Raw genomic sequence first — 72,089 nt, forward strand, 5'->3', positions numbered from 1 at the left:
TGTTACCCCAAAGTATTTTATGTTGTTTGTGGCTATTGTAAATGGTGGCTTCTTCGATTTCTTTCTCAACCCTTTATCGTCTGTGTCTAGTAGGCATACTGATTTTTTGAGTTAATCTTGTATCCTGCCACTTTGCTGACAGTGTTTATCAGCTGTAGGAGTTCCTGGTAGAATTTTTTGGGTCACTTATGTAAACTGTCATCTCACTTGTAAATAGTTTGACTTCTTCTTTTCCAATTTGTATCCCCTCACAGTCAGCAACAGAAAGGTCATACTAGTACATTTTGATCATTATAATTTAAAGAAAGATTGAACCAAATATGGTTATGCACATCTGTAACCCTGGTACTTGGGAGGTAAAGAAAAGAAAATTAGAAATTTAAGGCTAGCTTCAGCTACATAGTGATTTTTAAGTCCAGCCTGGGATACATAATCCCCTGTCACAAAAAGCCTAAACAAATACATTAAAGTAAAATGAATAGTTAAAGTAAAAAGTTCAATGAAATAAGATATAATAGAAGGAATATTAAATGTCTTACTCCAATGGAAGTGGGACTGTGGCTAAGCCCATTTAAGGACACTAAATTCCCATTCACTCAAGGGTGAGAAAACTATCTCTGAATAGGAAGCATACCAAGGTAGAACAAGTGCCTCTTATGAAGGGCGTTTAAGGACTGCACAGATGGTAAGAGACCCCTAGCCTGGAATGTCAGGAGCTGTCACAAACCTGGGAACTAGTCTTCCCATTTGGCATCCCGACTCTAAAATATAAATAGGAAAGAATTCAACTGGTCTTGCTCATTCGTTGGAGAAATTTTAATGTAATTAACTTTCGCAAATAACAGTTTTAAAGTAACCAAAGACAAAGAAAAATGAAATGTGGAACAACCATTTGTATTTCCATTTTTATACCAACAACTCTTAACCATTTTGTCTTTCAGGGAATTTAAAATAGCGAAACTCTGTTATGTCTTGCTCTAACAAAGTTTGGATAATTTATTTCAATTTTTATAAGTTGGACAAGGCAAGGGGAGATTCAAGAAGGGACAATCTGGGGGTTCCTGTGTGTTTATATAGCCTAGCTAGAGTAACATACACATACTTAGTACTGTGAAGTATAAATTTGGCCTTCATCAGCTGTCATTTCTGCCTTCAAGCTCAGCAGAGAGGACAACAAGCAATTATTCTATTTCCTCCTCGCCTTCAAGTGACATCACCCAGGCAGGGTGGTAGCAAATGGTTGAGGAATGTCACACAGTGTCCACAGGTGCTAATCCATCTTCTCACAGAGCAGAGACATTCAGTCTGTGGTGACACATAGATGTCAACCTTCAGGTTGGAGCAAGCAAGGGCAGATTAAACAGCAGTTCTAAAAGACACTGGGATTCTAATCAAAGCAACCCATTAGCCTTTCCACAGAGAAAAGTTGGCTTAAGCTTGATTCTGTGTGGGATGCAGAGGGGACTGAGCTACCAGTCCTCAACCAGAATTTGTGAAAATGACTCTAGAAATTGTGTCTGTAGTCAGCCCTCATCGCTGTGGAAATCTCCAGAACACAGTGCTGGTGGTCTCCTCCTCAGCCACACAGTTGCTCAGGATTATATCAACAGTAGAGTCTGAACACCTTCCTCCAGCACTGGAGGGTATGGGCTTGTAGGCTGAAAGCCTTCCTGGTCAAAATTCTTGACTCTTCTTGGACAGCTAGCCCTGATGTGTGGCCCCGTATCCAGCCAGTCAACCTTCCACTGTCTACGCCTTGCTTCTGCCACCTTTGCTGACCCACTCTTTTCTGTCTGGTCTTCCATCCTCTCCGCCCCCTCGACTTCCCTTTCCTTTGTGTTTTACAGTACTGAGGATTGAACCAGATTCTTGGGTGTGCCAGGCAAGAACTCCACTACTGAGATGCTACCAAGTCTTTTCTGTCCATATTCTGAGAGGTCTTGCTAAGTTGTCCAGAGTGTAGCCCCGGCTGACCTTAACCTTACCTATGTACTCCAGGTAGGCTTTGAACTTTTAACCCATCTTTCTCAGTCCCCTGAGAAGTTGGAGTTCCAGGCATGGGCAACTATTACCAGCTCTTCATTGTCTCATTATTTACTTTTAAGAACCACCACCAGTGAAGCCTGTTTTAGAACCCATTTTTGGAGCTTTGCCTCCAGTGGGCATTCTTTGTCTCTGCTCTGATGGGTTTGGCTTATGCCTGCTGTTCTTTATTTTACAGCTCCCACTCCTGGTCGTATATTTCATGCTTACAGCTTCACAAGTAACACAGCACCCAGATGTACCATCCCTTGATGAATATTTCAGAATTAATGGGTTACCATAAGTAGATTATTTATTAATGAAAAGCAAACAATGGCTGTTTCAAAATATTTGTTATGTATTTACTCCTCTGCCCCTTCCTTAGTCCTGGCTGTGTTCCTGGTGCTGTGATGGACACTGGGATTAAAAAAAAAAAAACACAGTAGGACAGTGTCTCTGACCTGACAGGACTCCAAAACTCCTTGGAGAATAGCAAACAGTGAAAATCATATTTATGTATTATTTTTTAAATAGAAAATTATTCTTAAGTTTAGTCTTGCATGCAATTCCAGTGTATAGTTACATTTTAAAAGTTTAAAAAGTAAAAATAAAGGAAGTAGATCTAATTTATTATTTGTACTATTCCAAGATGTGTTTAAACAGCAAATCCTTGGTCTGTCAGCAGGGACACAGAACCCGGGTGCTCTTGCAGGGTGTGGGACATTGATATTCTCTGTGCTGTGCCATGGACAGCTGACCCTCAGTTCACTACACTGCCATGAAGAGGAGCACTCATACACATGCATGTGAACACACAAATAAACACACATGAACACAGATACATGTATATGCACATTTGTGGACAAACACACACACAAACTCACATATGCATGCATACATAGAGATACCTATACATGTATACACGAGCATTCACCTATGCATACATGCACACATTCACACAGGTGTATGCATTTGTTCACACACATATACTCTCATACACAAATATTACACATGTATGTATATGGACATATACACATGTGCACACATACATGTGGAGTAGTGTACTTCTAGAATTCCAGAGTAGCAGCAGAGCAATGGTATCTCTGCAGCCACTTTGGCCATCTTCTCATAGATTGAGAAGGCCCAGGAGAAGCAGAAGAATGGTATGTGGTGAGCTTCGATTTCAGCATTTGCCTGTCTCTTGTTCTTGGGATCAAGGTTTGCTAGAATTTCCTCAGGGTTCTTTATGTGATGCAAGAAGTTCCAGCTATTAATGACCTGAAGTAGTCAGCTGGCGTTTTGTAAAAGTCAGAGGTTAGGATTTTGTAAAGGTCAGATGTCACTACAAAAAAAAAAAAATTGTGCAGAGACAACAATCATTCCACTCCATAAAGAGGAACTCAGAGGCATGCAGCCAGAAGACCAAAGAGATTTCCAGAGGGAAGTTGCTCAGTGTGTGCCTATAACCTGGAGGACACTAGTTACCCTACCCATAAACACACAGAATAAGTGAAGCAAACCCAACAAACTCAACCTCTTACAGAAGCTGGATACTTTCCCTGAATTGTGTAGAAGTTAATACTCTAGAATAACATGGGACCCATAAGGAATTTTAGAACTTTATTACTTGAAGACTCTTTTCATATCTCCAGAATGATCATTGTTAAGATGACGAAAGACTTTTCAGGGACCTGTGGTTCCATGATATGCCTGACAAGAATGCTGACCTTGAAGATTCCACAGGCCCTCACCCAAATGTTGGGACAGACTTTGATGATCCCCAATGGAAGGCCTTACCTTCCCTGGGGCGTGGATGGGTGGTAGGATAGGAGGGGAGGGTCAGTGGGGGGCGTGGGAGGATGGGAGGGAGAGGGAACGGGGATTGATATGTAGAATAAAATTGTTTCTAAATTAAAAAATAAATAAATAAAAGTGAGCCGAGCGAGGACCAGCCTTCATTGCCATCTGCTTCCTGGCTGTGGATATAATGTGACCAGCTGCCTCCCATTCATGTTACCATGCTTTACCCACCATGATGAGCTGTACCTCTTCAAACTATGAGTCCAAATGAACGTTTCCTTCCTTGGTTGTTTTTACAGATGTAAATAAAGATGCATACTTTGAGATACCTCAGAATATACAGATAAGTTAGTCAGTGTAACTACAGGAATCTTAAAAAGCCGAATCTTTCCTGCCTGTGGTTAGGGAAAGGAAGGTGAAGTCAGAAGCAAGCTTAGCAAAATGCTGAATCATGTGCCTTGAAGATGAAAAAAGCCAGCCATGAGCCAAGGAATGCCATTGGCTTCTGGATCTGGAGAAACCAGAGACACAAATGCAACCCCAGAGCCATCCAAGAAAATTACACCACTAATGGTTGATTTCAGCACAGACACAGCCCTGTGTGTCCTCTGACCTGCAGAGTTATAAGACAATGAGTCTGGATTGTTTTAAGGCACTGACTTTGTTGCAAGTTGTGGAAGCAATAGGAAATTTATAGAGGAATGCCTTATAAACCCCTAACTGTCTTGATTATGGTTTATAGGACTCAGGTGATTCTTATTCAAAGGTATAGCTCATTTGAAGGGAATTAACCCCTGACAAATTATAGCCTACTGAAAGCCTCTGTTCTTGAAGTTTTATATAACTGTAGTCAGAGAAAAATATTTTTTCCTTTTGTGTTTGGTTCCCTTATGCAGCATGGTGTTTTTTAGTTCATTTGTGTTGTAACATATATGAGAATTCCATTTCATTTATGGTTGATGTGAATGTAACATTTTGTGTGTCCATTCCTCTGCTGGCAGAAATTCAGGTTGCTTACATCTTTCAGTTATTGTGAATGCTGCTGCTGCTTTCAATTCCTTGAGTATGTATCTAGAAATAGAATTTTTATGTTCTATGAAAGTTCCCTGTTCTGGCTTTTGAGGGCCCAATCAAACCATGATCTCTAGTGGCTGAACCCATTTTACACTCCCACAAGAAATGTATGAGGGCTTTGAGATTTTTCCATGTCTTTGTCAATGTCACCTTAGTAGTTGCTGATACTTTAGTTATTTCTTGTTATGTTTCACGTAAGGGAACAGGGGAGGACGGGAGGGTGTGGGAACTGGGATTGACATGTAAAACAAGCTCATTTCAAATTTAAATTAAAAATATTGAAAAAAGTGAACTTTGAACTTACAATAATTTGAAAACATTGACTATAGTGAGTGGTTATTTCTCTTATGCTGAGTATGGGTTCTTGCTGTCCTTCAATTTCCCCCAGTCCTGTGCATATTAAAATACTGTTAGAATCTTAATAATGCTCCCAGTTACTCCCTGATCACTGATGTTCAAACTCTTGTTCTTTTTGGAAGAGCCATGACATCTAGGAGCGACTTGACAGGGAAAACAGTGTAGCTAGAGGGGAGATGTGGTTTATTACAAAGAACAAGGAAGGAATATGTGCAAGGAGCTATAGGCTTGTAAACAGTGACAAGGTTCATTGCAGGAAGGAAAGCACATTCGTACGAAGAAACAGAGGAAGACCTGTGGTTACATGATAGCACAGAGGACATAGATTTGGAGTCTATCCACGCTAATGAAGGAGAAATGATCTTATGGTGCTAGTTCCTAAATTCTTGCTACAGCAGGAAGCCCACCTCCCACCAACCTTTCCTGCACAGTTGGTTAGACAAAAGTACTCAGATCACAGGCCCATGAATACACTTGTTTGTGAGAATTAATAAAGCCAAAGAAAGCGATTATTTCAGTGTTATTTTTCTTCTTAAGCGGATGCTCCTCATCAAAATGTTATATTGCATGTTTGGTTGACTGTTCCTGAGCAGAAAATATTACTGCGTTACAACAGAAAAGATAATTTCATTATGCAAGAGCATTCCTCACCATCTCCAGTCTTGGCTTTCAAAGGAAAGTATTTGGTAATAACTTGAAAATATGTCTATTCTGTCTGTCTGTCTGTCTGTCTGTCTGTCTGTCTGAGAAGAAAACAGTGAGTTTTCTCTACAGGAGCCATCTACATTAAATTTTGTGACAGGTGTCTTATCCATCTAGGACTTGCTAATATGCTAGCTATTTTGCCATCAAACTGCAAGGACCCAGAGTCTATGGGTGCAATCATGAGCCACAGCTGGTTTTCTTGTTTTTTTTTTTTTTTTTTTTTTTTTTTTTTTTTTTTAAATCATAGATTTTGGGGGATTTAACTCAAGTCCTCATCCTTGAAATGCAAACTCATTATCAACTTACCAGTCTCCCCAGCCATCAAATGTTCATATCCTCACATCATTCTGTAAATCAAGAAAACAAAGTAAGTAATCATGCCATTTTCAGTATTTTTTGTACAAAATGGTCACTATGAAGTTGTCTATCCTAAAGTAAAATATTGGTAATTATCAGAGTGTCTAAATGTCCTAAGGGGACTTGTTGAATAAATCACAGCTCATCTACTGATAGAATATGATAGAATATTTGTTTCTGTATCTCTCTCTGTCTCTCTCTCTCTCTCTCTCTCTCTCTCTCTCTCTCTCTGTGTGTGTGTGTGTGTGTGTGTGTGTGTGTGTGTGTGTGTGTACCAAAGGCCCATGCTGAGTGTCTTCCTCAATCATTCTCTATCTTGGTCTTTGAGACAGGGTTTCTTACTGAACCCAGAGATCACTAATTGGACCAAGCTGGCTGGCCAGGGGGCTCCAGGGTATCTGCTTCAGCAGAACTTTAGTTACAGATACATGTTAAACGTAGGAACTGGGTATCTTATTTCAGGTCCTCATGGTTGCAATGGAAACACTTAACCTACTGAACCATCGCCCCAGCCCCCAGAAAACAGTTTTAGCATTAAAAACAGTTTGGGCATTAAAAAACAGAGTAGAACTCTATTAATTGATATGGGAGATTATTTCTAAATTACTGACAAAACAAGAAAATTACAGAAGAATAAGGTATCAATATGTAACATTTATCTATATAGTCTTTTCAGTTTATATGATACAGCTGCACATTTAGCTCTCTGTACCTCTCTCCACTCATCTATTTGATATATTTGTTTCTTATACCTTTTTTTTTTTGTTGTAGGATTTTGATGTTGTTGTTTTATTTCATGCACATGTGTGAATACCTACATGTATGCCTGTGTACCACAAACATGCAGTACTCAGAGAAGAGTGTTGGATCCCATGGAACGGGAAATGGTGTGAGATACCATGTGGGTTCTGGGAATAAAACCTGAGTCCTTTTGAAGAGTAGTCGGTGTTATTTCAGCACCTCTGAGCCACTGTCTGTATTTTTAAACTCCCTATACGTGCATGTGTATTCTTTTGCAATACCATAAAAAAACCTTAATGCTGATTTTTGTTCAGTATTATTTGGGTAATTTTTATGATACTGTTATGTTTTTAAGTTAAAATATGCACATTTTTAAACATTTTTTGTATTTATAGGATGCAATGAGCTGTTTGATCTACTCATGCGTTGTTAGATAGGATTTAGTTATTTTTTTTTTAAATCACCTTTAGGCCTATTTGCGTTTTATAATTTTTTGTAGCGAACCTGTGCTACAAGTCATTCTTCACCACACGTTCTAGGAGCTCCCCACCGGCATCAACTTCACAAGTTCAGTCTCAAAGAGGAGTATATTTCTTGCACCTATGTCTCATCATACCCACATGGTTACATATTCAGAATAGTATCTGGAAAATCTATTCTAAACTTTTTGAGACCAGAAATGTATAGCTCTGCAGTGGTTCAGCAATGGCAAATCTTACTAGTTAGGCCATACACATGGAGTGTTGCTGATTCCCACACAGGATGCTGCCCGCTCCCCCCACCTTTTTAGCCCAGAGGTTAGGGTTCCATGTTGCAGTGTTCAGAGAGGTATCACCATCCACATTCAGAGACTGGAGCAATGACCATCAGCTTTTAAAAACATTGCTAAGAGCACAGCTCTTGCCAAACAGAATTTGTTCTTACAGATGTCAGTCACTTAGAGAGCACTCAGGAAAGCTATGGCTTGTGACCTTCGTGAGCTGAAGCATTAGCTCAGAGGCATTTCCTGAAGCATCTAGTCTTTTATTTGTGTTGCCTTCCCTACATTGGCAATTTACATCCTGGGTGATGGTCTATGCCATAACATCATGGTGCTCACAGATGACATGATTTAGTGAGTGCTGTTATGCCCCAGCTCATGAACAGTGGTGTGGGTTAAGATCACCATTCCTCCTTCAGGGGGACAGAACGTGGCCGCCAGTTAGGAGGCCTGGGCAGTCTATGGGGCCTCTGGCAGTGGAACCATTAATTATCCCTAGTGCATGAATGGAATTTGGGAGCTCAAATAGAGGGTTACTTTCTCAGCCTAGATACACGGGGGAGGGCCTAGGCCCTGCCTCAAATGATGTGACAGACTTTGGTGATCCCCCATGGGAGGCCTCACCCTCCCTGGGGAGTGGATGGGGGGGTGCAATGGGGGGTGGTGGGAGGAATTCGAGGGCTGGAGGGAGAGAGAACTGGGATTGGTATGTAAAATAAGTTTGTTTTTCATTTAAATAAAAATTTTATTATTTAAAAAAAAAAGATTACCATTTCTAAGTTCACATGTGCACTCATTTTAAACATCTAAATAGAAACCCAGAGACCGCATTTTTACAATGCTATGGCACAGAGTTAATGTTATGTTTGACTCAGGGTCTAGCTGTGCTGTCCACGTGGACTTCACACTCACGATCCTCCTGAGTGGTAGGATTACAGGTGATTGTCAACACTCCTAGTTTTAAAAGTAAATTTTGAAGTTAGTTTTGAAACATCCTCCAAAGAGGATGAGTGGAGCGAGTATTCTGTCTCTGTTTTATTTATTTATTTATTTATTTTTATTTTTTGATGCTTCTACTGAAAGGGTTAAAAAATAACCAACACAGATCTGATTCCAGGCTGTGGAGGAAAAAAGGTGCTGGAAGTTGGAAGTACATGCAGATGCGTTTGGCCCTTTACCACATCAGATTAGGAGAGTGTAAGAGATGAATGTTTTTTAAAAAAAGTTTCCCAGAAGTTTTATGGTTAGGTAAAGGCTTAGCAAACTGTTCTGAGGGGTTTGTTGAAGCGTCTGTCTCACATCCTAATTCTCATATGAACTAAAAACAAGTTTTCTTCTAGACTGAATCTACAGTTAATAGACTGACAAAACAATCCTGGACCAGGAACCTAAATATGGTTCTTGTCACCTCAGCATATCCTCCTGGTCCTGCTATGTAGTGTGTGTTAACTCTGAACTCATGATCCTCCTGCCTCAGCATCTTGAGTGCTGTGAGAACAAGTGTCCCACCATACCTAACCAATATTTTTTTAAAAAAAATATTATCTAAAAAATATTAAAAATCAAAAATACACTACTCTGAAAGCTGTTTTTTATCTCCTTTCATTTTCAAGTGTAATCTGATGTCTTCTTTCCTGGTTGTATTACTTTAGTGGGACTCATTCCATACATAAAGTTCAGAAAATGAAAAATAATTAGGAACAGCGGTGCTCAGTCCGTAACTCTGTAACTCTGCTGCATTCTGTGCACATTTCTACGAATCACATCTTTTCCTTCCCCAAGAACAATAAAATAGCCAACAATGAAAACGGAGACAAATTTTCTTATTGACAAATGTACTGTCTGCACCACTCAACAAATATTTGTCGACAACCTACCATGTATAAAGCAGCAAAAACATAGTAATGACATGAAAAACAGGTCCTTGGTTTCATGAGGATCTCAAACACAGGAGCTGGGTGAGTGCCAAGGAGTGGGGTATTGGCTGTTTTCTTTCTCTTCCTGAGAAAGCTGAAGCTTCCTGAGAAAGCTAAAAGCTGAAGATTAAGCCTGAACCTGTGTGATTTGGGGTTCATGACTGTTGTCTGCAGTAAATGTATTCTTATAGCATGTACGGTGATTCTATAAGGAGAGGATAAATGTGAATGGAGCACACAGCCAGCAACTTAGTGCAGGAAGCATGCATTGTACTTTGGGTTTCGGAACTGTGCTCTTCGCTTCTCTTTCATCTTTCTTTCAATCCTAGGAGCCCATCTCAACTTTCCACAGATGTGGTACAGCTCTGTCACATTCCTAATGTGACATTGCCATCCTAGCCAAATAAACATACATAAATGTTCTTGCTTCCATGGGAAGATCTAATTGGCCTGTCTGTTCACATATTTGTTTCCTCGTGTGTTGAGTAGAACATTCAAGACCTCATGGCTTAAAGCTTAGGACCCTCATATCTCAATGTAAGTGGGCACACATATTGACCAGTTTCATTTCCTATTTGAGTATAAAGCCCATGGTGTAAAAAATATTTCAGGAGAAGTTTACAAATTTGACAACATAAAAGCACAATGTCAACATCCTCATGGCCCATAAAGGTTATTTAATAATATTTTACTCTGGGGGGGGGTTAGGATATTTTTAATTTGTTCTTAGAACAAAGGAACATTAAGTTGATTTTTTTGTTGTTGTTTTAAAAATGTCTCAGAAAAGTAATTCATTTTCCTTTACCCCAGTGTCTGTAATTCTCATGTACTTATTTTTGCCACAGAGTAGACACAATAGTCTTTATAAAATACTTTCGTATCCATGGCCATGCTCACCACTTTTATTTGCATTAAGCAATAAATATTACATTTTTGGACATACTATGTTCTAAATGTCTACTGATTTGCCATTTAGCTTTCAAACAAATTTTTTTCCTCAAAGTTTTTTAGAGCAATGTGTTAATTTAAGACAAATTGAATAAATTATAATAAAGAAGTGAAACTATATTTTCATTATGTATGTATTGAAAAAAATGACTACATCTCAAAAAAAGTTGGAAGTAAGGGGTCAGATTTAGCTTTTTGAAACTGGAATTCTCATCTTGTTTTAGTGTCTGTCCATCTGTCCCAAAACAAATTCAAGAACTTTCTAGATGCCCAATTTTCTCATGATGAAATGAAGATAATAATTATGGATAATTCATAGCAAGTTATCATGTATCCCAGATTGCCTTTGAACTTTGTGTAGCCAAGGATAACCTTGAACTGCTGATACTCTTGCTCCTACCTTCCTAGTGCTTTGGTGTACTTGGTGCTGGAGATTAAACCCTGGGCTTTGTGCATGCTAGACAAGCAATCCTCCCATAGAGCTACTCTTCGGCACTCAAATTTACTTTTCATATACACTAGTGTATTTTAAAAGATACAATATAAGATGAACACTAAAAACGTAAAAACATTATGTAAAACAAATTTTTAATTAAACCACACATTTTTTTTTTTCCAGAAGAAAACTATTCCCAACTTTAGCAAGCCATGTTCGGTAGCCATGTTGCTTCTCATCAACCTAATTTTCAAGTGTAAGGGTTAGGGTGAGTTGTTTTAAAATTGCACAATATTCCTCTGATGCCACGTGCAGTTGCTGTGGATATTCAATGATTTGTGAGAAGCCATGGAACCATAAATTTGAGCACATAAGCAAATAAGGAAGTGAACATTTGGCTCTCTACTGGGAATAACTGTTTTGTAAGAATCTGTTTGCAAAGTTTGGCTTGCATGGATGCCAGCAAGTAAGAGTGATGACTGTGGGCTTGCTCTTGCTCAAACACTCTTACTACAAACCCTCCCCCCCCCAGCCTAGTTAGTCTTCAGCATCCATGTTGGTGTAACCCAGTAGCCTTTGTGTCACTTAGTCACAGGGTTGTTTGTTTGTTTTTCTGTCTTTTTCCTCTAAGGACTCTTTACTCTTTTGGCCCTTTCAGGGACCCTGACACCCAACACCCAATAAATATACATGGAAACTTATTATTTATAAATGCCTGGCCTTAGCTTGGCTTACTTCTAGCCAGATTTTCTTAAATTATCCCATCTATCTTTTGCCTCTGAGCTTTTACCTTTCTCTGATTTATGCATATCTTACTTTCCCTCTCTCTCTGTGGCTGGCTGTGTGGCTGTGTGGCTGTGTGGCTGTGTGGCTGTGTGGTATGTGGCTGTGTGGCTGTGTGGCTCTGTGGCTCTGTGGCTCTGTGGCTCTGTGGCTGTGTGGCTGGCCTCCTTGCTCCTTCTCTCAGACATATATGCCCTCCTATGTATTCTTTCTGTCTGCCAGCCCCATCTATCTTTCCCCTGTTTTGCTATTGGCTGTTTAACTCTTTATTAGACCACCAGGTGTTCTAGAAAGGCAAAGAATCACAGCTTCACAGAGTTAAACAAATGCAGCATAAGCAAAAGCAACACATCTTTATATCATTAAGTAAAAGCTCTATAGCATAAATAAATGCAGCACACCTTAAAATAATATTCTACAGCATCACAGTTGCCCTTTGGTCCTAGAACACAGGTCTAGAGAGGTGGAGAGGCATTTTATTAGGAACTAATCTTATTAGTCACCACAGCCAATATTCAGGTCTGTTGTGCTGTATTATTATTAATTATTATTATTATTATTATTATTATTATTATTATTATTATTATTATGCTGTTTTAAGGATTTAAAATGTAGGATATAGCCTGAAGCTCTCACTGCTTAGGTGTGAGGGTCTATGTGGCTACTACCTGCAGGAATAATGGCTATTCTTAGTTGAAGTGTTAGGTTGGAACACATAACAGGTCTGAAGGGCAAATTTTAAGGAACTTTGAATTTGCTTCTCTGAAAGAAGGAAATATAAGGTTTTATACAGAGTGGGTATTTAAAATGGACTTTGGTGGTAGGCATAATTAAGAGCCTGCTGGTAACATTAGAAGCAGATGCATGAGTTGGTGTGGATAATGGACTTGTGGGAAGCAGTGACTTCTTTTTCCAGTGATGATTTAGATGCCTAAAGATGTTGAGCTATGTATGGGATAATGGAGAAGTTTGGATGCATAGGTGAGCAGGGGTATTGTATTTGTTTAAATGTGTGGTATAGTGAAATGTATGTCTGTTTTTGTTTTTCTTTTGTTGTTGTTTGTTTGATGTCTATAGCATTTTAATCTCACCATAACTACCTTTGTTTGATCGAGTTCATTTGTATATAGTGTTTTTAAAACTTTGAGTTACAGAATAGATACATTCTTACAATGGAAAGACTGATCCCCTCAGAGTACCCGAACACTGGAGTTCTCAGAGATACTGGTCTGGTGGTCTTCTTTACAGTGTGAGCTGCTCCCTGGCTGCTATCTCCTTGAGTTCAAGTTCATCTCATATGTGTTAGTTCATAAGCACCTGGATTATGATACATACTACCCATTGGCTTTTTGTGTACAAATCAGACATTGACCTTCAGTTACCTTTTTGTAAGATTCTTGTCTATGTTGCCCAAGGGGAACACTGGAATTTTTTCAAATGCTTTAAATGGATTGTGATATTACAGAATGATGCCTTTGTCCTACAGAGTGCTGAATCTGATTTAACTTAAAATAACTACTGTGATGTTTTTCTTTGCTTCATTTGACCTCAAGTACCCTTTAAAAACTGACTAGGAACAGATTTACAGAAAACAGCTTGAACTTGACTTAGGAATTTTGCAGGGGATCATGTTTTCTTGTCTCTTTGAAAGCCCTTCTTGTTCATGCTTATTATATCTGTGTTCTCTTCACAGCTGGGCCAAATGCACTGCATAATGAAAATTCAATTATGATGGTTTCTAAAAATGGTGCCTTAAATGAAGGGTATGAGAAAACACACTGTTACTCCACATCTGGTCAACCCAGCCAGTGCTTTCATTCTGGCTCCCAGTGTCTACTTCTGTAGATATGTGGATTTACTTTCCATTTGCCTGTGTTTGTGTGTAGTATGTGTGTGCATTCATGCATGTGTATATGAGTGTTTGGACGTGTAGGAGGGTGTAAGTGTATATGCACATGTACATGTGGAAGCTGGAAGCTCATGTTAGTAGTTCTCCACTATATTTATTGAGGCAGGGTGTCTCATTTGACCAAGAGCCTGCTAGCCAGCTATTTTGCCCAAGGAATAATTGATGATCACCACACCTGCTACTGCTTTTATGGGGCTTCTGGGGATCCAGACTCTGGTCCTCACACTTACACAGCAAGTGCTCTATGCACCGAGCCATCCGCTCAGCCCTGGAAATATTTTATTCTATATAGAAAGATGTATTTTCCTCACTTAACTCTATTAGATCTAGTCTCCCATTACATTGCTCGTCTCAGGAAAAGAGACATCAGTAGATCACCTAGATTAGCAGTTCTCAACCTGTGGGTCACAACCCTTTTGGGGATCGAACCACTCTTTCACCTAAGAGCATTTCAAAACATAGGCATTTATATTACAATTCATAACAGTAGCAAAATTGCAATCATGAATTAGCAACAGAAATAAGTTTATGGTTGGGTGTGATCACTACATGAGGAACTGTATTAAAGTGTTGAAATATTAGGGAGGTTGAGGACCGTTGATCCAGATCCTTCCGTTGAGGTGAAGTCATACTTGTCAGGCTTTCTCCTGAAAGGCCTGATGGTCTGCAGCTCACATCCCGATGGAAGAATGAGGTTGGATACACAGCAGAGGGAACTGAAGTTGAAATAAAACTATTCTTCTAGGCCTTTCAAAGAGTCCCAGCGAATTTGCAACAAAGATCAACTGCCAAAATAACAGAATCCTTTCAGGATGTTCAATGTTCCACCGGAAGTCAGCAAGCAGAGAGGGCATAGAATAGAATGGGAGTGAGTGACGTCCTCCGATGAGGACTGCTTTATCAGTCACTTTAAAGAAGCGCGGAAGCCCCATGAAGGAAGACAACTTCCTGAGAGTATTCATCTTAGGGGGAGCAGATGTGTCTCCCATCACATTTTTAATCTTTCCCATTATGACACACACACACACACAGATAAATTCTGGAATCCTTTTTAATCTTAAGCAAACAACACACAGGTCATTACATCAATTTCTAGGTGGTTCTCAAGAGATTTATTTTGAAATTGTTCATTTTCCAGAAAAATCTTAAAATATAGATCCTGAGCATCCTTTCAACATGAATTTCTCCGATTAATTTAACACTCCTTTCTCTTTGGCCCTTGGGACGGCTTTAGAAGCAGAGTGCAATTATTGGGGTTGGAGAAATGGCTGCTTGTGAAATGCATGCTACATGAGATGAGATGAAGATTTGAGTTCAAATCCCTGTAATTTAGGTAAGAACCAGATATGGCAGCTTTTGTCTGTAACATCAGCACTGGAGCAACAGAGGCAGGAGGACCCTGAAGCTTGCTGGTCAGCCAATCTAGCCAAATCATTGAACCCACTGCATGTTCAGGAAAAGACCTTGCCTCAAAAAAAAGGAGGAACACATCTGATATTGGCATCTGACCTACACACACACACACACACACACACACACACACACACAACATACACATTCAAATAATCAATCTGAGTCACTGTCTACAGCTGGCTAGAAAACTCCCTGAGGTAATGCCTGCCTCCACCTCCTCAGCACTGGGATTGCAATTGTGACACCATGACTGATAATATCCAGGCATCTGTGCTGGCCTGCCTGTGGGGTCCTGACAGGATAGACCCTCAGCTGCTGCCACTAAGAGCATCACCTGTGCAATTCACTATGTTCCCTTTAAAGGGCCCTGCCCACCTCCCATCCTCCTCCTCCTCTCTCTCTCTCCTTCTTTCTGTCTCTGTCTCTCTCTCTGCCCCTCTTTCCTCTCTCCTGCTGCTCCTGTTCCCAGAGGCCAGTCTCCCCCTTCCCCCTCTTTCCCCTTTTTATGATCCCTTTCCCTAATTAAAAACAAAACAAAAACCCTCTGCTTAAACCCTGTCATATGGTGTCTTTCTCTCACACTGCTTTTCTTAAGTTATAACAATGGCTACAGTTTCCATGTGGGTTCTTCAGATTGAACTCAGGTGCTTGAGTGGCAAGAACTTTACTGACTGACCTATCTTCCCAGCCCCTTTAAGTTTTAAAACACAGAATAATCATACAGATTCATCAGTTATAATGTCAGGAAAGCACTGGCCTTGGTAATGGGGATGCCAGAAGCACTATCTTCCTCTATAGAGGGAACTTCATCATCTTCTTCTTCTTCTTCTTCTTCTTCTTCTTCTTCTTCTTCTTCTTCTTCTTCTTCTTCTTCTTCTCCTTCTCCTTCTCCTTCTCCTTCTCCTTCTCCTTCTCCTTCTCCTTCTCCTTCTCCTTCTTCTTCTTCTTCTTCTTCTTTCTTCTCCTCCTCTTCTTCTTTTTCTTCTTTTTATTCACAGAGCATACAGATGAAGTCAGTGTTGTGCTAACATAACAGCCCTAAATCTGGAGGCCATCTTATGTTAAATAGATGAGTCAGGGTTTCATCCCCGGCTGCTCTTAGCTTACATTTGAGGCAAAAGGCTCAAGTAAGTCATTTAAGATTTATGACTATGAATGGCGAAGAAACCTAATGGTTTAAATAAAATGCACAATAGAAAAAAGGAAGAGATAAAGCCTTTTTATTGGTTCAATTAAAGTGGAGAGAGGAGAAAGAGAACAAATCCATTAATTATCTTAAGAAACATTACACAAAAGAAGGTGGATTTAAGCACAAGTGCATGTTTAAAGATTTCAAGGGGCAAGCTTATGGATTATTTGCGTTAAGCATCAGGAATTAAAATGAATGATTTTTAGTTCTGTGGATTAAATTTGTTGGTATGCTGTCTTGCTAGCACTGAGATAATTTTTTTCCTTTTTAAGTGATCACGTTACTGGGTGATGTCTGCAGAGGGGGCCAGGTCCTGATCGAGGACTCCTCCTTGCTGGGTCTCAAAATGAGGCTGTCACTGTTCTGCCCTTCAGGGGCTGGGTTGGACGATGGTTGCTCAGGATAGGAGCAGCCGCCTCTCCTTCTGCATTTGACAGAACACTGCGGAGCTGTGCCAGCTGTGGGGCGAGACATTTAAAGGACAAAAAGCTGTTAAAGTCCCAGCAAGCACTTCATTTCCAGAGAACTTAGAGCTCTGTCGCTTGGAAAGCAGTTGAGGACAGTGGCCGTTTTCTTAGTGGGCAGGAAGTGGCTGGCTGCACCTATTCCCAGCCTCTGCACAGGCTTTTCGCTTAAATGAGGCATAGTTGGCTCCGTCAGAACACCAGCTTTCTCTTTGTTAGCTGGGGAGATCGTGTGATTTGTCACCTCAGCCCTCCTTAATTTCATGTAGCACCTCCTCTGGGAGACTGCTTTTAAGATTAACTGGGTTAATCCATGCAAAGGGCCTAGAGTAGGGCTTGGTGTACGAAGGCTGTTCTCAACAAGCATCAACTACCAACAGTGCACAATGCTGTGAGAAACACAAGACAGCTCGGGAAAGCAGCTGTTCCATCAATCACCAGCAGCATCTTTAGAAACAATAAGGGACTTTGTGGGATATTTTAAAACTTGAGCTAGAAAATCCGAAACGATTTGACCAACTGTTAAATTAGACATAATGAGAGCATGGCGGACGCTCCAAGGAAAGTTCACTGTTCCTGACATTGGAAGAAACCACCTAACAATTGTTGGCTTTTCTTTACGAAGAACGGCCGGCGTTCAGAACCTCATGCATTTATTTCTACATACAGTAAAAACAGTTACTGCATGGGCTTTCTTTTTATTTTTTTTTTTTATTTTTATGTTTTGAAAACTCGGGACTCTTCACTAGGAGCAAACCCATTTCGGTTACTACCTGCTCGGGGCTGACACTGATGCTTTCCTTGCAGATGAACCAGGTGACACTTTCATGAAGAGGAGGGTGAGTCAGAGAGCCGAAGTAAGTCCAGTAATCCAGGGAGGAAGGAAGGAGACATGATGGGTCAAAATTTGTGAATGGAGCTCGTTTCCCCTGGGAACAAAAGCAGTATATATTATGCTATTTGTATCAATATATTCCCTCTTATATGTTACCTAGAGATTTTTAGGTGCATTGAAAATTTCTACTATACTTGGTTTGTGACAGGTATATTTTTGAATATGAACAATAAAAAGGACATAAATATACTATATGGAAGTTTTGAACATTAAATTTTCCTTTCATTTGGTGAATAAACAGAAAATCCCTAAAACTTCTGTAATTTATTTATCAAAAGACACATAGTATTCATTAGGAAACATTTTAATTTCTTTGGATAGTGCTCCATCCTATTCTAGGGGCAAAGGCATTCACAAGACCATAGTTACATTTATTCTTCTTTATTTCCACGATTTTTTTTAGGATCAATTGTTATTTCATAAAGAAAATGGACTGATATTTGTATGCTAATTTTTATACAAGTTTTACCAGACCTTTGTATCAATTTCATTTTCAGTTGATTGTTTTAAATTTTCCAGAAGAATACAGTTCCAGAAGAATACATGTCAGTAACAGATGATGATAATTTTGTCTTTGCTTTCCCAGTACTTAGTTTTATATTTTGTTCTTTAATTGATTAGTGGTTAAATTTTTAATTAAGATGTTAATTGTAATGGTGGTAGACACTGTACTGTTCTGTTACTTGATTGCAATAGAACAACTTCAGTTGGAGAAACTGGTGATAGGAATTTTCATATCTAACCTGATAATGCAATGCTTCTACTCAAAGATGTTCTGACACTAAGCCATCGGCATCTAGAATGAACTCTACTATAATTTTATCAATATGCTCTTGTAATCAATTTGCTAAAATTTTATGGTTATTTTAGCCAGCTACTAGGAAAAGTTGTGCTACAACTTTGCTTTTTTAATCTTCTTCACCCAGCTTGGGTACTAGACTTCATCAGACTGATCAGAGTCTTCTGTCCCCTCACCTGAGCAAATATTTAGTTGGCTCTACATGACTGACCATTTCTCTTTTTTGTCCTTTATTAGTTTTCTGCATGTTTATGTGGATGTAGTATTGTGCACATGTGTATGTGTGCTCATTTACATTCACATGCAGGCATGTGTGCAGGTGTGTATGTATGTGAAAGCCCGAGGTTGGTGGCTGGAGTCTTCTTTCATTGCTCTTTACATTATTTTATATGTGGGTCTTTCAGTTGAATCCAGAACTCTCAGCTAAGACAGTTAGTCAGCTGGCTCAACTGGTAACTCTGTCTCTCTCTTCCAAGCTTTGGAGTTACAGGTGAGACACCATATACACCTGGCATGTGAGTAGGTGCTGGGGATATAAACTTTGACCCTCATGTTTGTAGGAAAAACGCTTTTTTTTTTCTTTTCCTTTTTTCTTTTGCATGGCAAATCTGTTGAGCAGTCTACCCCACTTGATTGTTTCTTAAAGGCTGAGTAAGTTTTCTTATTAATTGGACTGGTCATGGGATTTTGTTTAATAGATATATTTTCAGTGTCTTTTCCAATTATTCTTAGAGTTTTGTCTATTTGGTTTTTCTTTTGTTTCTTTCTTATAATTTTGTGTTTTCATGAATATTATTAATTTTTTATCTGACTTTTCAAGTTTATCGATAGACTGTTACACTGATTCAAAATTTTTCTTCTGCGTTTATATAATATTTTCTCGGCTTTGAATAGAATTTCTTACACTTACGAATGAATTAACTTGTGCACCTGTCTGTAGGTATATGCGTGTGAATGCACAGTGGGGTCAGAGGACAACCTGCAAGTGGTAGTTCTTTCCTTCCACTGTGTGGGCTCTAGGGGCTCAAGCAATCACCTTTACCTGCTGAGCCATCTTGCCAGTCCCTCGAATAGCATTTGGTATTTGTGCCAGTTTTTCTTTACCAAAGCTGCCCAAATCATTCTTTTGTGCGGCTGTTTATTCAATAGAATAAAATTTCATTTATTGATAGAATAATGTTTTGTATTTATCTGTCATCTTACTATTTTCTGCTTTTATTCTATTTCCTTCTTGTTTTGTTTTTATATATTTTGACACTCCTGAGTAGAGTTTAAAAAATTCCATCTCTCACTTTACAATATGCTTACTCAAAGTTCTTTTCTGAACTCAGCATAAAACAAACATATTTTATATAAAAACACAATAGTTGTTTACACTGTGAAAGAAAATGACAAACCACTTTGACCTCCAGAATAAGGAATTAATGTTAAAACAGTGGCACTAAAAATGGGCATTTCAGAGAATCCATTAAGGGCTTTGTGTTTAGTTCAGAATCATATTTCTCAAACAGGGCCTTATTTTTGCATTACTAAAGAAATAAGATATTCCTTTTCATGAAACAGAAAGTCATCATTAGAGTATGATTGGTTTTAAACAGATCTAAAAGTGACTGAATAAGGTGTTTAATTAAATGAATAAGCATCATGAAGGCAAAGCAAAACCAACTCTTGCATCAGTGCAAGTAAGGTCTCTATGGCACCTTGTGGCTTGTTGGCTTCTATACCTGTATTCCTGTTTCCCATTTCAAACAGGCAACTGGATGATTTATGTACTTCTGTTTGTTCTTGTTTTCAGAATTAAATTGTTTACTTAGATTATTTACCTTAGTTTTAACTGAGTTTAGGGCATCAAGTACTTTCTGCACGTTTGGGTTGGCTGGACCAACCTAGCAAATTAAAAAGAAAGAAAATAGGAGTTGATTGTAATTATCAAAATACTCTTTAGTCAAAATTTAATTTTTCTCCATCAATAATTGAAGATGGGATTTCTTTCTGCTTCAAGAGACGAAGTCTTACTCTCTGCCAGTTTCTCATCAGGTATAATCTTAGACAAAGTAGTAGACAGAAAATATGGCCTAAATTTAAATGTGACCAAGATGGCCAATGGTATATAAGACAGACCCTAGATGTTTATTAAAACAATGACAAAAATTGCAGAGTCATTTTATCTGTTATCTTAGTTATACTTGATTCATTTTTGTCATATTTTGAATAAGTGGTAAAAGCCACCTTCAAATACTGTAATCTCAAAAGTTACTTAGTCATCCCAGCTTATCCAATTTAATGACAGCTTCCTTTAGAGCATCTCTCTTCAAAGATAATATAAATTTAAACGATAAGAAGTTCACAGCATCTACCATTTTAAAAATCAAGTGACAGCTATGTAACTATCCATGACTCACCTTCAAGAAAACGCCAAGGATTGCTATCCCGTCAGCTTTTGAGATGGCTTCAGCAGCACTCGAGTACTTGGCAGAATTCCAGTGAACTATGTGGAGCTAGACATGGTGATATGTAAGTAATTCATTATTAATACTGATGCAAAGGAGAAGACAGAAGATGAATTATTTGTCATATTTAAGATGTGTCATGGTACAGGTGGATAAAATCCATGTGAACCCTCATCTTGCAGGCAACTGACTTTAGGATAAAAGATGAAGTCATTTTCTCTCACATGAGATAATTTTGTAAGAAGTCCCTGAATTGCTTGGAAGCTTGGGCACATTGGCATCACCTCAGTCAAATTCTGCAGCCTAAACTCTTGGTGGAATTTTAGGCTTGTAAATTCACATATACCTGGATGTGTTCCTGATACTGTTTTGATATCTCCATGTGAATGTCTAACATATCTGTGGAGGCACATGGCTAGTAGAAAGCTCAGTTCCTTATAACACATCTGTCATTTTCTTCTCTTAGGAAACGTAATATGTAACAGGTAATTGCTCAATCAAGAAGTTCCACAGTTATTACAATCTCGTATTTTACACAATTATCAGCCTTCATGCATAGCAAAGTATTCCTCCTCACTTGGTCATAGCTTGGCAGTTTTTGTATTAGCTTCTGACATCCTGAAATTTCCTTCCTTTGTCTTTATAATTAGGACTGAACTCAAATGCACACCTCTATGAGTTGCTTACCCAACGTAAAGGTATCATTATAACTCAACTCTATTCATTTCATGTGTTTATCTGATTTCTTCTTTCTCTCTACCCCCTCTCTTTTCTTCTTCTTTTACCTCACTTCTGTTAAAAAGCTTTTTATTTCCAAACCAAATGTAGATTCTGACTCAGTTACTTTAAAAACAAAAATCTAGTGTATTACAAAGACAAATAAATAACTGATGAATAGAGTAATTAAAACACTCATTTGGAGACAGATCACTCCCCAGGCCTAATTTAAACCTTGTCTCATTTTCATTTATTCTTCCCATTCAATGACAATTCTTTGCAAGCTCTCACACTGCCATTTAGTACTATTTACTTAATCCCACCATTGATTCACGTGTTATCTCCTGTGCAGGTAAAGTTATTGAGCACTTATAATGTGGAAGCTGGCTTAAGTATATGAGGAGACTGACGCTATAGTGCCTAACTATAGGTCAGAAAAATCACACAGCCAATAAGAGGCTCAGTTTTGACTCCATGAAAGTCAAGAGAGAAACTTGCACTTGCCACATATTACCTGTACTACCTCTTGAACCTGGTGGGTGCCCTATACAAGTTTTTGGGTTGAATATTATATAAAACATTAAACTTCTTGACTAAATGTGTCTTATCATTGGCTTGGATTATTTTTTCTCAGTTTAGCTGAATGGATATAATCCTTGATTTAGATTCCATGAATATTTACAAGTATCCTTCCTAAAACATAATACTTTAGGCTTCCATTCCACTTTAGTCCACCTTCAGTTTTACAGAGGGGAAACTAGGAATGAGTTTTTATAGACTTCTGCTATACTAAGCGGTATTGTCATCTGGAGGGTGCCGCATTGAAGACCCCCCATGGAAGGACTCATCTTCCATTGGGAGCAGAAAGGGATGGGATGGGGGTTGGTGGGGGGAACAGGGGAGGAGGGGAGGGTGCAGAAACTGGGACTGATATGTAAAACAAGCTTGTTCCAAATATAAATTAAAAAATTATAAAAAAAAAAAACGCTAAACCAAACAAAGCAACAACAAAACTCACAGTGGGATTATAATAAGCAGCTAGTATAACTACTCATCAAACAGGCTAGTTAAATAAATTCTGATATTTATACAATTGAAATGCCAAGCAGTTACTTTTAAAAGAGTTAGAATTAAAGCTTCTGATTTGGAAAGTGACGACAATACATTGGTACGTGTTAAAAAGCAAGTTTCAAAATCATATGCATTATAAAGTTCATTTTCCAAACTTAAAACTAAAAATGCCATCTCATCTGTATGGAATTATACTTATGTACCCACACTATATATTCACACAGATAGTGAAGAATTTTATATTTTTCATCTCCTCAAAAGGTGAAATTGTTGAGTTTGATGCATGTGTGTCCAGCTTTTCAAAGGAAATATAGATATAATATCTAGAAAGAGATCACAAATTTCCATGGGAGGGAAGATCAAGAGGAGGCAGAAAGTGGCCTGAAACAAGGGATTCTTATAGATTCTTATAACCTTTTTGCAACCATTAAATCTCAGCTCTGTGATTAAAATCTAGTGCTTTGTACTGTGTTACTTCAGTGTTCCTGTCTGGACATGTGCATGCTACTGGTGTGTCCGAATTTGAGAGTTAAGGAAAAGGAGCAGAGTGAAATGTCCAGCTCAGTCAAAGAGTTAAAGAATGCTAAAACAATCCTTGGAACTGGCAAGCTTTTAAAGTTTCTCAAGAACTCTCACCTACAAATTCAGGGGTTACTTTCCATAGAATATTATCCCTCTACTGCCACATATGGTGTGCAGGTGTGAGATTTTAATGGATCTATGTATCTGTCACATAAAGACCAGCAAACTCTCCTCTTTGAGATAGTCTAATAGTAGCTTCTCTAGTGCAAGAGCTGTTTCTTGGGTGTGCTCATGAGCTGTCTCTCATTAATACATCCACTTACCTCTCCAGAATATTTGACTCCATCCACAGTGTGCTCGGATCCATGGTCGTTTGAGTTGCCCCAGTGAAAATGGAATTGGGTCAGCCGATAGCTGTCAGAGAGGGGCCCACCTTTCAGAACTGCAAGGGAGGGGAGGTACTGTCAGCCACATCATCTCTAGTTCATCTTTGATGGAAATCAACGCTACATTGTGTTGTTTGAAATAGAAACATTGTTTCCCCCACTCCAGATCCTGATGATGGCACTCTTACATATGGTGCCTTCCTGATGATGGTAACAGCAGTATAGCTCATGGAATATACACAAATTCCACCAAAGGAACCACAAGCTTACCTATTTATCTTACCAAGATAACGTACTTCGAAGTGAATACTTTATAAGATCACAGTTTTTTTCCCCCTTGGATTTGAAACTTTCCATTAATTTGAAAGTGTATTCCTTCATTCAACCTCACTGTATGGATAGTATGCACAATTTATATTAGTTAAAAATTCCCCATCACCTGTTTTTTTTTTAAATAACTGTTGAAGATATAACAATGTAGTTTGACAAATTTGTTGAGACCCTCTGGCCAGGAATCAAAAGATACTGCCTGTGGGGTAAGGCCACTTTAAAAACCTTTGGTCTGAATGACAGTACAGCCTGGGCAGTCTTTCCAGTCATATGATAACTTAAGCAATAAAGACACTAGATCCAACCCAGTGTTAACAAGGGGCACACGCCTAAAGTACCTAACATTTAAAATTAGAACTGTGTAGGGCAAGCATAGTATTTCACATCACCAGAACTCTTACAGAACAATCCCTTAATAGCTTATTCAATAAATACTGATGAAAAGCTGACCATGTGACAAACAACATGCCAGATTCTCAGGTATGAGGGGAGCTCATGCATCACCTGTCTCCTCATTAAGCTCACCCTCTCTCATCCTGTTTAGAATATCTCTTTTTTGGTTTCATGTTCGTAATGATTTACTCACTAGACTCTTTTGGAGAAAAGTTGCTTCTTCAGAGCTATAAGAATAAAAATCCTGCAATGGCCAGAATATGTAAGATGGCTCATTAAGGAGGAGAAGGATTGTGAGAAAGCAGAGCTGAGAGCTCTGCAAGCCATCTTCCAAGTGGACCCAATGCCTCACAGCCATTGCAATTTTAAGGTACAGAAATACATGTGCAAATACACAGGGTGCGCTGGTGTTTCTGAAGCTACTCTGACTCTGCTGCCTGCTCTTGGGACTTTCTCCTATGGGGTTGCCTTGTTCAGCCTCAGTATGAGTGCCCTTGCCTTGTCTTTTGTATCTGTTTTGCTGTTATGTCTTAGAGGTCTGCTCTTTTCTGAAGGGAAGTGGAGGTACCTCTGGAAGAGAGAAGAAAGAGGTGGAAAGGGCCTGGGAGGAGAAACTGGCTGGGATGTAGTGTATGAGAGAAGAATCTATTTTCAACAAAAATTCACGTAGTAGATTCTAAGGAAATACGTATCATAATTGTCTTTGGGCTCACCAGATTGGTTACCACTGTCATCATAAAGTACTTGGAAGGAATGTCCCACGTTAACAATTTCTTTGGCAGTTGCAGGATTATAGGAGACACTGATAGGTTTCAGAGAGTTGTCATGTTTTGCTTCACTGGTCTTAATATCAATAGGAGACTGGTTGTTTCCATTGGCGATGGGATACAGCTTGCTCCATTGGTCAGGACCTATGGGAACAAACAAGCCCACGTACTCACAGTACTTCATTCCAAGGATCAGGGATTCAACCATTTGTTTATCCAGGCCTCTTAAATGGCATTCAGTGATAAACACTACATTTGGCCATATCAACAACTCAGGTCTAATTATACTGTCTATACAATTATAGCATAGAAGTAGTATGTATATACCAAATTCATTTTTTTTAAAACTTTATGCCCAATGACCAACTACTAAAAATGCATATAAGGGTATTCTAATTATTCAAAAGTGACTCAAGCCATTAGCCTGTGGCTATGCAGTTAAGTTAAAGGGTTAATAAACTCAATATTGGAAATGGGAGTAAGCTCTTCTGATATATGTAAAAGAAGCAGTCTTACCATTTTTGCCATCGTATCCCCAGTTTGCACTTGCCATGATCTCCTGTTTAGTCTTGGTCCCTGAAAAGAGAGAAATGATATGTGGAACGACCAACTGCACCTGCGCCTGCAGCAGAGCTCTTAAGGGTTTTTATAGAAACTTGTCTGCCTGTAGTAGTCCACTGTTTCATCATCATCTCTGCTTATCAGGAAGTATGCATATCAAAATAAATGGCATTGTAAACAAATGTCTGTCAGGGGTAGGTCTGCTCTAATTGTTTTATTTTATTGTAATATAAAAATGAAATATCAAAATCATACATGGTATTAAACTAGCCTTGTTCTCCTGTGCTCCTGGAAGACATGACTGAATATTGACTGAAGCTTATCAAATTTCCTAGAATAAAAAGTACTTTGTATGCTTAGGATTTCTAGTGATGCTATAACTGGATAACTAAACAATGTTAGCAACAGTAATTTAATAAGGAAATGAATTTGCATGGTTTTGGGCTGAACTGAAGGAGCCTCATAATGTTAATTCAGAATCAGATAATAGAATTAGTAATTAATTACCTGTAACATAATGTTATTCATAATGATTTATTTTATAGATAAATTCCAAAGAACTTGTCAATGTGAGACATTCTTCCAATGTAAACTTTTAGAACAATAATAACCAGACTTGAGAAAAGCCCTTTAATCTGGAGAAATGCTGGAATTCATAAATGGGGAAGAGTATACTAATATCAAAGCTGAATATTGTATAATTTTCCACCTAGAATAAAATATGCCATCTTTATAGTTCTCTACAACTTAGGCATCACTTTCACATTGTTTTATTTTACTATCACACATATAAATGCTATAAAGTAAGAATTATCATTTTGTAGCTGAGGGATGCTGAAGGAATTCATCACAACTAACAATATGTCAGGATCTCAGCCTCTGGTTCAGCTACTTCTTTCACTCCACCAATGCACATGTCACCATGGGTGAAGCATGGATTCATGATCCCCAATTCTGCTTTTGGTCCACAGTGCTCATACACCCAGCCTGAGGATGCACCAGCGGGAAGACTCAGTTAGCTTGCTCTCTTGCTCACTCATGCACTGTTGAGTCGTGCCAAGCTGTGCAACACTTTGCAAAGGCAAAGGAACCGGGATATGCCAGGATTTGACTAAGCCTTTCTTTCAAGCCTCCAAGTAACGTACTTTGGAAATAAAACCAGAGCCATAAGCTTCTGAAATAACCAGTTCCTTTCTTTCTTATAGGCAGAACTGTCTAAACTACCATGCACCACAAAGGAAGACGGGCAGACAAACTTTTTTAGCCAGGCCTACCATTCATGCTGTTACTCTTTAATGCTGATCACTGTGTTCTGCCCCAGGAGGAAGTGACCAGCAGCTTCTGAATATTCAGAGGGTGAGGAGACCACAGGTCTCACCCTGTGATCTTAGTAAGTATCAGGAGGCACAGCTTGTAAGGTAACTTATTTTATCTAAACTTTGATTTTTTTAAAAAAAATCTAATGGACAACATTATGGATTTTTCACACACAATATCAGTTTTTAGAGCACATGTGCATTATAAAACAGTTAAATCTAGTTAACGGTCACGTGACCTAGAGTTGATTTTTGTGACAATAGTACTTCATGTCCACTCCATTTTAAAGAATGTAATCCACCGCCATTAACCATAGTCACTTTGCTCTACAATTCCTGTCTAGATGTAATTTACTATCTTTTAGTCATCTCTTTAAACTCAAATTGAACTACTACATTAATCAATGCATTTGTAAGGGAACAGCATTCTTGCACTATCACATGATGATTCAGTATAGGAATGACTTAACATTTATACAGTATGGTAATTCATTTAAAGTTTTAGGAACAAAACTGCCTTGACTCTTTCCTTCATGACCCTTTATTTTATTATGTGCTCAGGGCATGCTCAAGTATTCCTACAAGGAAAGAAATATATATATAGAGAGAGTTGTAAAATTTAATGAGGGTTCAACCCTAACACTTCCCTCACTTACTTTTATTCATTATTTTCTTCTCATAAACTGACTCCCTCATTTTTATGTCTAAGCTAAAGGAAAGGTATTTAATTTTTATCCACTGGACTTTGATCCATAGGCCCCTTCCATTACACTTTCCATGGATTATAACCTTTGCATTGCTTTTGCAATCTGAGAAGATGCTCAATCTATATAGCATTTGTTCTTCTGAACAGCTTATTTCTTGAAACCATCAAATGTACATATGGAAAAAAGCTTTTTGCTTTTTCTGATAGACTGTTCTGAAGAAAGCCGTATGCTCCTGAAACTTAACCATCAATCACCTAGATTGGTGGAGGAAAACTTGCACTTTTTAGAAAAGCAATGCAGAATTACATAAGTAATTTTCCCCTAGAGAGATTACCTAACAGATAATACTGAGAATATTCAACAGTGCTAAAAGTTTTCATTAATAAGAACTAGGGCACAGTATATTCATGCTGTATGTTAGCAATGGGGGGGGGGCTAGAGAAGAATACTGTTTGTTGAATGGTATCAGTCTTTATAGCCTTTAAAATAATAATCTCATTCAATTTTCATAGCAGATCTTAGAAGTTAGTGTCGGCTTTTGCTTTTATTTATTCTGTATGCGGATGACTGAACTTATGACCTCATTTGTGCTAAGCAAGCTCTTGTGCCAACTTGCAGCCTTAAGCCTTCTTTTCTTTCTCTTGCTTTCAATTTTTAGATAGTTCAGGATGCTTGGAACTCATTTGGTAACTCAGTCAGGCCTTGAACGTGTGGCTTTCCCCTCAGCAATCTAAGTAGCTATGGTCTGACTATCAACTGACAATTAAAGCCATGATACTCGTGAAGCAGGACCAGCATTTGAATTAGTGTCTGTTTATTCCCATAGCCCAGGTATGTTCCACCTTTTTGGTTATGTTACAGCATGGTCTTTCTTGGATGCATATAAGACATTTACTTTAAGGTTAGTTCATAGGTCATCACATTATTTATTGAATGATTTCACTTTGACGGGTCCTTTAAAATAGCGCTTAAATTCAATCTTCACATCAGACTCTTAGGAGTTAGGTTACACCAACTAAATCAAGGAAAATACTTTTTAATATCTGAAATTTTTTTTTTAAAAAAATATCATTTAATGTTTTACCAGATCTTAGACTTACATAGTACCTACTCTTAAAGAATAGTAAAGTCATTTTTAGAACTTTTTATTTAATTTTTTTCTAACTCCTTAGATGAATATTTTCCTATGGTTTTTACTTTGATGATTTAAAAATAAACCACAGACTATATAGTTAAATAAGCTGTAATGAGCATTAAATTTAAATTTGTAGTTAAAAACAATTTGTTGGTATTTAAGGAAAAAATGGATGAAGAGTATCATGCATCATGCCTAGCTATGGCAGTGATCTGTCAAATGCCACTGGAAAAAAGATGCATATCTCAATAGGCCCTAAGTCCAGGAGGCAACTGCCTTTCTAAAGCATGTAGAATTCTACAATGCTTCATGACTTTCTTGGGATTCAAATTGTGCTGGCCCATTATCTGATACTATGACAAAAGAATTAGAAGAATTAAGTTACAAAACAACGTTTATTTGGGCTCATGGTTCTGGAGGTTCTAGTCCACCATAGACTATCCCATTGCATTTGATCTGATGAAACATGTCATGGGTAGAGTGGGTGGCAAAAGAACATCTCACTTAAGAGCCATGAAGCAAAGGGACAGAAATCCAGTGGTGTCCTACAATGTTCTCCTATGCTGTGCCCTCAGTGAGTGGAGTGTTTCCTGAGGCCAAACCTCTGAAGGATTTTCCCTGTCTCTCAATAGGCGCCTCTGTGGGAACCAGCCATTTGATACCGTCGGTGGTTTCAATATCCAAACTATCAAACAGAGTTTTTCCCAAAATGGTACACACATTTCCAAAATCAAGGGCATTAATTTCACAATGCTCCCTAAATCTCATGTCCTTCCAGAAATAAAATTTTTGATGTTATGATGACCATATCGGCTTTATTTTGTGTGAATAATTGAGCTACAGGACATGGTAATACTAGCCAGGACATTTCTGCATTGAGATAGATAACAATTATTCTAAACTAATTTAAATGGTCTTTCTCTCCACTTACATTGGAGACATGCTGCTAACTTTGTTCTTCAAACGTGCATTTCAGTGTCTTTGCTCTTGCCCCTGGAGTCAGGGCTTTCTAAGGTCCCATGTTGCCCTCTCACATTTGACTTCCAAATCCTGCACTGTGTCTTTCCTCCCTTATTCTCCGGTCACTGCCACACTATTCTATATCATTTAGTTTGTAGCCTTTGTTGCATTAGAAATTATTTTTGGTCACATTCTGAGATCAGCAGATTCACTTCCATTTCAGATTTTGGAGCAGGATTGGCTTCAGGTTAATGATATTCAGCTGATATCTGAGCAAATGATCTAAATTTTGAAAAACTTCAAAACTGTAAATCCTTCTGTTTCCATCCCCTCTCTGTCTGTCCTTCATGCAGACTTGCTTAATGTCTGCACTAATCCCAGAAAGAGCATCTCTGTGAGGACAGGATCTTGGCCAGTAGTGTTTCACCACCATGTTCTCGCCCTTTAACTTGTGGAAAGCAATGGTGCTCAGTGTTGGTAGAGAGAACAGATGAATGGTCCCTTTAAACTTCAGTTATTTTATGTTAATAAAGAACGCAGCAGGCAAGCCGTTCAGCAGAGCTGTCTGATGTAAACTCTGGGGTGTGGGGGTGTGTGGATATGTGAGCATGTGAATGAGCTTTGTTGAAGGTGAACTCATGACCACATTTGGACTAAGCAGAAAGAACCTTCCGCTCACACTTCTATTAATGGGAGGGTGAAGTGACCAACTGCCTCTGTCAGTCACTTCTGGGAGTGTGAGAACTTTGGTTCTTAGAAGTGTCAAATACTTTGACACTTTGTGTGTCAAAATTTAACTCTTCAATTATAGTTTGAATTTTTATCATGTTAAACTGAAAAGGAAATCTATGCTACTTAAGGTCCCTATTGCTATTATTAATAAGACAAATTTTAACACACACACGCACACACACACGTCTTAGGACATTGTACTTTTGAAGGCAACTTTCAAACATGACAATGAATTTTTAAAAAATCAGTAACCAACTCAGCTTTACACAAATAACTACTTTAATCCATAGCCTTAAGGAGTTAATAGTATCTTGTAATTTGGTATTCTTGAAAAATTTAAGTATGTTTAGTTACTGTTGTGTTCACTAAAATAACCCACCTGGAAAGTGCTTCTTAGAATAGGACTTAAGAACGTTTAAGGTAATAACTAGCAATTTCTTTTTTGCTAAATTCTCATGTTCATCTTTAAAGCTGAGAAATATAATTTGTATCTTCTATAACCCCCCCAACCAAATGACATAAACAAGCAATGTTTTTTTCCACTGCCAAACAAGATATGTGCAATGCTTCATAAGCCACCAAATATATTTAAACCACAAAACGAAGCTTTAGCTTTGAGAAGGGAGTTTGATTTTAACTCTCCGGCAAGAGGTGAAGTGATTGCACGTGTCCTCAAATCCAAACAATTACACAACAGATCTGCTTACCACAGCTTAAACTAAATACCACACATTAATCTAAAAGGAGATAAGTTTCCAAGTGTAAATATCAAGGAAGGTGAAGGACATTTTTATCAGTGATTTTATCATAACCTCTTTCATGTACCTCTTTGGGGTTTCTATCTAAAATCATCTTGAGATTAAAGTACTGCTGTCCTCTATTACGTTTATTAGCTCCTAAACTCCATTATCTTATCACAGTGAACTCTTTTTTCTTTTTGTTTTCTTTTTGTGGGTCTTTTGTAGATTTAATAGTTTAATTAACTTAGTGTCCATTTTTTCCAGTGCTTGTATATTCTCTGAATTACTGCAAATTTGTAGTAAATCTTTTTTTTTCTTATTTTACATATTGATCCCAATTCCCTCTTCCTTCTTCCCCCCTTCCCTCTCTCCTTCCCTCCCATGCCCCCCTCCCATCCCATTCCTCCCACTCCACAGGGAGGGTGATGCCTTCCGGGAGGGATCAACAAAATCTGTCAAGTATTTGGAGTAGGGTCTAGGCCCTCCCTCCTGCCTCTAGGTTAAGGGAGTATCCCTCCATGGGGAATGTGCTCCCAAAGTCCTTTTGTGCACCAGGGATACATCCTGGTTCCACTATCAGAGGTCCCTTAGACTTCTAAAAATACATTTGCAATTAAATGTGTCTGTTCTTAAATCCCATGTTTCTTAATGTATAGTTTTCAGAAGACATGTCTTGGATTTCACCTGGTGGTGATAAAAAAAGAAAGTGCTCGTGTATGAGTGTTATTCTTCCATTACATTTATGAAAAGACAGCAGCTAGATTGATTGATCAACAAATACCAAGTATGTTTCATAAGCATTGGTAGCACATTATCTGTATCTTGGAGCTATGTGAAAAATCCCCCCATCTATTTCCCAAGAGATATATTTAAGTGAAAACAAGTTTCTGAGCAAATTCCTGACTGTACATGCATATATTATTAATAAGCAGGTAATAGAATACACACCAGTCTTTCTGTACAAATACACATGGAGCTTAAATGGAAGTTTTCCATATGTCAAAAGTCACAGAGCATCTAACAAAAACCCCAATACCAGACATTAAAGCCCCCATTTGAGTTGTTGGTCACAGCTATCCAAGAGATTCTGAAATCATTATAGTCAATTGATACTGCTCTTGTTTGCCTCCCAAAGATGAAAGGTTAAGTCCATATTTTTAAAGACACCAAGACCTTTGGACATAGGACCCACAGGATAATGTGCTGGATCTGACCCTGAAGCTCATCACTGAGGACTAGCTTTCATGGGATCAGAAAGCTCCCTGCAAGCTTTCCAGATGTGAAGCAACCAATAGGTCTACCCGGCTGTGACGCTTCTGAACCACAGCAACAATCAGCATGGCACACACACCTTGATGTTAACCAAACAGCTCTTTTACTGGATATAAAGTCAACTCAGAAAGATGGAAATTGGCGGGTGATATTGGGAACATGGCAAATTACCTAGTGTTAGTGAAGTCATGGATCTTGGAAGAGACCCAACAACATCCACTCTAAAAACCAGCATAATCCCTAACTAGATTCCCCATAGTTATCCGATAGCCAGGTATGGGTGGCTATCATCTCCCCATCAAGGAAACTTCTATTTTCAACAAATGGAGACCAATATAGAAGACCACAATGAATCAAAACACATCTGCTATGTCTGTAACGCATGGGTCATTTTGGGAAGGGAGTACAGAAAGACTGTAAGAGTCAAACAATCAGGACGTTTGCTGTGATTGCATCTCCTCAAAATGTCAGAGAAGCTAACACCTATGAAGTCCCATTGAAGTGGCTGCCCAAGCAAAACATGAACAAGGATAACACCAATTAACATGCTAATTGTGGAATGGAGGACTAAAGAGGCCTCAACCCCAGACAAAACTACAGGCCACTAAGGAGAGCTGGGGAAACAGACTTCCCAGAGAAAAGCACAGCAATCAGTAATCCAATACCTAATGGTTAGCCCTGAAAGCATATCTAAAGCAACATTATTTAGACCAAGCAGTTACATTTATATATTTAGGAACACACACATGTACACACACACACACACACACACACACACAACAAAAACTACAGGAAAAGAGGCCATGAGTTTGGAAGAAAGTAAGGGGAAGATGAATAGAAGGGGTTGGATGAAGGAAAGGGAAGGGGGAAAGTAATGAAACATGATAGCATATTATAATCTTTTAAAATACTTTAAAAGTGAATGCAACTTGACAAGCTGCTTAAGTCTATTGTTGCCCTACTTCCATGTTGTGATATAATTTATCCTTGAGCTATGATTCAGAAAAAAAAAATCCCCCCTTTAAAAAGAGTAAGAACGAAATGATTACAGATGCTTTTCAGGAAAGAAATTTTCTTTTTTTCTTTTAGTTTAGAAACAGTCATATTTTACATATCAGTTCCTGTCCCCTCTCCCTCCCTTTCTCCCATGCCCCCCCCACTCCCAATACACCCACTCCCCAAGAAGGCTGAGGCCTTCCATGGAGGGTCATTGAAATCTGTCATACCATTTTTGGGAGGGCCCAGGCCCTCCTCCATGTATCTTGGTGGAGAGAGTGTCCCTCCTTGAGAAATGGGCTCCCAAAGTCCATTTGTGCACCAGGGTTAAATAAAGCGGTCCCATGAAAAGAAGCTTTGAGTCACTGTAGGTATACTTGTATGACCTTACTTGCCATTTTTAAGTATTCTGTGTGGTGGAAGACCAAAGACTAGTATTTTCACTTCAAAATGAAGGAAGAGCCCTTTATAGTTGAGGGACTTGCTCTACTTGTCCAACGTGGGCTATACACGTCAGACTTAGAATCTCATTTTCAAACTATGTCAAGAATTGTTTTCACTATCATGAGTTACTGAAAATAAAATTACCACCAACAACCTTCCTTCCATTACTGTTATTTCATTATCATCAGAGGGTTTGTTTAAACATGGAGCTTCTACCTCCCTGTACTTCCCTGGAGTATACAGGTCACAGAGTTGACACAGACTCTTGTCCCCTCCTTGGATGTTGGTGTCCTTCCTGGTGCTGTCTGTGAATATGAGTCCCTTTCTCCTGCAAAGGAACATAGACTGTACCCAGACCAAGAGAACTGATCTATTGCTTGCTTTTCTACCCAGGTTCCCTCAGTGCTCACATTTCCTGTCTTTTTGTATAGAAACCAAGCAATGCCTGGCTTATACCAGCAGATCCCAGTGTAGCTTGTAAGGACATTTTTCTACTGTTCTACAACATCTTTTTTAGTTTTTCCAGGTCTAGGAGTGAAGGACACATACTTTCCCTTCTGTTTCTTGGACAGGTAGTTAAAACACCACTGCATTATATTTGAGTCACTACAAAAGACATCAGGAATGATTTCTCTTACTGAAGGCAAAGTAAACAAGTTTAAATGAGTGTCCTTTCTGAGCCTGTCTTCCTTAGGTAAAAGTTTATTTGAAGGAAGAAATTTGGTTGATAATTTTGATCTTCCTGTTTTTCTTTCAAATTTTCTTTGTAAGACATACCACGCAAAGGAACATATATGGCATTTATATTTCACTTCAAAACAGATTTAACTACTGCTTTAAGTACGGAATACCATAGCTCTTGGAGCTTTCTTATATTTATCAATCCTCTGTGCAGAGAGCAAGCAGCGGTTCCTTCTTTTTTATGGAGTCATGTGTTCTGATTAGGCTATGTAGGCAAGAGTTCTCAAACGTGACTTGGAGGCACTGGGTTTCTGAACTTCAGGGTTCTGGGAAAGGTATCAAAGGACAAGATGCCTGCCACATCCCCTGGGAACAGTATTTGGCCTGTCCCAGAGTTCCTTAATGTGCAGTACTTTGATATTGCAGTAATATCCTTAAGACTGTTCCCAACTTTGCCTCTATGTGTTGGTAAAGTTCTGCATAACCTTTGTGCAACCTCCCAGGATTACAAAAGCAGGGACTGATGCTGGCTTGTGCCTTCATTTTCCATCATCACCCAGGGGAGGCAGCCGGAACCAGTTTGGTGAGAAAGAACTCCAGGAAAAACACCTCTCAGGTTCATGTCAGTGTTTTTAAATGGACACCCATGGAACCCAAAATAATCCTAAGTGCCCAAGTTGATAAGAACTATGTTCCAGATAAAGTGAACCTCATAACTGTGGATCTCGTGGGACACAAAAGGCTGTTTTTATTTAGTGGAGTGACTAGAGATAGATTCCTGGCTATGTTCTCGATGCCTCCCGTTGGTAATCCCCAGGCAGCTGGCTAGCCCAGGCTCACAGGGACATTTTTACAAGGAGGTCTTTTGTTGCTCCTGTGCAGGGCTCTGAGAATTCTTGTAAATTCCTCTGCAGAGCAGGATAAGATTGGACTATGTGGTTGTTCACAGATGGCACCGGCTGTAGCTGCTCTTTTCTGACTTATTTTTGTTTTAAGAATTTTTCTTTGTAGTCCTCCTTCAACTTAAACTCCTGATGCACATGGAATTATCAGCAAGGGCCAATGGTGCCTTCCAAGACAGCCATCCCTAGGTACAGGCTGACTGAATTGTTTATTTTAGTTCATACAATGTTTTTTGAAGAAATCATTGTAACTTTAAAACCAGAACCGAACAACACAATTTTGGTGAATTATTCCAGAGCTTTATAAAGTAAGGGTAAAGTAGCAAGGAAACAAAAAGCGGTCATTATTTAGCAGTGGCTAGATATGATTGAATACGAAGGAAAGGGAGATAGTGTGTCTTTTATTAGATCAAATACTGACAGCAACTTTCTGGCATGATGGAAATGCCTTCTGCATGAGATGACTATGACATCCTCTCAAAGTAGAGCCCTCGGGGCTACACGCCAAACATAATAGATGTGACCTTTCAGTACTGTGGCTGCTGGCATGGCCCTGGTGTAATCCTAGATCACCCATTTTTCCATTTGGATGAAGCTGAGACTGACACAGCAGGTGTGCAGCCCAAAGTAACTGATTTATTGTCAGCTTTCAGTCTCTTTCCCGCTTGCCTCTTGCAGATCAAGCTTGAAAATCTACTTCATCTGTGGAGAACCTGGAGGCATATGTTCCTGACGTGTCCGCTAACCTGATGTAACTAGGGTCACTTGCAGCACTGCTATCAAATGCTACCCCACAATTAAGCTGGAGCTAGCTTCTTCCTACAGAGGACACAAGCCACGGAGTGTAGAAAAGCAAAGTCTGCAGTGCGAGAAACGGTAGCATGTCTGTGGGACACTCTCAAATATTGTAATGTTTAGGGGATGCTTTTGTAATTCAGTGATATATTGTCATTGGTACTACTAGGAAACCTGCCTGCAGGGATGTACCCAATCACTCAACACGGGAAAAGCTTGCTTGTATTTCAATGGCCTAGGGCTTCCTAGGCCAGATGTCAGTAAAAATGAAGAAGGAGACAATCTGTACCACATGTTGTAAGCAAGAAAAGTACTAAAAACCAACGCAGGGGCACACTTCCAGGACGGGCCTGTCTTTTCTTGAAACTGGCTTTTCTTGAGCACTGACCCCATACTTGGTCTCTGTTTTGTCTTGGACCACCAGAGCTTTCTGGACCTTAGCCTTTGTCTTTCAGCCATGACCTTGCCTTTGGTTGGCTTAGGTACAGCTCTTACTGCTGTATGTCTCAGGATTCAGGCTCCTGCCCTGCCTGTCTCCTGCTTGTCAGCTCTGAAGCCAGGACCCCTTATTATTTGTGTCCCAGGAACTGTTACTAGCTGTAGTTGAGTTCAGGCAGCCTAGGCAACTCTTTGGACTAGATGCTGTTTATGGCAAGACAGAAAACTGTGTACAGGGATCTAAGCCTTGGGAGGAAGAGGGCAAGCCAAGTTGTGCTAGGAACAGAGGGCATGTTGAACTCTTCAGTGGTTAAAAAAAAAAAAAAAAAAAAACCTGAAGGGATCTTTGGCTCTTAAAAGGCATGCTCCAGAAATCTCATTTTCTCAATATGTCAGTGCTACCATTGTGTTCAGCAACTGGTTATGCCCAATTCTGGACACCAATGGAGTCTGGTGATACAGAAGGCTTCCAGGAGCAGCTTTGCTTTATGCCCACCCACCTAAACTTGCTCAAATCAGACCAATAATCTTAGTAGAGAGGTGAAATTGGCATATGGATTTTTTGCATACTAGGAAAACCATATTTAATGGAAAGTGATAAAGATAGTTTTTTTCAATGACAAGGCTGGACAGAAACCCATCTTCTTTAGTCACCCTGAATATCCCTTTTTTAGTGGAGAAATCCATTCTAATTTCCAGAAAAGATGCTAAGAAGAAAATGTTGTTGAGACAATCTTCCATTCTTTAAAAACACCTGCTTCTTTCCATGTGCACATAATGAAAGAAAGCAAATTGCAACAAAAGTGGAGAGAGGCAGTTTCAAGTCTTTGAGGATAGACACAAGCTGCCATTTGCAAAGACAATAAGGGAGAAATGACTGGATAAATCAAAGGACAGATTTTGTTGCCTGCCACTCATTCAGTGATGGAGGGAAGCAGGAGACAAGGGCTGATACATTGTGGCTGAGCATTCCAAAACTGCTCCTCTGATTAACTTGAAGAGACATAATGAGTGTTCTGAGTAGAAGGTGCAGAGTGAATCATGACACATTGATTCTCAGATCCGCAGCCATGAACAGTCTAAATCACATATGTACACCGGGAACCAATCCAGAGAAGCTTCCTTGTGATGGAAGTACCAGATAAATCACCAGGAAAAATAAAAACAAACAACAAAAACCATTAAAGGCCAGTTGGAGATGACCAAACACATTTGATGTGCCTACTTCTTTCTATATACAGGTATAATATTTTTACTTAAAAAAAAATACATGCAAGGCTTGAGAGATGACTTAGCAGTTAAGAGCTCTTGTTTTATCAGCAGACCCAAATTCACTTCCCTGCCCCCATGTCCAGTGGATCATAATTGCCAGTAGCAAAATGGAGAAATGTATTGTGACGTTGTTGCATTGTGGAGTATAAACAGAATCATGTGCATCAAGATTGGAAAAAAAAACCCACAAAATTTAATCTAGCAAAGAAAGTTACATTGGATAAGTGCATAGTCTATACTACTAATCACATGAGTCTAAAAACTCTTAGCTGTAAACAGACAGATTATAGACCCTTATTTTGCAGCAATCACATAAGCAATGTACTTGACGAAAATAACCACCACGTAAAGGCAGAAATGACTGCTTCTATATTGGAAAAAAAATGGGAAGAAAATGGAAGGTTCTCACAGACTTCCCCCTAGACAAGAATGACACTTTTCCATCATGGTAATTATTGGCCACACTGAGAGAAAGCCCACATCAAAGAGAATGATTTCAAAGGCCTAAGAGGAATGTTAGTGGAGAACATGTGTCCAGAGTTCTTTCTGAGCGTATGGCCATCCTGAAGGATTTCCAGAGCCTTCTGGGTAAAGGTCTGTGGGGCAGGGTGGGAGAAATATCTAGTTGCAGGCTGATAACCATCAATCAGAGACTTTGTTTTGTAGACAAGGCCTAGGCAATTCAAGGATCATTTAAAAATAGAACAGTCTAGGTCAGCTAACTCATAAATAAACATAAGATTCCATGAGGTGCAAATGATCATAGCAGGACCTTTCTTATTTTACACGGTGGAGAAGAGTTGAGAAAAAGATGCCAAGCCTTAGTTTAAGAGAGGTTGTCATGAAGCTAGAAGTAGGAGGGATGCTGGAGAACTTGCCTGACTTTACTAAGGCCACCTTATTTCCTTTATTAGTTTAAGAATCTGAAAGAAGTAGCTGCAATGGGATTTCACACACCGAGACATAGTGTGTCTCTCACATGAACTCCTTGGGATAGTCTGGGACACACATAGTCTTTGAAAATTGAGTTCTATCTGGTTCAAACCTGTTTGTTGGTATAGTACATGATACACTAATGAGTAGACAAAATTCCTTGGAGGAACATGGAGAACTAATGCTGATGTTCCATGAAGATTGTGTTTCTTGGTTGTATCATTTGGCGGAAAGAAATTAAATAAACAAACAAAAAACATGAAGGTACAGGAAGAACCATCTGAGCCCTAATAAATCCTTGTCAGTCTTCTACAATTTTCTAAATCTTTCCAGAAAGATAAACCATATGAGATTTTCACTATTTTACTTCCTTTAGCCTTATTTAGTTGACATATTCACTAACTTTTCCTATTTAATAGAAAATCAAGCTTAGATATATCTTATTCATTAGATGATAAAATAATAAACATGTTAATATGAAATAAAGACATTAATGGCATTTATCAATCTCCAAGGCAATCAAAATTGTTTTGGTCACTCAGTATTAAAACTTTAAAGGAATAAAAGTAAAAGATAGCTAAGTTGGCAAAACCAAGGGTAAAATGCAGGGCTTGGCTCAAATACCCCTGCTTTTCCTCTCAAGTTTACCTTTCTAAATGGCATTCACACCATTCTTCTTTCTTAAAAAAATACCATAACCTTTTATGAATATTTCCTTTCACAAAACCTACATATCCAAGAGCCCAGCAAGTTAGTGGCTTAAATCCATCACCCTTCCTGCTACCTTCTACCTCTGTCATGTTCCTTCTGCATGCAGCTCCACTAGACCCTAGGAAGATGTTCAGGAAGAATATGTGTGATGGGAGATGTCATTCTGTATATGTTTCTCATACTGGTTAATAATAAAGCACTGTTGGCCAATAGGAAAGCAAGATAGGCGGGACTAGGAGACAAGGAGGAAAGAGGAAGTAGTAAGGAGGAGTCAGCATGGAGAGCCTGGAGAGAACAGAACTGCCATTCCTCCGCTCTCGGTAAGACCATGTGGAAATACATAGAAATGGGTTAATAATTAAGATAGAGCTAGCCGATAAGCAACTAGTAATTGGCCAACAGGATTATATCTAATACAGAGTCTCTATGCATTATTTGGGGCTGGCGGCGTGGCGGCAGGACAATACCAGGCGGCGGGTGGAAAAAACAGTACTCGTTACATATGTGTAATGCAGACAATCATGAATCTTTCAGAAGAGGAATTTGTTTGTCTAAAGGCAAAGTAAAACTCCCAGCACAGGGCTTGTGTACAAGGGAATTGTGGCTGCATGGTGAGGTGGATGCTAATAACGCCGGTGATTTTGGTCCAAGGGGAGAAGGGTCTGAACTTGTGAGCTTTGTCCATTGAGAAAAGATTATGGCAGGAAATGGTTCTGGTTCATGACAGTTAATGTCCAACCTCTCTTAATGAAAGTTGGCAAATCTGAAGATGCAGAGCAACTAGAGATCATCAAGCAATGAGTGCACAAGGGAGATAGAGGTAAAGAGATGACACATAAAACACTTTGCAGGGTTGGGAAATTCAGTGGGTCTATCAATGTTAAGGTTCATTCAGATTCCATGTCTTCCTTTCTTCTGTAACCCAGGCTGCAAGTGCTGCTTCTCCAGTTATCATCCCCCAGAGGTTTGTGTTGGTCTTATAGTGACCTCTCTCTGCAGCCACAAGTTCATAGCAAATCATGCAGAAGTAAGGGAGTAGCATATTACTAAAATTTCAGTGGTGTTAAAAGAACACAAAATCCTTCTCTTGACATTTCTGGAAATCACAGGTATGAAATGCATCTTAATAGGATCAGTTCCATATGTTGTTGGGCTGTATCTTTTCTAAAGGCCCTAGACAGGAATGTTTCTTCCAGTTTCTAGAAGCCATCTGCATTTCTCTACTCCAGCTTCAAATCCAGCACCATAGAATCTCTCCCCCTGCTTTTTACCTTCTTGTGAAGAATCTTCTTACCGCAGTGTCCTTAATTTAACCACATTGTGAGGTTCCCTTCCCTGTTTAAGTTATCATATCCAACGGTTTTGGGGATTCCCCTGTGGACATCTTTGGGGTCGCCAGGGAGCAGAGGGTATTTACTGAAGGATTCATAAAACTATGATAGACATTGTAGGTGGGAGTAGATAGGGTATCCTATTGAAAGTATATTGCCGTTAAATAAGGATCAGGATAAACAAATAGGCCGAATAGATGTTTATTCAGGGAGAAATAACTTACAACCTAGACAGATGAACACCAGGAAATTCCACCCGATGCTCTCCTGTCCAAGTCCCAAATCCTGCCAGCAAGAGAGCTTTTCCTGGCTCTTCCTCCGACCTCCTTCCACAGGTCACTTCCACCCACCCCATAATGGGCGTAGTCAGTGCCACAGAAGGACTATCTCACTACAAAAGTAAGCCAATGAGGGGACAAGAGTTGAAAACGCTTGGATTGTATATTTAGGATAAGATGTCCAAAGGAATTAGCTGAATTTTAATTGAAAAAGACCTAGATATTTTACTCTAAAACACGGAGATAAGACCAAGGGCTTGATTAAGCAGTAGTATGTCCTTAGAATGTGAAGGAAAGGCCCTAGGGTCAACTGGGGTAACCACCCACTTGACTAACTAAATGGTTAAATGAAATGTGAGGAAGGGCAACAGGAGAAGGAAGTGATAATTGAGATAGATGATGAATTAACTAACAATTTCATTACAACCATGAATAGTATTCCGATCTTTTTCAACTGACTGTAGTTGGTGTAACATGTCTATCCAGTTCCCTCTGCTTCCCTCCCTCCCTCCCATGCCCCTGACCCCCTTCCCATCCCATCCCCGCCCCCACACTCCATAGGGAGGGTGATGCTTTACAGGAAAAGTCAACAGAATCTGTCAAGTCATTTGGAGTAGGGACTAGGTCCTCCCTCCTGCCTCTAGGCTAAGGGAGTGTCCCTCCATGGGGAACTGATGCATGAGAAATGACTAGGAAGAAAACTGAAAATGTTTGTTTTGCCAAAATGGTTAACAATAAAACAATTTTTATGTACTATCCACCTTAATCCCCCTGTGATACAGTTGCACAGAGGTGAGTCAGTTTGATTTTGATATGAGTTTTATTTTATAGAGGCTATTATGGCTGCAGAGTTTTGCTTAGTCACTAGGGTCACTATGTTGTCACAAATCCATTACTACAACTTGCTGACACAACACAGAGAACATCCCTCCTACCACCACCACTTATTTCTGGCAAGGCAGAGATTCACTAATGAGAAAAACTCCAGTTTTCAAAGTGAATTTCAATATAAAACTGTCATTCTAAGCTCTGGGGCATCATGAACAGGAGAGTGGCAAAGTAAATACCTCTGTTCACACAGCTGAAGAGTGATGCCAAGAACACCGCCAGCTAATCATTGTAAAACATGCAGAATCACATCCAAAGGGCATCTGTAAAAATAATCTACTCAGACCTTCTGTGTAAAGGTCAGCATTATGGGAGTGACTTGTATGTACTCAGTCCTCTTATCTCCAAGGGGACATGTGATTCTTTCTTTCTGCCTTTGGTGTCTCTGTGAACAGGGTCACCATGAAGGAGAGCTAGGTTCAGACCCATAGTCCTAGAGTTCCCTGTGTCTTCTCCCTCCTTGTTAACCTCCAAAGCATGAAGACTACCAATTTTATCTTCAAAGACCCTCTGGTCCCCTTGTTGACATTGCCACTTATCTGCTGACATAAATTCACAACCTAACTGACCATGCTGCCTGAGCCTTTGTTCTTTTGATCCGGCTCAAGTTCTACTGAGAATAATCATCCTGTAACCCAATTCTGTTTACTTCACTAGCAGTTGCCTTGCAAAAATGTAAACAGCAGCCCTGGTGAGTACCCTAAATCCATTCTTTCAGATTATAGTGGGAGTTCCTGTCTATGTTTGATTTTTCAGTAAAACAGAACGTGTCATCTCGAAATTTAGTCCGCATGCTTCTCTCCACCTTCAGGTTTTTATATTCACTTTACTCTTGTGCAAACTTCCACCTTAAACACATATTCACTATGGAAAATATAAGAACACCTTACATGACAGTACAGTAGTGCCCTATTGTCTATGTGGTAATTCCAAGATCCTCCGAAAACATATGAACGGCACAAAAACCTATAAATATTTCCCCTCTATTTGTGCATTTACGATATATTTATAGTTTATTCACTAAGCATAAAGTTATAAAAAGCTAATAATAAACTAAAATACTAGGTTGTCATAAGATTTTTGTGGATACTTATTATACTGTCATCATTATTTTTCCTTCTTGAGGTGACATGCCTACTAATACATTATCTACAAGATATGCTGCTCTATTAGTTTAGGTGATTATGGTAGAGTCACTTGAGGACAAGCCTTGCAATTCCAAGTAACCAATTTGATACCAAGAAGTCTACTAAGTGACTAGTTGGTGGACTGTGAGCACAGCATGGATACATGGACCACAGGGTAAATCCCATTCCAGGAAAAACGAGAAGGAACAAGAATTTTGTTTTTGTTTTTACAACACTAAAAATGGTGTGCCATTTAAAACCTATGAACTATTCATGTCTGTAAATTTCTATTTAATATTTGGGGATTGCAATTGGCCACAGGTAACTGAAAGAGTTCTAAGCAGGGAACTGTTGATCAGGAAACCATACAGTATTTGCTTAGTGAAGGTAGTCATGAAAGTTATAATGTCCCAAATTAAAAGGTATCTATCGCTTCGTTGCCATTTAATGTGCTTTGCATCTTTCTGACACTTCATATTGAAGCCATAATTATATTCATGCATATACTTCTCTCTCCTCCACATGAAGATATTTTTGAGATTAGAAACTGAGTTTTATCACTTTTAGGGATCTTGCATTATTCTTCATGTATACTCTGTTAGCATGAATGAGTGGTTTTATTTTGTTCATTTATTTCATGGGAATTAGTGAAAATATGAACAAACCATTTGAGCCCACTCAAGAATAAGAGTCACATGGACATAGAATACTGGATTATTCAGCTACATAAGGTAGTACTTGGATACACTAATCTGAGAGAAATCTCTTCACTGGAAACCTACATCTTAGTATACCATTTTCAAAAAAAGATACCCTCTCACAACTTAATACTCAGTCTAATCTTAGTACCAGAAAGCTGAAACCTCCTCACTGGAGAATAAATAAGTTTCAATTTTTAATAGATGATAAACTGTCACAGAGCTGAGGATATCAAATTAGCCCAAGTATTAGACACTCTTGAGAGTCAGCAAAGTGGCATATGGAGAGAGGATGTGGTAATTGGGGCTAGGGTTTGGCTTACAGTCAGGTATTGGCAGCAACAACTGCTCATGTCTTCGAAGGTGGCTCTTGCTCTCCCTGGTCAGACAAGAGATGGATATGACAAACTCTAGAAACTAAGAGCTCTCAGATGAGCTGGAAAGGTTGGTAGTCTACCAGACAGGGAATCGGAAGAGGTCTCCACTCTCCTCTGGAGATAATGCTGAATGGTATAGAGCAAGGTGATGGAATGGTTAGTTGTTGATTTATAAGCAGACCAGGAGATTTCAGATTGAATTACAACATTGAATTAAGAGGCTATGCTGCATCTTTTATGACAAAAAAAAAAAAAAAAAAAAAAAAAAAAAAAAGGAGGTCTTCATAGGAGCTACATTTGAAGGAGCTACATTTTAGAGTATTATGAATAAATTATAAATCTAGAAGTAGATAGAATGGGTTCATGTAAGAGATGATGAATGTGATAATTCATGATGCTGAAATTTTGCCTGACCTGATAAAGCTCAGTGACTTACGAAAGAGAACCTTGTCTAGCTGCACTCAGCCTCACTAACATTATTATGGGAAAAGGAATTTCTCACTTTGCAGCTTGGGGAAGCCAAATATGGTCTTCATGCAGCAGTGTTCTGCACTTGAGCTTATACAGGGCTTTTGTTTTCAGAGAGTGCTTCAGAGAACTGAGAGATGACTTTGTGGATTTTGCTTGTGTTATATTGTAGATAAATTTGTAGGAAGTTCATATACTTTGAATATTATTTCAAACTCATCACCTCTTTGCTTTCAGTATCATCTTACTAATTTATTTCCAAGCAGAGGGTGAGGAACTGAAACCATCCAGTTGGATAATAGCTAAGATATTGGGAAAGATGTCAGTGTGAATGTACACTCAAGACTCCTCTCCTGGTCAATTTTCTACCCAAAAGATTCAGAGAGGAGGATAACAAGGCCGGCGAGCCTCTAAAATATTCTCAAAACCAAGCAGTTATATCATGGATAAATAAGAATCTGGGAAAACAAATAGGCTGATGGATGTTTATTTGGGGAGAAATTACTTGCAGCTTATTTTTTTAGACTCAGGCAAGAGGCAGGAGCTCTTGAACAGGTAGAAGGCTGATCTGTTAGCTCTGATAGCACCTAAGAGCACCAGCTGCCTGAGTGGGTCCAAACACTAAAACCAAGGCTATCCTTCACCCTGGAGAAAATCCACCTCTCGGTTTCTAGTGAGAACATTAATAACCCTTGAGAGGAACTGGGACCCTGAGTCGAATTGCTTTTTGTCACCACTGCTGAAAACTGGAGATAAGAATGATAGTGACCATGATCATCAGGGGAAGTCACATCAAGCCTCTAGACTAAAAAATGTCTCTAGTAGGATTAAAACCATTCACATTATTGAAAATATTTACAATTTTTTAGCAGTATTCTATTTTAGCTTTGTAAACAAAAGGATCAAGAGCTCCTTCAGACAGGAAGTAAAATATTCTGCCTCACTTTTAGAAACACAGGGTGAAGGATGGATGATGAACTGTCTGAACTGGCTATATTTTTTTTTTTATAAAACTAGCTATTTTATATGTACAATATATTTTATATGTACATATAATTTATATGTAAAAATTCATAAATACTCTGCACTATTGCATATAAGAATACATGGCCACTCACTATTTGCTTCCTTACTTTTCTCAGTATTTTTTAATTGATTCTTTTCATAAATTAACCCAAACTACATGGAAGATACATAATTTCAAATTTCTTTTTATCAGATAAAAACCCAAAGGTAAACTAAAGTATAAATGAATATATAAATCAAAACCCTTTTTTGTGCTCTTGTAGATCTATAAATGTGTTCCTTACTCATCTAGGTACTTTAGGAACCTTTCATTTGAGGTTACAATTCTATCATCTTTGCATTCCTGGGTCTAGACCATCTAGAATGAAAGCAGTTTCTAGACACTGAAGGCATTAGTGTCACATGCACTGCTACTAACCCAAGTCACCAGGTTCTGTGGCACTGGTCAGGTAGTTTCTCCAGTGCAAATATTTGTCTTGAGACCCACCCACAGAGATACTGTAATTTATAACTTTATGAGAAAAATAAAATCATTTTCAGAGCACAAGTGAAGCTGCTTTAGGGAATGAGAGCAATAAAGTTCTTCCCATATTGATAAAGATTTCATTGCAGTCAGTGGATTATGGAGCAACAAGGCTCTCATATTGATTTTCAGTTCCTCTCAATTAGGAATGTCTCAAGGATCACTATGGTCAAAAGAATGTGCTCTGTGTTTCACAAATTATTTTATGTACCACAGCAGTCAAGGAATACTGACTGTGTGTTAGGCCATGAGCTACCGTAGATACAATCATGCAGGAGAGAGGTTTGAGAACAAGTAAGGGTGAAAAGCATCTTTTCTAAGTGTGGACTAATGACTTTGCAAGTATTCTTTCAGAAGACCTTCAAGAGAATCCTGGAGACATATTTGCCATTCTCTTTGTTTTACAGGAGAGAAAAAGAACACAGGAAATGGAGTTGACTGACCATTTTTTTTTTTTTTTTTTTTTTTTAACACAGTGGAACTTCAATGGCCACCTGAATCTTTTGAATGCACAGGTTTGGGTGGTTATCTCTAAAAACACAACTATCAACAATTAGATAGTTATTACAAACAAACAAATGCCTTATGGAAAACAGCAGGTGTTGCCTTATAACACGGAAGAGTAGAAAAGCCTGTTCATTCTAGCAGGGATATAAAATGGTACCGCCGTGGTGCAAATCGGAAGGCAATTCCTCACCGAATTCTAACACGAGATTCTCACCCTGCATTCAGCATTTGGAAACATACCTGAAAGGGATGAGAGTGAGAACTGGAGATATTGGTGCACAGTGAGACAATCCAGTGATTGTTGCTATGTGCATGGGAGGGTGAAGTGTGGTGTATTTGTATAGAGGGCCTTTAAAAGAGTGAAATAAAAATAAGCCAGGCCCCAGAGGACAAACACTGACACTGCTCACACGAAAACCTGAATTATCACATCCACAGAGGTTCGTCACCAGAGTCTGGGGAAAGAGAGATGGGACTTGTTTAGTGGGTAGAAAGTGAGACTTCTGGAGAAGAATGGTGGTGAATGTCACGCAGTAATGTGAATGTCTTTCTTGACACAGAACTGTTTAGCTAGATGTGTTTCCCATGGAAAATTGAATTTTATCACTTAAGTATCAAAATGTAAAAAATAGTATCTGTGAACCATATAGTTTAGAACTAGGTAGGTATTATTCTCGAGTCAGCTTCCTCTCTCGGGATTTCTGCAATGCCTGTAGCCTGTGGAACTCCTTCTGACTAAGGAAATACAGCAATTGGTAGATAAATTGGAATTATAATGACCTTGACTAGGTATATTTTACAAATTTGATATATGTTAGTATAAATACATCTGTAGGCCTCTTAGGACTATGGATGTAGACCGAGTAAACAGTCCTCAAGCTTAAACATTGTATTTAAGAATATCAGCATTCTGCGGAAGTCTGTTTGCTTTTGGCACTCTATTGCTCAACCTTAGATAATTATGAAGCATCAAGGTAAGGTAAGGTAAGGAGAATCAGTAACTAGGCAGAAAGGAACACAGGCAGCTCTGCTGAGAAGGTTGGAGAATAAAGGGTCTATCTAGCTCATTCTGGCACTTTCAGAAAATTAACACAGCTTCCTGTGCTTCCTAGCACAGGTAATTCTGCGCCTGGCTTATCTGCCTATACTAACACAAAATACTTTTTCTTCCTTCCTTCCTTCTTTCCTTCCTTCCTTCCTTCCTTCCTTCCTTCCTTCCTTCTTCCCTTCCTTGCTTTTTCTACTATCCTTCTTTTCTTTTTCCTTCTTTCTTTCCTAACATTTTTCTTCTGAAGACAATATTTACAACAAATATTATGAGAAACAGAAAAATTAAAATAAATATTGGCAGGAATGGATCTGAAAATAAAACAGGGGGTTAGAGATGGCTCAGAGGTTGATGGCACTTGTTTCTGCAGAGGACCCAGCACCCACAAATTGGCTTACAACTGTCCATTTTTCAGTTCCAGGTGATCTTAGGCCCACCACAAGCATCAGACACACACACACACACACACACACACACACACACACACACACACACACACACACTTACAGGCAAGCCCTCACATATATACAATAAATAAACCTAAAATACTTTTTAAAAGGTCAGAGCATCTCCGTGGAAACCTTACATGCTCTAAATGAGCTCCATGTTCCATCTAAGGGAGCAGAAAGAATGCTCAGGCAAGACGGAGGACCCAAGACTGATTTTGAGGCCCTGTGAAGACTTCGAAGAGCTATTGTGCAGGCACACGCCAAACCAAATTTCAAAATTTGGAAGGTAGCAAGCAGTTAGCTGCAGAGTAGTGAATTTGACGTACATTTACACAACGCTGTAAAAAAGACATCCAAAGAACAGTGCTTATTGTACAGGAAATGGTCAATAAAATAATATGATTGTTATTATATCAGTTTGAAAGATATAAAGAGCTTACACGATCCAATAAAAAAATTAGTTACATTTAAAGAACACTAGAATGTAAATAGATTTTCATCAACTGGATCAGAGGGCTACTTAAAAATTGGGTAAAGGGCTACAAGATGTGGAAAGTTGTTAAATGAGGACAGTATGTCATATGCCACCCTTTGTTTCAGACCTGAACTTCATGGTCTTAAGTAGGTTTCTAATTTTCTCTAAGTTTTTTTTTTTAATTGACACTTCACCTTTGGCCATAATTCTCAGTACAATAACACCAACTGTAGTCTCCTAAGTCCCTTCCCTTCATTTGACTAAGTGACTTTGCAATCCTAGAAGAATGGATAGATACGTAAAGGAATGTTAAACCCATTGAGCTTGTGTTAGTGTTAAGTTCAAGAAAGTAATGTTTACAATCATTGACGTAAGGCACTAAGGTTTTGTAAAGCCTGGAAATGTACAACAAAACCTAACATTTTGGAAAATCAGATGAATGAGGGCCAGTGAACTGTCTCATTGGTTAAGGAACTTTCCTCCAAGCCCTATGACCTGGGCTTGATCCATGGGAAGACCCTCATTGCAGAACACTTGTCAGTTGCTCTCTGTCACCCACATGTGTGCCAAGGCGTGCTCCACTCCTCGTATACACATCAAATAAATAAAAGTAATTTAAAATTTAGATGCATGAACTATACGGTTTTAGTTTTTGAGAAACAATACTGTTTTCTTGGCTCTACGAGGTACTAGAAGGAATGAGAAACCAGGATAGTGAATATACTGATCTTGTTTTCTTTTGACTTTTTGACACAAGGCCTCACTATGTATTCTAGTCTGGCTTTGAACTTGAACTCCTGCCTCAGCTTCTTGAATGCTAGGATCATAGAAGAGCTGCAGCATACTGAAATTGCTTTATTTTTACCAACATTGTCTTAGTTATTAACATTCCTTTGCCAAATTCAAGTTTTTGAAAGACTAACTTGAAAAATATTTGGGAGGCTTGAGAGATTATGATAGACTAGATTTGTTATTTACATAGCTTATAGTACTTAAAGAAACTTAATCAAGTCTATTAGTAATATTGGTTAGAGGAATGAATGTTGAATTAACCAAGGAATGGCTGTAATTAATCAATCATATCCCTTCCCCAAGTTTCAAGATTTTCTAAAGACTTGCTTCTTAACCATAAAGCTTTGGAGAAGCTTGAGTTTAAACTTTGTACCTTTAATACATTGGGAAACAGGTAAAATTCTATTTATAAGATCTTTTTTGATGGATGGGTTCATAAAACTACCTGTCTAAACGACAGACAGAATCCCGTGTTACTTACAACTCCAGAGAAGGCTGCTGGCCAGGTCACAATGTGGATCCCTCCCGAGGATGGGTGCAACAATGTGGAGGAATAGGAAGCTCCTTATATACAGTAGACAGGGTGGGGTCAGCTATCGGCCCAGGTTGGCTGATCTGAATAATCATGGTGGTCTATGGGACTACCCCAAGTTGTCTGTTGCCTGACCTCAGAATGATTAGGGTAGATGATAATGGGTCCCAGAACATGAGAACCTGATAAGGGAAGTAGTTGGGGTGTGGACTTAATCAACTATTCAAGAAAGGAAACTGTCTGGTCACTGTTTGTTAGGGTCTTGAAACAACTTCAAGGCAGTGCAGGAAACACACACAGACACAGACACACACACACACACACACACACACACACACACAGCCTTATGTGATTATTGATATCTGGATATCTTGATATCAGTTTCTAACTCGATTACTTTGGAGATAGTTGAGTGTTTTGAGTGGAAGGGACTCCTGGAACATATAGAAATATTTTCTAGAATGGAGGGAAGACAATGACTTTCCTAAGGGTTGAATAGATGAGCACAGAAAGCATCCTAACATGTCAGTAAAAGAAAATGACTAAGAAACGTTGAGGTGACTGAAGCTTGGCTGGCAGCTGGTTTTAGTATTTCCTTTGGACAGGCAAGTTAGTCAAGTGAGACTTCATCACCATTTTGCCTAAATTATAGGTTTTTGCTTAGAATTATAGAATATGCTAGCTTTGGTCCAAGATTTGCTAGAGTGGACCCTCGGTTGGTGGTGTTAAACCACAAACAAGAACAATTAATGTTACATATACCAGCTGATCTAGCTAATAGAGATTTGATGACAAATTTATTGTCAGCTCTGCATTTACTGAGTTCTCTGACCTGCAAGAAGCAGGCCTGGTATGCGTCATACTTTAGAAACATGAGATAGTGGAGTTTGGGGGAAACTTGTTGGTTAGCATTGATGACTTTCAGTGTTGGGTTAGAGCATTGGTTCCTATGGCCACTCTGGCATGTCCCCAGGCAACAATAAGGAATGCTGTAACAGCTATGGGACACTGGTGACATCTGGCCTGATGGGGGAAGGAAAAAATGGCATTATATTTGGGAAGGCAGGAGACAGTAGAGTGTTTCCACATGGCTTTAAGTTTGGAATGACAAAGTAGAGGAATGTATAATATAACTCTGCCGTGTAGTCACAGTACAGTGTGCTACCACCTTATGTTGGATGATTGTATCTCATTTTATAAAAGCTGGGTATTAAGGATGGAATTGGAGGAGCACAAAATTTCAATGAGTCCCGAGAAAGCACAGACATATCTGTTGGAGGAAAAAATGAAGTCCACTTGTCATGAAGGGGTATCCCATATACAGGCAGGTGGTAGTCTGAAAGAAGTTTTAATTTCTCCATATATTGTGTCTCTACGGTAATTACCAGCTTGGTCACTGTGTGGTATGTGATATAAGGCCACAGGATGATAGCATATCTAACAGCTCTGTAGCAGATAACTTCAGACAGATGTGTTTGTATTTTGGATATCTGTTTAAATATCCAAAGTCTATGACAATAAGCTTGGATTTTACTGTCTGTGTAGTTTTTAGAATGCAAGAGGGCAAGGTGCTTTTAAGAAAGACTGGCCTCCAAAGCCACAGAGAAACCTTGTCTTTAAAAAAAGACAAATGGAGAGAGATATAGATAGATAGATAGAGAGAGAGAGAGAGAGAGAGAGAGAGAGAGAGAGAGAGACACTGAGGGATAAATTAGGGATAGGAGACATAACAATGAGGAAGTCCAAGGATAAACGGGACTGAATCACTTGAATAAAATGCCAGTAGAATTGTGCTGTGGCACCAGGGAAACACACAGTCTTGCAGACTTTGGTATGCATACCCATTAGGGACAAGAAGGAGGTGATAGCAGCAGAATCTGCATTTTAGAAGTGTTGTGGAAACATTAGATGTGGTCCCCTAGAGGATTAATCTTACCATGGAATACTGACAAATTGTGGTCACAGAGAAAAGAACTCAGAAGTATACAGGGTCATAGGACAGAGTTAATTTGTTGAGCACACAAACTGCAATATCTGGAAAGTTACCATGTTTGTTGAGTCCCACATTTCAGGACTTAGTAATCTAATGGGTCACTGACAGTTTAGAGCCTCCTGGTAGTTGGAGATATAACAAATTCATCTCTAAAGATAAGTTTATACCCTGAATGGTGTGGTACTAGGGATACCTTCCCTCACAGAAACCATGTACTATATAATTTCGTGGCTAACGTTGTTGCATCAGTCATTATGTAGAGGCAGAGTCATTTGTAGAATCCAAATGCAGTATTTGGGTTATAGAAATTTGATTTGTTCTCTTAGTTGTAGACTTTTGGGTCCTCAGAGTTGTTACAACTGTAAGTGGAATAAATGCAGAATCTGACTGACACAATTTTAGTCTCAGTCAAGAGTAAGTGAATCAAAATATTCTCAACAATGCAAGGTCTTTTGTGGGTGAGTGAGGGGAGGTTAGGCTGTACTCAAGATTTTAGGTCACACAATATGATTCCTGTGTATCTGGTCAGAAGGAGATTAGGAAGTTTGCCTGCTAAAATATCACTGGCTGAAGTTGGAGCTCTTGCACAAGCCTACCGATGACTTCATTCCATCAGTCACTTAGACCTTTCATCTCAGGTATTGGTTAGCAGTGATGAACAAATCTTGAAGACATTTTAGTTGCAGCACTTGTAAGAGCCAAGTACAGTGGTCACAAAATTTGCTATGGCTTGTTCTAACAACAGCTTATTTGGAAATTTTGAGCTTCTAAATCATATCACAATGAAAGGAGCCAAACCAATAATAAATTCAAGGTCCACTTGCCTTGTGTGTCTATATCAAATAACTTTTTATTTATTGTTTGGTATTTCTTTTCTTCTGGTAGGAGTTGTCAAAAAAAAAAAAAAAAAAAAAAAAAAAAAAGGGTTGCCTAGCCTTAAAATAAGAATGACTATTGCTTGTATTTTTGTTGTTTTTTGTCTGCTTTGTTTTTGAAACTTGGTCTTTCTATGTAGCTAAATGGCTTCAAACTCACAAAAATCCTCTTGCCTGAGCTTCTCATGGGTGGTTCATGAGCCACTATGCTAGGTTTCTATCATTAAATTTTGATGGATTTGTTTTTCTTTCTTCTTGATAATCTACATTTTGTGAAACATCTGTGGAACAGTAATTTCAGTTTCTTTGATGGAGTTAATAAGGTAAGCAGATTAATCATCCATCCCTTATAATATGAACAGTAAGGAAGTTGGGGAGATGGTGGAAATTTAGGTTCAATTGTCCAATAACAAGTGGGTGCAGGGATGTATGATATTACAGGGTTAGCTTGATCATTGTGCACCCTGTGATGGTTAGTTTTGTGTAGGTGTCAACTTTACTAGATATGGAATCAAATAAGACATGTTTATGGGGGCTGTGTGTTAGAATATATCCTAGAGCTCATGGACCCCAGTTTGATAGCTGGGAAACCAGCGTAGGACTGACCCAGACCCCATGAATGTGGTTGTTAGTTAGGAGGACTGGGCAGCGTATGGGGCCTCTGGTAATGGATCAGTATGCATCCCTAGTATAACAAATGGACTTTGGGAGCCCATTCCACACAGAGGGATACTCTTTCAGCCTAGACACATGGGGAAGGGCCTAGGCCCTGCTCCAAATGATAGGACAGACTTTGAAGGTCCCCCATGGAAGGCCTCATCCTCCCTGGGGAGCAGAAAGGGGATGGCATGGGTGTTGGGAGGGGGTTGGAAGGGAGGAGAGGGTGAGAGAGTTGGGATTGGCATGTAAAACATGCTTGTTGCAAATTTAAATAATAAAAAACATTGTATATTCTGGAGCTTCCTTTCCTCACAGATAATTTATATTGTGTTGGAAGGTTCTGTATAAGGTGCTATGAGAAAAGGCATCAACAGTCTTACAGATCCATGGACTCTGTGAACTACAGTATTGCCTGGTATAGCAAGATTGACCTCTGGAACAGTAGTGGCATAAGTGCTAAGTGTGTGGGTATGTGACTAACTGTTCTCTGATTGGTTGTCAGGTCAGCTGTATAGGAACCATGCCTAGTATTCTAAATCTGGACAAGAACCCATGTTTGAGATACTCACAGACCCCCCAAAAGGGAACCTATAACTATTATTCTGATAATAAAAGAATTATCAAGTTACTCTCTAAATTTATATCTTTTCCTATAGATTAGTGAAGAACTCAGACCTCATCAGAGAAGTTTCACTGTGCAATGGACAGAGGTTACTGCAGAAACTCACAACCGGTCAATGTTTAAAGAGTATCAGTAGAGTGCTTAGCTACAAATGAGACATTTATGCCACCCTGTCAAGGCTCAGGGACCATCACAGAAGAGGGGTCAAAAGACTGTAAGATCCAGAGCTCATGGAGGACAATAGTAAAAACAGTGTCATCTGGACATGGCAAGGCCTTGGTAATCATGAACTCACAGAACAGAGGCTGTAAGGCCTGCATAAGATGAAGTCAGTCAATATTTCAGCACAGAGAGGGAAGGTGTTCAAAAGCTTCAACCCCTAACCAAAGATCTGTGGACCAAAGATCTGGTGGAGGAGGAGTCTGTTTACTTTTAAGAGTGCGACCCCTTATTATTCTACTGTGGTCCAGGGGTATCTCATACGCAGGAGTCTATGCAAGCACATATAGGTGTTTCAAATATCTTAACTGGTATAGATAAATAAATGGGCTCTTCTGACAAAAATCAACTCAATGCTATAGATATTCACTAACTTGGAATGATAGTATATATTCTATTTATGAAAACCAAAGATGTAAAAATTGTGAAATAAATACTGTTTCAAAAATACATCAATTAATAAAATAAGGGTGTGTATGTAAACAACATAACTCATTTTGAAATGTCTATGATCAAAAGACTTACCAGATCGAAGTGGATATTTACACAGGAGTAGAGTAACAACACAGGAGTTGGATGGGGAGTGTTGTAGAATATTTGCTTACACTGTAAAGATGTGTCTCTGCCTAAGGTACCTTTTGAATGGTATAATAAAGAGTTGAATGATCACTATGTAGGCAAGAGAATTTAGGCAGAACTTCCAGGCAGACAGAGGAACTCAGAGGGTTAGAATCTAGGTGTGCAGGATGCCAGGGAGGCACTAAAGAGGTCAGATATATGGTACAGAGTATAGGTAATCAAGCGATGTGACACAACATAGATTAATAAAAGCAGGTTAATTTAAGCTTTAAGAGCTTAAGCTTTCATAATTAATAATAAGACTTGTGTTAGCATGAGTTGGCGATCCCAACATGAAAGTACTACTACAGTGGAAATTATCAAAATTATATGAGGTGGGAGTTCAGGAAAGTCTTTTGGCCAGTCATCGGTGGCACACGCCTTTAATCCCAGCACTTGGGAGGCAGAGGCAGGTGAATCTCCGTGAGTTTGAGGCCAGTCTGGTCTACAGGACAGGCTCCAAAGCTACACAGAGACACCCTGTCTCTAAAAACCAAAGAAACAAAAAGAAAAAAAAAAAAAAGTCTTTTGTGAGGACGCTAATAATTTTCTCTAAACTGAGAGATACAAGTAATATGAACTTTTGCACCAGAGGCGAATACAAAGGAACATAAAGGAATAAAACATCCCCTCATCTCAAGGAACTCATAGTGTATTGACAGGCAGATACAACATGAGACACTCAGTAATTCTGTGATGGATGGAAGCAGGGCCTGCATGACATGGGTGTTGGAAAGCTGGTATCTGGAAATTTGTCTGGGCAGTTAGCAGTTGCCTAGGTAAAAAGGTGAGACAGCAAAGGTGATCCTAGACAGAATACAGACGCATAAAAACTGTGAGGGGAGAGGGATGGGTTGAAATCTTGCAAATAGACATAAGATAGTTTTGCCCGTGTGCTTGTTCATTCAGTTATTTACCAGGGAAACTGCTGAGAACCCAGCACTTAGAAATGTTAACTGAACTTCAGGACATTTGCGTTCTGCCTGATGTCACAGAATTAGAACTGGCTGGATGTAGTACTCAAGCCCAGCCTTCACTAAGGCCCTATTATTTCCCTGTCCTCTCTCCTTCCCTGAGTGCTACTGCTGAGTTCCTAAGTTAGATAGAGAGCTGGACCAGATGACATACATGCTTGCAGATTGTGTTCCCTGGATGACATCACCAGAGTACTTTGAGCTTGCACATAATGCTTTGATAGGCTCTGATACTCTTTGGCTGGCCCAGCCATGACACCTGTCCACAGACACTTTAAACAGAGAGCGGTTGCTCTAATAAGTTTCTGAAATAGCTGAGCACTGAGTATGAGCTTTAAACATGCACAGGGAACATTTCCATGGCCATGCTGACTGAAGGTCACTGGAGAAGATGTGAGCAGGGTTGAGAATGCTAGACCCGAGCAGAGTCTAAGTATGGGGACCACATGCTCTAGTCGGGGGTAGAGGGTCCTCATAGTGTGAGCATTAGGTAGACTGTGCAGAAGCAGAAAGGTCCAATCCAAGGCATCAGGAGTGAAACTGATGCAAATTACATGCAAATTAAAATCTCCTGTGTGAGAAGCTAGATTAAGGCTCATTAGATCATCGATTGTGAAGAGGATCCTGACTTGCTCCTATGATTGTTTTCACAACATTAGTTATTTACATGCTGATTTCTTCAGAGTAAAATGTGTGGACACTTAAATTCATTTCTATACAAACAAATTATAAAATATAAATTTGGGTATATATTCAAAGAGGTTTCTCCAAACTTTTCCTGTGGGCTATGAAAACTAGGGTTAAAAATTTTAATTAACTAAAATTCAGTCATATTAATTCCAAGTTTTTTATTTTAAAAATTCTGTCTTTGAAGTTTTTTTCATTCTCTGCATAGCTTTTAGCCGCTGACCAGAAACCAGACTGCATCAAAGATCAAATACAGAGACTACGTGTGTAAAGTGTGTTCACCAATTAGTTTAATTTAGCAATGATTAAAACTTGGGGAGGTAATTTATCCTCCATTAAAATCATAATCCTACAGAAATGTATTATTATGGAAAAGTACTAGGATAGAGTGTTTTTGATGTCATATCCTTATTAGGGTATTATGCAAGCTAAGCTGATTCTAGAGTAAGTAAAATCAAGCCTTTAAAGATAAAAATATTCTTCCCATGTTCGGGATGAAAGGAGAAGTGGAAGTTGATTCTCCTAAATCATGACCGCAAAGGCTGCCATGTCTGTAGATGTACAATCAATCTTGTTCTTGGCATCAGTGGCCCTGCTCTAGAATTCAGATGAAGCTCTGGTCTCAGATTTTAACCTACCATTTGGAACACTTACTCAAGACTAATGATGCAGTGATCTAAAATCCTTTATCAGCAATGATGCCACAGATGAGTGGCCCCACCTGCAACTGAAGTCTAGTATAACACTACTTAATATCTAGTTTCATGTCACCATCACTGTCCTTCTCTGACTATCTTGTCCCTGGGGATGAGAGTATGCTCTTATATAACATCATGGTTGCCCCTGACAAAAAAGAAAAGGTGAAGCAGATCTATCAGCAGATAAATGACAAGTTAAAATAATCTCAAATAAACAGTGTAGGAAAGGGCCGTGTGTGTGTGTGTGTGTGTGTGTGTGTGTGTGTGTGTGTAACTTTACATCATTAGCTAAGTCATCCACTGTTCATTGATAGCGTGTTGACAAGTATTACTTAAGGCAAGTCATCTGATAGAATGACAGACTACACATGAACCAGCTGTGGCTGTGCGCCATTGACAAAGATCTCAGATTCAGTTTCCTTGTCTGTAAAGTAGTGGTTATAAAAAGCAGCTGCCCAGTAAACAGTTGGCATAATTAACACCCGGCTGGGGTCTGCAGGCTGCTCAATCACCTAGAGCTACACTTATATATCATGTTTAAGTTTTTATAATTTTTTCTTATTTTACATATCAATCTCAGTTCCCTCTCCTCACTCCCATGCCCCCCACGCCCTCCCATCCCATTCCCCCCACTACACAAGAGAGGGTGATACCCTCCAGGAGGGACCAACAAAATCTGTCAGGTCATTTGGAGTAGGGACTAGGCCCTCCCTTCTGCCTCTAGGTTAAGGGAGTATCCCTCCATGGGGAATGAGCTCCCAAAGTCCTTTTGTGCACCAGGGATACATCCTGGTTCCACTGTCAGAGGTCCCTTAGACTGCCCAGGCCTTCTAGCTGAGACCCATGTTCAGGGGTACTGAGTCAGTCCAATGCTAGAGGGTTATAAATACAGGAACAAGTAGTCAATATGAGGCATTCATTCTCCAGCCACAGAGGAGAGGTTCCAGTCTGAGGCTTGATGAGAACTCATGCAGACAGGATCAGCTCATTCATCCTGAGGTAGAGGTGAGAAGCTAGTGGCCGGCTGCTTTGCTTCTGTGATCTTCAGCTTGGAGCTTGAACCCCCGGATCAGTCTCTGTGTCCTTTTATTTATCATGCTACATTTACTTTCTGGGCACATGACACTTGTCTTGCATGTAGCCCTTCTCAGCACGGTTCCTTATACACTCATTGTGTCATCCAAGGTCTGCTCGGTTACATGGCCACGCGGATTTCCACTGGGTGACTTTGCCTGTTGAAGGTGCAGGAGGAGCTGTCAGAGCTCTCTAACAAGAAGCCAAGAGCTCACCTTGTGACTCCTTCACATCTGCCAGCCTTGTTTCCAAGAAACCTGCTTTCTTTTCTTAAATACATTCTTCTCAAAGAACCTTTATGGAAAAGGAAGACACACGAATCTGGGATTGCAGTTAATAATGCAAGCAGACATTTAAGTAGTGTGATGATATAGAACATTGCAGCAGTGTTATAGTACGTTTAGACATAAAATTAAATATAAATATGAGTTTACACTATGGTTAAGTAAGCACATGTGCAAATGTATCTTCAAGAGGGCTTCATTTATTGGATTTAAATCGAATTTATACTTCCCGTGTAATATAAAAGTGATATTATCTTGGCTGAAGAGTACTTCATGGGTGGGGCATTTGCCTAGCATGGCTTAGGTTCCATGTTGATCTCCAGCACTACAAAGCAAAAATAGGTATGAGGCTGGAGAGATGTGATGCCTCAGTAGGTGCTGCTGCTTTTGAGGAAAATCTGAGTTCAGTTCCCAGCACCCATGTGAGGAGGCACACAACGACCTGCACTTGGGTGCAATACCAGATCCTTGGCGTTTGAGCCTATTTTTTTCTTCACAGGAGCCTGCGTGCACATGCATATACTTACACACACACACACACACACACACACACACACACACACACACACGAGAGAGAGAGAGAGAGAGAGAGAGAGAGAGAGAGAGAGAGAGAGAGAATCAAAGCATAAAATGTAAAAGAGGGCTGGAAAGATGGCTCAGCCATTAAAGACTATGCTCACAACCAAAAATATAAAATGTAAAAGAATTGGAGGGGGAAAAAAACTTCAAATAATTCTGTGTAACAGTAGAGAAAGCTACATTTTCTCTTTAATTTTCTATATTCATAAAAATAGACACTAGGCATTGATGGTGCATGCCTTTAATCACAGTACTCAGGAGGCAGAGGCAGGTGGGTCTCTGTGAGTTCAAGTCCAGCCTGGTCTACAGAGCTAATTCCAGGACAGGTTCCAAAGCAATACAGGGAAACCTTGTCTCAAAACAAAAACAAAAACAAAAGCAAAAACACCCCAAAAACAATATATTGAATAAATAAATAAAATAGAATGGCAGCAATATAACATTTCCTTGGGTTGATGAATAATAAAACTTGTAACTTTCAATTTTTTAATTCTTCAATCTCTCAGGTCTTTGAAGAGTATAGAGATAAATACAAGAAAGTAAATTTGCATTTTTTCAGAATAAATTCATTTACAAAGAACCAAGTATTGTACAACTTTTAAAATCATAAGGGTTCATGTTCAATTTTCTCATTTTTGATAGAAGAAAAACTTCATCGTGCTCATTGTGGGTAGTTGCTAATGGAGATTTTGTATTTTTTTTTTTGTTGTTGTTTCCAGAATACTCAGTGCCTAATGAGTGTTTTGTTTGCTGTGTTACAGAAGACAAAATGTGCTAGTTGTTTGCCCAGCTTTTTGTCATTATAGCAAATTACAGAGACTTTGTAAAGAGCAAAGGTTTATTTGGGATTACAGTTTCAGAGGCTGAAGTCCAGGGTCTTGGCCTCATTCCTTGGAGCATGTAATGGGCAAGTCCAGCACGGTGGGGCTCCTGGTAAAATAAAACTTTCCAATTTGTGCCCGAGGCACAAGAGAAGAGGAGACAGCACATCTATCTGCCTCTCAATAGAAATGCTTGCCATATTTCTAGATGCTTAGGTACTTTGTCCCCAAAGGGGAGTGAGTTTTTACTAATGATAATTACAATTTATCTAGTGAAAGAAAATACCTAGACATCAACAATTAAACATTAGAACTGTAAATAAATTTAAAATTTACTTATTCACCAAACTTTTTGAGCTCCAGTAATACTCCAGACTTGAGTTAGATACATACTAGCCTGACTTGAAAAAAAAATTATTACTAGAGGAAAGAACATGCTAATCTATGATGAGAGTAAAATGAGTTTGCTGATATGACAGTATATTTTTTCAGTAACAGTGTCTTCATAGGCCTAGGAACATAAAAGCTATTCTTGGGCTGTGAAAAATAAGGAATGTCATGAGTCGGGAGGAAACTAAAGACAGAAGGTATTAAAGCTCATTCTGGCTACAGTAGACCCGATATCTTGAAAGCAATAGATATCAAGTCTTGTTGACTTCAGTCAAAATGGGGATGTATTTTTAAAATATTGTGACTCTTGGAACCCTAAAGAAGTCTGAAGACCCAAGTTCAGAACAGAACACAAAGCAAGGAGAGAATGTCTCTTGGTTCTGTCACCTGTGACTGACTAGACACCGCAACCAGCAGGCCTGCTGCGCCTAGCCTCACCTCCTTCTGACCACTGCAATCCACTGCTGCCGGTCATACCTGAAATGAATTTTGCACTATCCTTTGCTTTTTTTTTTTTTTTTTTTTTTTTTTTTTTGCCTCACTTGCTCTAGAAATAAAATCCTGGGAAATGATTATGGTTTAGGTAAGTGGTTCTCAACATTTTTAATGTCACAACCTTTTAATATAGTTCCTCATGTTGTGAACCCAAACCACAAAATTATTTTCGTTGCTACTTCATAACTGTAGTTTTGCTACTGTTACGAATTGTGGTGTAAATAGTTTTGGAGATAAAAGAAAGGCCATAACGCCACCCCCTCTACCTCTAATAGTGGGAAGCAGGGCTCCTTATTTCTCATATAGTGGGATTCTCTTTTTATTGCTAAATATTCAGGACTCTCTAAAGGGAGATTGGAAGTCAGGAGAAAAAGAAGGGACCTGTTCCTCTTTTGTGCCCCATCCACTTGCAGACTCTTTAGGAATGGCTGCTAATCCTCTCAGGAGCAAAGTCCAGTCATGATTTATTCTCCTTCCACTAAATTATTCAGTCACAAAGCTAGCATGGCTCTTGTTTTGTTTCATTTGTTTGACTCCCAAGTGACATAGCATCTAAAACTCTAAATACCTTAAAGTTTCTGGGTCATCAATGTGAGAGTGAGCTAGCTTGACAAGAAAGGAAGCCAGGGTCTGGAGAAGAGCCTGGAGATAGGGACTCAGCCTCCACGTGGAACCTGTGCCAGAGAAATCAAGAGGGCTGCTAAAGCTTTCTGAATTAGGGCGGTGACCTTCGTGTTGCTTGTTAGCATACAGTGCTAGTAGTGCGTTATGGGATGAGCTGTGGGGTGGGGTTAACTTTAAAGAAAACAGTGGGAGATGACTGCAGTCACGCTCAACTTATTGAAACAAAGCTAATGTGGTTTAAATCACCAGAAATTCATTTATCCAGAAGAGAACATTTAAGAAAGAACAGAAAGGAGAGGATGAAGTGAGGTAAAAATTACAGATGTCCTTAAGGGTGCTTTTGAGAGTTAATTATATAAATTTGTGAGCCTTTGCAATGAAGATGGAGTTGAAGACAGTCAAGAGTTTCAATGTTAAACAGGTCAAGGGGTGGTTCAGGCTATGTAATCTAAAAGGTCAAAAATAGGTCCAAGTAGCTTCCTTGAAGCTTTGAAGAAAAACAAATGCTAACAGGCTTGAGTGAGCCAGGAGAGCAAATTAATGGATGAAACCAAAGGGTCAGAGTGATAGAAAAAAAAATGGGAAAGAAGTCAAGATCATACAGAAAACAGCTGGAAGCCAGCCAGAGCAAGGCTGGGAAGCACTAGCTGGGTTGTGCAATGCATAGATAACTGCTGACATTTGCGAACACAGATCCAGAGGAGGAGGGCTCCAAAAGTCAGTGTGTAAAAGATTGAACCACAAGGGAGTAACTTAAGTTAGTGGGGCTGACCCACTGTTTCTGGGGGAGAAGTTACAGAGAAAGATGAAATCTCATGGTTTCAGTTTACATCTCTCTGGTAGCTGGGGATGTTGAGCACTTTCAAAAGCATTTATTCACTTTCTTGTGTTTATTTTGTGACATGTCTGTTCAGGTTTTTTTTTTTTTTTTTAGCCCATTTATTGATTGAAAGCTTCTGTGGTTGTTTTGAATAGGTGGAGAATTATGAATGAATTATTACTCATTACCGGTGGAGATGTAGAGAGATATAAGGTACCACAATAGGAATCAGTATGGAGAGTCCCCAAAAAGTTAAAAGTAGAAGCATCATCTGTCTTTGCTTTACCGTTCTTGAGTATGTACCCAATATCCTCTAAGTCCTGCTATGGAGATACTTGCATATTTATATTCATTGCTTCCTTCTTCACAAAAACTATGAATCAGTCAGCCTAGATGTCCACTCAGAAATACAAATACTGCCTGCTTTCACTCATATGTGAATCCTAAATATTTTTTTGTATATATGTATATGGTGATGTATGTATAGGATACGAAACTAGAAAGGGGATCATGAAAGGACAAACACAGATCTTAGGAAAAGAATACATGTGGCATGAGGTTAGGGTGGTAGCTGCTGAGGAGAGGAAGAGAACCAGAAAGAATGGACAGAGGAAGGGAGAGAGTAAACCAAATAAGTGTGCATGAAAAAGCTATAAAAAACACCCATTACTTTGTATGGCATTGGTAGTAAAGAAACAAATAAAATTGTTAGTGAGGCAGGAAAGAGGGAGAAGACAGGAAATGAAGAGAGTTAGGAGAGTATACCTGGAGGATTTCTGTGCTGGGTCTTTTGTTTGTTTGCCTGCTGAGAAGAAACAGGTGAAGAGAAATTGTTAGTGATATTAAAGGATGTCTGTAGATTATGTTTCGCTAAATATATTTTCTCTCTATTCAAAATCAAAGAAGTCACAGGAAAGAAGAAAGTAACTTCATGGAGGTGTCAGATAATAGAAATGGTTCAATCCTATCATCCACTTTTCTTTGGAATCATAATTTGGGTCAACAGATGGGGGTTGGAAAGGAAAAGATTGTGACAAGCAGGAAAGAGATAAGAAAGGCATTAGTGGAAGATTGTCATATACTAGAAGAAATAAAGTTGTAACAGAAGAAGCAGGGATATTTGGAAATATAAAATTTTGAAGTCAACCAACTGGAAGGCAGTTTGGCCTTTTCTTTGAGCACTAAAGATACTATGATTATCCTACCCAGATAGTTTTTTGTGGTAATTGACAAAATAATCTGAAAACTTATGTCACCACAAAAATTCTATACTTGGGATTTTATGTCACAATTGCCAGACTTTTGAGGCAGCTCCTTGTCCAACCTCTTCAGGGTCTTCATGAGATTTCGGCCTCCTTGAAGAGAGGGGACAGTTTCGCCAGCCTTCCATGTTTACAATGCAGAAGCTATTGTAGTGTTTCCTTGCTTAGATAGCCTGAGGCTGGATGCTTATGTGCCTAAGGTAGCACATTTTGGGGTGGCTATCTCTTCCCTATGTGGACATCATCTTCCACCAAACTAGCCTACATTTGCTGTCATGAGAGCAAGTTCCAAGATAAATGAACACCACACAAAATCTACAGAAGACTGACCCATGGTGCAATCATCAGCATACCACATTCTATAGGCAAAGTAAATCACTAACCTGGGCAGATTTACAGAGAAGGAAAAGGGCATAGTCACATGGCAAGGTATGGATGAGGCATGAGCAGAGACATGTCAGCTATGGACCCAGTTACTATGTGGTAATAAAAGAGTATGTATCAGAGGGATGAGAGAAAGTCTTGCAAAATTATACAAAACCACAAGTCTTATAAATGGTAATGAAAACTACACTGGTATATAATGAGAGGCATGGAAGATGGAGGCCGAAAGGCAATAGGTTGGCATCTCACTTCAGGAAAATAACCATGCTAGCCAAAAAGTATGTGAACTTGAGGCATCCAGTCCTTTCCTTGTAAACAAATACCTGAGATGGAAACCTGCATAGTTATCTATGTATTTATATCCTTTCTCATTCCAGAGAAGATATGACTCTTACATTTCTCCCGTAGTTACTTTCAAAATTATATTTATTTATTCCCTCTTTGCTGCTAGAAAGAATTTCAAGCAGCTCTTTTGAATTCTACTCAAAGGCCATCTTGGAAGCATGTCATGGCCTGCCTTAACTGAGCACCCATAAATGAAGCTCCAGAGCTCCAGCCAGAAATATTCCTGGAGGCAAAGTAAACAGAGGTGAATTTGGCTGTTTCAAAACACACGTAAGCACTTTATTTAGAACTCTGATTCCATTATGGCCGAAGGGAAAGAAGGGCAGGGAGTTCAAAAAGAATATTCACCATTCCGGCTGTCTTAGAAAACGTTGCAATGACTTCTGCTTTGCAGGCACCAAAATAGGCTGCTAAAAATTATCATCTGTCTGGGGAGCAATGCATAGATGGCCAGGAAGGCAGTTAAAGACATGAGAGGGGCTGAAACGCAAGGCTGCTTTCTACCTATTGTTAAAGTGGAGCAAACTTGAACAGGCCTAGTTTGCTTTCTGTCTTCCATTTGGAAGTAAAAGCAAACAAAATCAAGGGAGGGTTTTGCATGCGATTGTCTTCCTCAATATTATTGAGGTCTATACACACACACACACACACACACACACACACACACACACACACACACACACACTTATTTATTATTATCTTTGAACCAAGATAAAATTCATCTTTAATTCAATCGTAGTCAAATTGAGGTTAGGAATCTTGATTCTTCCTTGCCATTCGCCTTCCACAGTTAACCAAATTTGAGCCATGCAGGTCTTCACTAAGCACACAGGCCGCAGAGAGAAACAGTGCATCTTTGGTAGCTATTTGTAGATAAAGGTCGCAGTTCTTATCAAGAGCTGGTGTGTAACCATGAACTAAGTTCTGTGGAGCCATGAGTAACAGCAACAGCCTTGCTTTCTCTTGGTTCCTACCCCTCGTCCCAGAACCCTGTTCTCACTATTCTAATACCATTCCTGGAGGCTCACGAAACCATGGACTTCTGTTATTTACATTGCAGGCTTCCCCTTCTGGTGTATCCCAAATGTAGGATGGTCCTGTATGGTCCTGGGCTTCAATATTGCATGGCACATATACATCACTTAGATGTTTTCTCATTTACAGAGATGATGCCAAAACAAATGCCATAAAAGCGCCCACTCACTGCTCTGCTGTACCATACACTCAGCATCTCTGAGCTCTGGCTCAGAAGACACATTATACAATCACAGCACTGATATTAATGGCAGATCTTCTCACACCAGTCATAAGCTGGTGTTTTTTCAGTTGTAATTTTTTGTGTGTGTGAGTGACAAATTATCCAGAGTCTGACCTCTGTTCTCTTTGAGTGGGGATGTGAACTTTCTAGATGTCTGGCCTAGGTTAGGTTGGTGTGCATTGCTGAGCAACAGTTCTTAGAACAGAACTGAGTGCTCTGTGTGGAGACCATGACCATGGGGACTAACAGTGTCTCACATCTGTAAGAACGAAGCTGGCTCTCAGAGCAGCTGCTTAAGTGTAACTTGGAAGGAGAGCCACTTCTTGGAACACATCACACAAGAAATGGGGCTCACTTCTGTGTTAATCCCAATACTTTCTGTACTTGCCATGCTTGCAAAACATTACTCAAGCTACTTGCCATGTTCCCTAAAAGTCGTTGGTAAAAAACAACTTTAAAATGATTTCATAAGGTGGAGCAAGACTTTCTGTCTTTCATGCTGGTGGAGACTTTGTTTTTTGTACCTTACTGGACTCACTTACTTTAAAAAATCACATATAACTCAATGTTCTTTGGTTAGCAAGATTTTGTAGTTTAGATTTCTATAATAACTAATATTTGGGATGAGTTTAGTTTGAGTACCATTATGATATGAACTACTGGAAAGATGGCCAATGGGCACCAGAGCCCCACAGGCCAGGTTTGAACCCAGCTTTTCCAGTCCATAGGTTTGTGATCATGAAAGCTAATTTTCTCACTCTCAGTTGCATCATTTGCTGAGGGAGTCTGAGCGTTTACCCTCTGCTGTTGTGAGGGTCACAACCAGGCTCTAGATGCTGAGCAAATTTCCATGTCTTTCATTCGGCCTCCCTGGAGAGGATGCCACTCTAAACCTTTGAAGCATATCCACTCTATAATTTAAGGGATAATTTTAAAATTAAAGGGATATTATCTTCACCTTCATAAAATTATCCATGATAAAAATAACCTTTGTCCACAAATAACCTTAGGTAATATAAAAGTCCATAATAAATGACATAAGTGGTTCTTTAGCCTTAAGATTTTGGAGACCTTTTTTTTTTTTTTTAAAAAAAATTCTAATAAAAAATTTCCTTCTTCTAAGGTAACTAAACCAATGTTGGTAGGTTGTTTTCTATTTGTACATACAAAGTATTGAATTCAGCATCTATTGATTACTTTTTTTATTTAAAGCTAGATGGAATTACTTTAAAACATGTGAAAAAGAAAGTATTAAATCATCTACCATATAGTAATAACAGAAACTGGTACCTTGTTCCAGAATGAGTTGTGCCACATTAAGGAGATTAAGAGGGGTGGAATTAGAGGGCCTTTCCAAATGAGGACATTCTGCAGAGGTCATATGTCTGTTATGATATGTTCATGGTGGAAGTCACAGGCCTTTTTAAAATGTCCTGTCTCTTGGTGGGAGAGCACATCTTCCACAGCAAGCACATGGAAAGATATTTGATGAGGACTGGAAAGGGGACAAGAATGTGTGGAGGTGTCAGAGGTGGATGCCTGGCACACAAGACACAGAGGGTGATTTGACCCAGCAAAAGAGCAGGTGCTGTGTATCAGAGGAGACTTTGAAGTGAAACTTAGGATGATATGATTTCCATGGGTGAACTGCATCAGGAAAATCCCTCTAGTTGTTTGTGAAAGTAACTCTTATTGGGAAACAAATCACACACTGTAAAACTGTGCCTTCCCATCTACCTGCTTTACCACTTTTTCTTTATTCTTCAAAGCTCTGCTCACATTTATTGTTCTTTATAATTCATTTATCAAATTTAAATTGTCTTTATATCCTCTCACTAGACTGTAAGCTTCCCGAGGTGAAGGATGCTTTTTGGTCACTTTTATATCCATGACTTTTTTCTAGAATGAATTGGTAAATAAATTTTCTAGAATAAATTGGCATCAGCTTTCTGAGGATGCAAAAATCATGACTCTCCTTAGGAAGCTCATTATATTTTATAAATAGAGCTATCAGTTCATGTGTACAACTGTGAAATAGATGGAGAACTCCACAAACTGAGAAATACCATCTCAATATATATATATATATATATATATATATATATATATATATATATATATATTCCCTGAGGACAAGACCAGGCTACAGAAACCCACAGAGATAGCTGACCTGAATAATGAGGAGCTAATGGGTCCCCAGACTGATAGCTGGGAAACCAGCATTGGACCAACTCAGACCCCCTGAACATGGGTCTCAGTTAGAAGGCCTGGGCAGTCTAAGGGACCTCTGACATTGGAACTAGGATGTATCTGTGGTGCATGAAAGGACTTTGGGAGCACATTCCCCATGGAGGGATACTCCCTTAACCTAGAGGCAGGTGAGAGGGTCTAGTCCCTACTCCAAATGACTTGACAGATTTTGTTGACCCCTCCTGGAAGGCACCACACTCCCTGTGGAGTTGGGGGGGAATGGGATGGGAGGGTGGTCAGGAGGCATGGGAGGGAGAGAGAGAATGAAGGAGGGAGAAGGAACTGGGATCGATATGTAAAATAAGAAAAAAATAAATAAAAAAGAAAAATGCAATATATGTGTACACACACACGTATGTATGTATGTATGTATGTATGTATGTATGTATGTATGTATATCCTTCCCTGGAATGCTTCAAATTGCTTTTCGGACTACTTTGGTTGCCTTGGCTTTTTTGCCTTTTACCCACTGTAAATATTATTGTTATGTCATATATATCTCCATTTGTTAAAATGAAAATGATAACAAGCCTATTTTACTGTACGAGTTTAGTCTCTGTGAGGGTATAAAGGGGAGAACAAGGATTTGGAGCAAGAAGGAAGGAAACATAAGCAGAGTTGAGGGTTCCTTGGGTTCTGGAAGACATTTCCCATCTGAATCCCACCCTCTTCTTTTCTATGTAAAATAACAGAACAATGAAAAGGAACTGGCTACAGACTTGTGAAAATTTTGAGACTTTTATCATTCAATAAATAATAGGTAAACATTCCTAGTTAAAGTAAAAAGCTTAGATTGTTGATTAAAGAAAACTCAAAATGTACAAAGGCCCATAGATACAGAAATTGAGTAGGTGTGTAGAAATAAGAATTATGTAGGAACCCTAGGATTCAGAATAACCCAATAATTATGCAAACATCAAAGAAAATACTAGTTCTGACTTGGGTGAAATATAACTGTGGCAAGCAACATATTCATGCCTTTTACTAATCTAATATTTTGAAAGACTTCCACTGCTTCTTGGAGCAGATGTTAAAGTTTTAAGTGGGTGAAAGGAAAGCAAGCAGCTTCTGCTTGATATCAAGGATATCAAGTTTTAAACTATGAAGAAAAGAAAAGGATTATAAGAAACTGCAGTGAGTAATTTTATGTTAGCAAGTTCAATAGACAAATAAAAAGATTGGCCCCTACCTAATAATCTGTACAAAGCAGCTAAAGAGCAACTAATAGCTCTCAATTAAAACTCTTACAGGGCCACATATAGCATTATATCCAATTCAGAAAAGCAGATATCAAGAAAAAGGGACATGTGGGGTGGGGGACGAATGGGAGGGGATGGTGATCAGGATGCATGTGAGGGGGGAGAGAGGGTAAGAGGGAGGGAGAGAGGGAGGGAGAGGGAACTGGGATTGACATGTAAAATAAATAAATAAATAAATAAATAGAAAGAAAGATCCACATCCATGCAATAAAACTATTAAAAAAAGAAAGAAAAAGGAACATCATAAATGTATACAAAGATCAAAACCACAATGATATATAATTTTTCACTACATAGGAGAGGTACAATTAAAAAATAAAACAACAAAAAACAAACAAATAAACCTGTATAGCTTTACCTCAAAATTTCAACATAAAATTTCCAATGATTCAGGAAACCTCCTCTTAGTACACCCAGAAGAATAATAGTGAAGAGGAATTTAAGCAGACATTAGCATTCAATGAAGTATTAGTAACAATGATTATGATGATAATAATAATAACAACAATACCCACTACTTGATCACTTCAGGCTGCATTAGGTGAACTAGTCGAGGCAGTGCTGGAGAGCTTGTGTGGGTAGTGATGATGAGGGAAAACTGGAGGGCTGACCGACCCAGCTACCATCCAGGACCAGAACCAGGGCGACAAGTTGGCCCACCCCAACACTCACCAAATCTATGAACTGTTCGAACACGTGAAGGGGACAAATCTACAGATCCAAAACATCAGGATTTCTATGACACAGGACAAAAACAGCATATCTTGGAGGATCCCCAATGAGGGCCCATTGTGATAGTGTAGCAGAAACCAGGGGCCTCAAGCCAGACCAGTGACCTGAAACAATGAGACAAAGAACACTTGCAAGTAAAGATGAATGGACCAATGCGTTAACTGAGCCACACTATAGCTTCCATGAAAAGATTGTTCTCCTTTTCTTTGTTTCTTTTTGTTTTTGTTTTTTCTTCTAAATTTGGTTTTGATTTGGGGGATGTTCTGAGCATGTTTTCCCCTGCCAGTTTGGTCCCAGAGCCATGCCAGCACCAAATAACACACAGAGACACTATATTAGATGTAATTCTGTTGGCCTGCTACTAGCATTTCTTATTGGCTAGCTCTGTCTTAAATATTAACCCATTTCTATTAATCTAAGTATTTCCACGTGGTCTCATCTTACTGGAGAGAGAGCCCTGACCTCTGTTCTCTCAAGTCTCCCCATGCTGACTCCTCCCTACTACTTCCTCGAATCCGCCTTGTCTCCTAGTCCCACCTATCTTGCTTTCCTATTGGCTAACAGTGCTTTATTCATTAACCAATAAGAGAAATGTATTTACAGAATGACATCTCCCATCGGGGGAAAAGTTGTAAGGGCAAATGAGAATGTGGCTGAGAGGAGCAGGGAGATAAGTGGGATCAAAATACATGAAGTAAAATTCACAAAGAATTAATAGAAGCTTAAAAACATAGAACTAAGCCAAATGTTCATGAACTGATGGTATAATAAACAATGAGTACTATCTCAGCAAAAACAAAGCAATCCATAAAGTTCTTACACATAATGACCATGGGGAACCAAATAGAAAAAGCTAGGCAGAAAGTGTCATGTTTGTATAATCCAGCTTATTTTAAGGATTCAGAATCAGTCCTTCTGTGGAAAGCACATTGAGAGCCACCAATGCTGGGCATGGTCAGAGTAGAAACAGGAAGTGACGACCTAATGGACTTGGGTTTCCTTTTGGAATTATGAAAATTCTCTGTAATTAGAGTCTGGTGATGATTTTACATATTTAGAATGTAATAAAAGACATTGGCAGAACTGTGTATTTTAAAACAGTCTTAACAATGAATTTTATCTCAATTCTTTTTTTACCTACAATTCTTACAGGAAAACAGGGCTATGAAGACAGCTCCCAAAAGGTTTTCAGTGACACACAGAAATCATGTGAAAATTAAATTTAAAAACAAACAAGAATCCAATAAAATAGGTACCATAGTTTTATATTCCTAAGAAATGAAAAATTACCATATTACCAATGACAATTGAAAAAGACTGAAAAAAACTTGAATCTAAAAGCAAAAGCTATTGGAAGAAAATATAAGTATTGGTAGTCTTGGACCAGGCCGTGGCTTCTTAAGTATGATGGCACCTCCTAAGAAACAACAATAATTAATAAACAAGAATTCACAAAACTTAAATACTGTGAAACTTTTTTATTTTTTTATTTTTCGTTCCAATTCCAGGTCTCCCTGCCTCTCCTCCTCCCAATTCCCTCACCTTCCCCCAAGCCCACCCCCAACTGCTTCTCAGCAAGGTTGAGTCTTTCCGTGGGGAGTCAAAGAAGTCTGTCCCATCAACACATTGAAGCAGGACCAAGGCCCTTCCCACAGTGTCTAGGCTGACATAGCAAATGGGCTCCAAAAAGCCAGTTCATGCACTAGGGATAGACCCACTGCCAGTGGCCCTACAAACTGCCCAAGCCCTCTACTGTCACCTGCCCTTTGTTCAGTCCTATGCAGATTCCCCAGCTGTTAGTCCTGAGCCAGTGAGCTCCTTCTAGCTCAGGTCAGCTGTTTCAGTGGG

General features: G+C 39.1%; 1 protein-coding gene across 1 annotated transcript; it reads right to left on the reverse strand.

Moving 5' to 3' along the window:
• Positions 1-16,424: 16,424 nt before the first annotated feature.
• Positions 16,425-50,322, reverse strand: Ca1 (carbonic anhydrase 1). Its single transcript, XM_051196881.1, has 8 exons — positions 50,268-50,322; positions 25,721-25,780; positions 25,151-25,348; positions 23,652-23,770; positions 20,971-21,066; positions 20,392-20,454; positions 17,648-17,803; positions 16,425-16,868 (listed from the first exon to the last, which is right to left on the reverse strand). Exons 2-8 carry the CDS (start codon positions 25,755-25,757, stop codon positions 16,752-16,754), a joined length of 786 nt encoding a protein of 261 aa, XP_051052838.1. The 5' UTR covers positions 25,758-25,780; positions 50,268-50,322; the 3' UTR covers positions 16,425-16,751.
• Positions 50,323-72,089: the final 21,767 nt, after the last annotated feature.

This window comes from Phodopus roborovskii, unplaced genomic scaffold (assembly GCF_943737965.1).
Source record: "Phodopus roborovskii unplaced genomic scaffold, PHOROB, whole genome shotgun sequence".
NCBI lineage: Eukaryota > Metazoa > Chordata > Mammalia > Rodentia > Cricetidae > Phodopus > Phodopus roborovskii.

Excerpts from the sequence above, each read along its gene's own strand:
- Ca1 (XM_051196881.1), bottom strand. The coding sequence starts at position 25,757 with ATGGCAAGTGCAAACTGGGGATACGATGGCAAAAATG. Across the intron at positions 25,349-25,720 it reads GGGATACGATGGCAAAAATG|GTCCTGACCAATGGAGCAAG; the intron begins GTAAGACTGCTT and ends TTGTTCCCATAG. Across the intron at positions 17,804-20,391 it reads TAAACTCAGTTAAAACTAAG|GGGAAACGAGCTCCATTCAC; the intron begins GTAAATAATCTA and ends TTTTGTTCCCAG.